A 72,089-nucleotide genomic window follows, 5' to 3' on the forward strand; every position below is an offset into this window, starting at 1 on the left:
TTGGCCAAGTATATGTGCAGACAAATACAAGGAATTTGGTTCCGGTAGATGGTGGCTCTCAAGCACAGCAATGTAAAACACACACACACACACACACACACACACACACACACACACACACACACACACACACACACACGTCTATATATACATTACACATGCATACACATACATACACAAAGCTGTGTAAACCAACTATAAATAACTAAACTTATGTACATAAATACTTAAATAAGTAAATTGGGAGTCAAATTTTTGTCTTTTTTTCTATTTTTCCTGATCCGAAAATTGATCCGATCCGTGACTTAAAACCGTGATCCGATCCGAACCGTGAGATTTTTGATCCGTTGCACCACTAACACTAACCCTCTGTACACAGGTACAAACTTTCAGCCTCTCTGTTACACCTGAGCTGATTGGTCCATCCAAACATTAGAAATAACCAGTAAAAACAGTGTTCACCTTTTCTGCTCCTCAGGTGTGTGAAATCTGTTGGAGACATAACAATATGTCCTAAACTGTCAGGTAGGGATGGGTATCGAAAACCGGTTCTTGTTGAGAACCGGTTCCCACTGTTTCAATTCCTTGGAATCGTTTGCCATTTTTGCAAACGATTCCCTTATCGATTCCAGTCGCCCCGAATGACGTCACCACGTTGCGGAGCGTCATTTACCTGGCAGGAAACACGGCGCCTAAGCGGCTCAAACGCTTAAAAGTTCGGTTATACTTTACGAGAACGGATGACAACAGGGCAACTTGCAATACTTGCAAAGTAGATATTTCATTAAGGGAGGAAACACTACGAAGATGCAAAAGCATTTGCTCACAAAACACGCGATGAACTTAAATGAATGTTGTGTTTTTAATTCTGCTCCGGACTCGTGAATCTCAACCCAGCAGCAGCGGTAACGTTCGCACGTCCTCTCCCGTTAATGCGGCAGGTAAATAATCAGGTAACAGTGCATGTTATGTTAGCGCGATCTGCCTTATTACAAAACCTGCCATTACTGTGCATTTAGGTGACCATGATGAGAGAGACAGACAGAGTCTGGCTGGCTTAGATGCTGGCAGTCTACCGGTAGCGTCTCTTTTCAGGCCTGAATGTCACCGAGCAGTGACTAAGTTTGTGGTAAAAACCTTGCACCCGTTTGCCACAGCAGATGGTAAGTGAATGTGTTTAATTGTAGGCAGGGACATTACTGGATATTCTTGTGTAATTGCTACAGAATAATTTATGTTATACTTTGTTATTGCTACAGAAGAATATTTATTTTATTATTTTACATTTACATTTTTTTTTTCCTGGGGACCCTGTGACACCCCATTGAAGAGCCATAGGCTGGATCTCTTAAGATCTCACTGTTGGGTTTGTAAGGCCATGTTACTCCTAAATTTCTATCTTATTCAAAGAGAAGATATAAAACAAAATTCTAAGCTAATCGACCTTAGTGTTCTCCTTTTTTAAAAAGAATCGATAAGAGAATCGATAAAGAATCGAATCGTTAAACAGAATCGAAAATGGAATCGGAATCGTTAAAATCTTATCAATACCCATCCCTACTGTCAGGTTAGTCCTTACAGCAGTGTGTGACCTTTAACCTTATTCATTCATCATAAATGTCTTTAATGACACCTTTCAGTCCTTCACAGCCTCCACACTGAGTGCTGTTGCACAGTTATTAAAACCTTCTTCAAGCCTTTTCTACACCATTAAATAAACCCACCATATTATACTGGTCTGTGACGTCACACAGCAGTGAACCCAGTAAACCTCTGCATCGCTGACTAACAGGACCAGTTTACCGAGAGCGCCCTCTAGTGGCCAAACTTAGCTGTTACACTTAGCAGCGGTCGGCAACTTTATGCTCCATGAATAGGGATGGGTATCGTTTAGGTTTTATCCGATACCGGTGCCAAACCGGTACTTTTGAAACGGTGCCAGTGCTTAAACGGTGCTTAAAGAATGGAGAACACAAAATTGGTCCAAAAACCTCTCATGTTCAGCTGTTTTTTGTAAAAATATAACAATGTTAGCCTTTTCTACAGCTATGGGGCATATATGGTATCACTCTTGGCTGGAAGCAGTGCTTAAACAATGGAAAAAACACAAACTTTGTCCAAAAGCCTCTCATGTTTAACTGTTTTCCACTTTTTCTTTGGTCATTTTAACCTTTTTGGCCAGGGTGAAGGGAGTATCTGCCATCAAACAAGAAGACAGCCGCATGTAGCTATGATGATGTTTGCTAGTTCACCTTACATGCATTAATGTAATAACGTGGTTAGCGTACTCAACGTAAATTACACACAAACAACATTAAGCTACTCACGCAGAGGAGAACGGCTGCTGCTGCCATCATCATCCGTCATCATTTCTGCTACACTGACAGGGCTAGGCGCCAGGACTCTACTCTTCGGGTTTTTGGGGGATGTTGCTAACTCCGGGTCCGATAACAGGCACCACAGCCGCAATAGATGTGCACGGTGTGAGGTCTCGCAGCAAGCTATCAAATACGGTGCATTTCTCGGCTTTTAAAAAAAACACTATGCGTCGCCAGGTGTTTCATCAGATTCGAGATGTTACCTCCTTTGACAGTATTACAGTTGTGGTGTATTCATAATTGTCTCTGGTACATTTGTTGTATGGGCAGTATGTGTTCATTGTTTGATTGTGTAATTACGTGTTACGCACTGGCAATGCATGCCGGGAGACGGTTATACAGGAAGTAAAGAGTTGGTCTTACTGCACACAGTGGCCCCGCGTACTTATTCAGATTCAGAGTAAGAATCACACATGGTGTCAGAAGTGCTGTGTGACTTGTAAGACTTCCTACATCTGCCGAGTGTGAGGAGAAGGGGAAGGTGGAAACGAAATGCCAAATGACGACGCAGACGATCGTCCGAGGGCAGGAGTTAGCACCGCGGCTAACACTCCCAGCGCTACATTTAGCATCCAGCCACCGGAGCCCTTTGATTTTTCCAAACCACACGAATGGACAAGATGGGTCCGTCGCTTCGAGAGATTCCGTCAGGCAAGTAATCTGTCTGCGAGCTCGGAGGAAAATCAAGTGAACACTCTCATATATTGTATGGGAGACGAAGCGGATGACGTCCTGAGAGGACTAAAGTTAAGTGATGTAGACCAGCGGGACTATGCTAAAGTGAGAGATGGCTTCCACAACTTTTTCATTGTCAGGAAAAATGTTGTTTATGAGCGCGCACGTTTCAATATGCGCAACCAAGAGCCGAATGAGACTGTTGATGCATTCGTGACTGCCTTGCATGCATAGCTGAGCACTGTAACTACGGACTGCTCCATGATGAGCTGATAAGAGACAGAATAGTAGTGGGCTTGGCCGACACGAGGCTGTCTGAGCGCATGCAGATGGAAAAAGACTTGGACTTGGATAAAGCTATAAATATGGCCAGGCAGTCAGAAGAAATCAAAAAGCAACAGTCAGCTTTGAGAAGTGAAACTAATGTAATGCAAGTAAATGCGAAAACAGTTGGCAGAGTGATACAAAAGCACGACAAAACAAAGTTCAACATGTTCAAAAATAAAACTGTCAAAACACAACAGCAATATAGCAAGAGACAAAGTAATAAATGCTACAAGTGCGGAGGCTCTCCACATCCGAAACCCGAGTGCCCAGCAAATGATGCAAAATGTCATTTATGCGGAAAAAAAGGTCACTACCAGCGCGTCTGCAGACAAAGCAAGACAGTGCAAAGTATTGAGGAGGAAGAGGAGCAAGGTTTCTTCCTAGGCTCAGTTTCCAGTGACGGCCAGGCATGGACAGCCATCATACAAGTGAAAGATGCAAAAATCACTTTCAAACTGGATACTGGAGCAGATGTGACTGTAATAGCTGACTCGGACTTATCAAAGATTTTTGCTAACGAACACAGACCAGTTCTCCAGCAGCCAGAAAAACCTCTGTTAGGCCCTGGAAAAACACCACTGGACGTTGCAGGTTTTACAAAGCTACAGCTCAACTACGGAACAAAGCAGACAACAGAGAAGGTCTATGTTGTAAGAAACCTGAGCACTCCACTGCTAGGCCTGCCCGCCATTACAGCTCTTGGCCTGCTGGTGCGAGTTGACGCGGTTTCAATGGATACTCTGAAGACTACTTACCCTACACTTTGCAATGGTCTAGGGAAAGTGCAGCGGGCCTATCACATTAAACTCAAACCGAACGCTGTGCCGTACTCGCTCAAAACTCCACGAAGGCTTCCTCTGCCTTTAATGGGAAGAGTAAAGGAGGAACTCCAACGAATGGAAGAGCTTGGTGTCATTACCCGAGTTGAGGAACCAACGGATTGGTGTGCCGGCATGGTTGTCGTTCCAAAGAAAAACAGCCCTAGGCTGAGACTTTGCGTAGACTTTACCAGACTAAATGAGTATGTGTGCAGGGAAAAATATGTGCTGCCATCGGTTGAACAAAGTCTCGGAATGCTCGCAGGAGCCAAAGTGTTTAGCAAACTGGATGCCAACATGGGCTTCTGGCAGATTCCCCTGTCCGATGGGTCCGCCAAACTCACCACCTTCATCACTCCTTTTGGGCGGTTCCATTTTAACCGCCTACCGTTTGGGATCAACTCAGCGCCCGAACACTTTCAGCGCATGATGGCGGAGGTCATCGAGGGTCTCGAAGGAGTGGTGTGTCACATTGATGATGTGTTGGTGTGGGGACGTAACCATCAGGAGCATGATTCCCGTCTCCATGCTACACTGCAAAGATTGGAAAAAGCAGGCATAACGCTGAATGTTGAAAAATGCGAGCTCTCCCAGAACAAGGTTGCTTTCTTGGGTCACATCATAGCTGACACAGGAATCAGTCCTGACCCGAAGAAAACGGAGGCAATTACAGAAATGACAGAGCCAACTAATGTGTCAGAGTTGCGCAGTTTTCTGGGCATGGTGAATCAAGTGGGCAAGTTCATCCCCCATTTAGCTGAAAAAGACAAAGCCCTGCGAGATCTTCTTTCCAAAAAGAACGCATGGTACTGGGGAACTGACCAAGTGAGAGCTTTCAAAACATTACGAGATGCCCTGACCTCACCCCAAGTGCTTGCAATGTATGACCCCAACAGAGACATTAAAGTATCAGCAGATGCTTCATCCTATGGTCTCGGAGGTGTTCTTTTGCAGCTGTGGGAAGAAGGATGGCGACCAGTGGCGTATGCATCGAGGTCCCTTTCTCCTACAGAACAACGATACGCACAAGTGGAAAAAGAGGCACTGGCGTCTACATGGGCGTGTGAGCGTTTTCGTGATTTCCTGATTGGTAAACATTTTTGTCTCGAAACGGACCACAAACCTCTCGTTTCCTTACTGGGAGGACAAGCTCTGGATCTCTTGCCACCCAGGATCCAGCGATTCAGAATGAGACTCATGCGTTACTCGTACACTGTGCAGTACGCCCCAGGGAAATCGCTCTGGACAGCAGATACTTTGTCCCGCTCACCGCTGAAAAAACCAATGAACATGTCAGACAAAGAGCTGATGGAAAGCACGGACATATATGTGGACAGTATTGTAGCAAACATGCCTGTCAGTTCATCATATATGCGAACACTGAAGGAACAACTGAAAAGCGACAGTGTGTGTGCTCGCGTCATGGACATGTGCACCGAAGGCTGGCCAGAACATGCAAAACAAGAGCCCTTACTGCGAAATTACTGGCCTGACCGAGCCACGCTCACTGTTGAAGACGGCCTTTTGCTAAAAGACACACGCCTTGTCATTCCTTCAACAATGAGAAACGAGGTGCTGGAAAAACTACACGAAGGACACCAAGGTGTTGTAAAATGTAAAGCTCGTGCACGCCAAACAGTGTGGTGGCCCGGGCTGAGTCAACAAATCTCTGAGATGGTGCTCAAGTGCAAAACGTGTATTCAAGACACAATAACAGTGAGCCACTCATGCCAACAGAATACCCTGCCCGCCCATGGCAGAGAGTGGGCACAGATCTTTTCGAGCTGGGAGGGAAAACTTACCTTCTTGCTGTTGACTATCACTCTAGATTTGTTGAGATTGCTTTGTTAAACAGAACAAAATCAAACGATGTCATTACTCACCTGAAATCTTTCTTTGCCCGTCATGGCATCCCAGAGGTCCTCATGTCTGATAATGGGCCGCAGTATTCAGGTCAAACCTTTGCAGACTTTGCAGCAGCATACGGCTTTAAACACATCACAAGCAGCCCCAAGTTTCCGCAAAGTAATGGAGAAGCAGAACGTGCTGTGCAAACTGTAAAAAATCTTCTGAAAAAAGCAGCTGATCCTTATCTAGCTCTTCTTGCCTATAGAGCTACACCACTGCAGTCCGGATACAGCCCCGCAGAGCTTTTAATGGGCAGACGTCTGCGAACCACACTGCCGATACTACCATCGCAGCTGGAGCCTACACTGCTGGACAATGCACTGCTCGCTCAAAAGGAAAGGGAGAAGAGGATGATGGACATGGCAAACTTCAACAGGCGCCACCGCGCAAAACCTTTATGCAGCCTGTCCCCAGGAGAGCAAGTTTGGGTGACTGATGTCAAAACTGCAGGCACTGTTATCCAAAATCACTCTACACCCCGATCATACACAGTGGAGTTACCACAAGGGACTGTGAGGCGTAATCGCGTGCATTTGATTCCTTTAAGTTCACCAGTGCATGAACCTGCTAATGTGCCTGAGGTGCAGAAGCCTCAAACACCCAGTGTGATCCCTGCTACACCTGTTAACACTGATGTTGTCAGAACCAAGTCAGGGAGGGCAATAGTTAAACCTAAAAAGTTAGATCTGTAAGAGAGAAAAAAAAGTTGTTGTTATATAACTGTGTTATAATGGTTTTGTAGAGCACAGTAAAATAAATCTAAAAAAAGAGTTGTCAAAAACAAAAGGTTAAAAATGTAATGCAGATTGTTTGCCAGATGTTCTTGTATGGCTTTGAAAAAGAGAAAAAAAAAGAATCAAAAGGTAGTCTGGTCGAAAGTTCTGTCCTGAGAAAAGTAATATTCTGTTTTTGTTTAAAAGGGGAGATGTGGTGTATTCATAACTGTCTCTGGTACATTTGTTGTATGGGCAGTATGTGTTCATTGTTTGATTGTGTAATAGTTGGGTTGCGGTCACGTGGTTCTGATGACGTGCGGAGGCAGCGCGATTTTTGAGTGGAGGGCGGAAGTAAACATGGAGGACACTGTGGAGAGTCAGGAGAGCAGCTATTGTGCAACTTTAGACCCCGTTTCTCGGGAGAGATATAAACAGATAGTTAAAAAATATATCGGACGTGATCCGTATTCTTTGAAAATGTCCGAATACACCACAGAAGTAAAGGATTTGCCTACTATCGAGGCTGTGGATATCACCAACTACTTGGTCCTCCAGACTTCTTACTACACTAGGCAGCAAATGAAAGCTTTCAAGAGTCTGGAGGCGTACAATTTTTTTGTCAGCGGGTGGGTCCACAACCTTGGAACAAAACGTCTCCGTGATGGATACAGTTTGGTGTTTGCAAGGGTGAGTGTTTGTTCTTATATTGCTTTATCTTAAACACGCTAACAGTTAGCGGTAGCGGCTTTAACGTCAACAAACATGCCACATCCTTAGGACTTCGTTAGAGTGACAGTTGTTTGTTTCAAGGTAAACCATTCCCAGAGGTCTAACGAGACACCTCTGAAGACTTGGGTAATTGCAAAGGAGGATGGAGAAGTGATTGCAGCTCATTGCAATTGTATGGCAGGGTTAGTAGCCTAATTAAGTAGGATGTTATTGCAATGAGAACACACACATACACACACACACACACACACACATATACGCATAGGGCACTGCTAGCATTTTGCAGGTGTACTTCAGTAGTAGTGGGGAGAGAGTGTTTTCTTTTAGCTAAGAATTCATCAGCTAAGAATTTGTGTGATTGCCTTAGATCCCTCATGACACTCAGATGCATTTTTCAGATAGAGGGTAGAACTATTCAGTCATGTCATCACCTAGATAATGATTTCTCTATAGGCTGTTGAGAAAGAGTTAATGAATAAACATGTTACTTCAAATAAAGTGCCATTGCACATTAGTATTAGTAAGCTATGCATCATCAAAATGTACTGTAAATATTGCATTTCATGTTAAAAAGATTATGTGCTCTATTTCCAGACTATCAGAATCATGCTCGCACGTTGGAGCTGTTCTTTTTGCAGTTGAAGCTGGGGTGAAAATGAGAGCGAAATGCACATCAGAGCAGTGCAAGTGGCTGATGCCATCTCATGTTAAAAAGGTAAGCCAAAAAGCAAAATGAAGGATAAAGAATGTTATATTGGGACTTCATGTGACAGTAGGATAAAATATCTTCCCCTATACTGCTACCTTGTCGTGGTGGGGAAGCTTGAGTGCCTCAATGACCCTGTAGGCTATACCGGCGGGGGCTTCAAGCTCCTGGCAGATCTAATCAAGCCGGGCAGGTTGCAGGTGAGGGGTCAGACAAAAGGCAGTACTTTAATAAATGAAGAGTTCTATTCCAAAACGCTATAACAGCATTTAAAAGCCATTTCCTTTTTCATGACTAACATAACCATGACTGCAGAACCGTATACTGTATATCACACCCTTCTCATGCATGCCTCAACACCCTAGCACTTGTTTTCTGCGCACACACACACCTGACTGCAGCACTTTATATATTCACATTTCTCATGCATTCCTCAATACTCACAACTCCTCACACCACATTTTCATCAACATGGAACTGCTTACTTTCCACTCCTTTTATACCCAGCACATGGCACCTCCATCCCCACCCAACATACACACACACACTTCACTGCCAACCAACCACTATACCCAGCCTAAAACACACATACTCACTCCACTGCCATCACTGTTCAATTTCGAATATTTTTGGAAACGAATATATAGCGTTTTGGAAAAGAGCTTTTTAAATTTTAATGATCTTCTTTGGCTTAATTTTTCCAGATTCCTGCTTGCCCAGTAACTCTGATTGACTTCTCTTCAGCAAAGTCAAAAAAACGAAAGCTTGAGTGTTCCATTGATGGCTGCACAAGTACACAAAAGGTTGGGAAATCACTTCCATGCCCAAGAGTGCAGAGAGATTCAGAGACATACTGTAGGTTTTTTGAGAGTTTAAGCAAAAACTGTCCAAGGAGTGCAGCACTGATGTCTAGGGAACCTTACCACAAAGAATTTGTCCCCCAGTCTAGCATGCTTCCTAAAACTGTGCCTGAGTACAGAACACCAGAGACACTGCAGCTCCCCCCCAAAGACCTTGAAGAGCTATGCCTGGACTTCCAGCTTGAAGAGCTCACCCTGTCCCAAGTCCAGGCTGTAGAGAGGGCGACTCGAAGTCAGAGTGCAAGCAGTATTTGGTTTAGGCAAAGAGCTGGACGCGTAACTGCCTCTAAGCTGAAACAAGTTCTTAAGACCAACCCCCAGCAACCATCAAAGAGCTTGATCAAGGCCATATGCTATCCAGAGGCATATAGGTTCACCACAGCTGCTACAAGGTATTTAGGGTTTGATGTAGGGTAAGGCAGAGTTAAGATTTGGGGTATGAAACTGTCCATAACTGTAACTAAAAAAGTGTTATGAAGATGGAGGTTAGTTATAGGCTTATACGGCTAGGGTTATACAGGGTAAGAACTAAGTATAGTTTAGGGTAATGGCATATTGTATAATACATCACTTTACTGTTTTACACATCCAATACTAAGTAATAATTTCCTTTTCATGTTTGGCATGTGTACTGTTTATAGTTATGGATGCAAACATGAAGCACAAGCCAGAGGAGCATATGAGAAGCTTATGAGCCAGGAGCATGCAGGCTTCTCATGTATGGACAGCGGTCTCTGGCTGAACCCCAAGTGGCCATACATGGGGTCCTCCCCTGATGGGATAGTCACTTGTGACTGTCATGGAACTGGCATCTGCGAGATTAAGGTATTGACTCTGTTGTAGTCAAGGCCATAGGTGTGACATCTTTCCATAAGAATCAGTGAACTGAGTAAAAATGCAGGAAATACCTTTTCTAATTTCTAATCTATTGTTCAATTAAGATAAGATGAGGCTTTATTGTCTGTCTCAAATAGACATTTGTTTTGGGCAATGAGAGATTATGATAACACAGACCACACCCATCATCTTTGCTTCTTCACTGTTTCATCAGATAAATCTTGATTGTTGTTCTCATCACTGTGATTTTAGTGCCCACACTCTCAGAAAGATGCGGTCAACCTGCGCATGCGTGCTGGGGAGAAGGGCTTCTGCCTCATCAGTGACGGGGATAATGTCACACTGGACCCAACTCATGACTACTATTACCAAATTCAGGCACAGCTTCACATTGCAAATGCAGAGTACTGTGACTTTGTTGTGTGGAACCGCAATGACATATTTGTTGAAAGGATTTTGCCTGACCTTGAGTTTTGGGATGATGCGATTCCTAAAGTTGAGTGTTTTTTTAGAAACAGTATACTCCCAGAAATACTGGGACAGCAAGTTACAAACATACATGTGTAATGTGATAAAAGGACGACAACATAATGATATTTTGAATATTGTTATGACCTGATGGTAGTCATTATGAGTTCTGCCTATTGTATTTGCTCTGACGTAGCATTAGAGCACAAATTGTCATTTAATTTTATTGTACATTTAATTGTGTCATTTAAGTGTTGTGTAACACTACACAATGATTAAATGCTATTGAGGCAGCATAATAATACATTGGTGGTTTATTTACAAGATTAGACTTTTAAACAAATAAACAAAATAGATTGCAATCCATCTCACAGTATAATACTGTACAAACTGCCAGCACAATATGACAGTTGGAGAAAAATATTTCATTTGAAAACATTTACAGACTAATCAGGAGTCAGGACTTAGGTACTACTATTACTCTACCCTGTTCTACTTATCACCAGAGCCAAGCAGCAGATACTGGACACTACTCTTCCTCTCCACCCCCTTCTGTGAGCCGTGACAGTGACAAGACATTTAATTTTTTTTAACTGATTGATTACCACCCACCCCCCTTACTCCAGTGGGACAACAGACTCGGAGAGATTTGATAAGGCACAACAAATTACCCCAATCTTGTCGATCAATGCATGTGTCTCACCTGGCTTTGTGGACATGTTGTCTATTGGCATAGCCCTGCTCTGCAGAATGTGATATTTCCTCCTGACTAAACCTATGACTCGCTCAACATGGATACGCAAATTGGCTATTTTCCTTGTCTCTGCCACTTCATAGGCTGACAGCTGTTTTCTCCCTTTAGTGAATGCCGGTGTCTGTAGTGAAGCACAGTAAAACCCCACATTATCGCCAATATTGAACCCACGATCTGCAAGGACAATATCTCCAGGTAACAAGTTCTTTAGGAGGCCACTCTCTATTGTGATCTGCTTATCGCTAACTCTCCCTCCCCAGGCAGAAGATATGTAAGTGACGTAGCCTTGGGGGGCAACACCAATCAAAAATTTTACAGTGTGATGGTGCTTGTAGTTGGACCAAGTTTGAGCTTGTGCAAGAAGATTAGATGGTCTCTCAATAAAGACTTCAAAGCAATCAACAATCACAGCCACTTTACATCCAAATGCCTGTCTGAAACTCAGTGGCATCGTAGCTTGAAGAACATGTCGCTCTGGCCACTCAATTAGGAACTCTAACCTTTTATGAAGTATGTCAATTACTTTATGCCAAACTCTAGAAGCAGTGGACAGAGAAATATTGAACCTGAAAGCTAAATCTTTCAGGGGCAGATTTAGTCTCAGCCTCAGCAAAACTAGTATGAATTGTTCAAATTTGGACAACAAAGACATAGGTCCCGAGGTGATATAGGGCTCGCACAGTTCAAAAATCTGAATTAAAACTAAGAAGTTGGGGAGCCCTGTGTAGAACTTTGTCTTGTCTTCATTTTTTTCAAAAGCCTCCTGGCTGAACTGTGTGTCCAGAGCCTTGCTCCGAAGATCAACCAGCTCTGCTGTGTTCTGTCTCAAAACATCCTCCATCTTCTCGATGTCATCCATCGTCAGCTCTGTCTGGCATCCAGCAGCCGCACAGCCTGCAATATAACAGTGGGGGAGCATAATCAGCATAATAGAGGCAACCTCAATTTTTACTCATTTTCACTGTAGGAGTTTTTTAGTGGGCTATTAGAATCTGGTGTAATGTGTTTAATTCACTATGTTAATTTAATGTAATTATTTTTTTTAATCAACAAAAAAACATGTTGCGTCTAAACAAAAAATATATTTATATGTTTCTCACCACAGAAACCTTACATTACGGATATCTTTACTTATCTGTGAAAGGAGACTGTCTGGAATCTGGCAATATAAGAACCATAGCAGTGTACAAAAACCTGTGGTGTGTGCCTGACGGTAATAAGTGCCACTTTTTCTTTTTTTCTGAATAAAATGGTATGGATTTACTCTGTGATTAAAAAATCACAAACATGTAATATGTAACTTGGACCATAATCATTACAGATAATGGCATCTTTTTCTCTTTGACATGATTCTTGTTTGTTTTACATCTCAGCACAATATCTTACCTGGATAAGTGAATGTCTCATTCACACTGAAGTCTTCTGGTTGTGGATTCTCAGCTGGAAGCTGCAGTTCGGGGTTCTCCACTGTCACTAGGCTCAAATCCGGGCTCTCAGCCGTCTGTTGCATATCCAAAATCGCCTCTGCACATCGATGCTGTTCTGCCTTAAGCTTCATTCTTTTCTCTCGTTTGAGAACTGATTCCGATCTGGGTTTTCGTTCGTAGCCGAGATTGACCGTCGGAGCCCAGTCCTCCGACTCTTCGTCATCCAAAGCACTTGGGCAGCCTATAGTCCCAATCAAGTCAATATTAGACTACTAACTTAAAAGCACTAAGTAAACGAGAATTTAACGACAACCTAATGCTAATAAGTTCGTTTGCAAACATAACATTACCTCTGACGAAGTGGTCGCTGCAGACACGGGCATTGGCAGACTCTGCTCCTCCCGACTGTAAACGTAAATTTAAAATCCATTTTTTCCTACGTTTTTCGGTTAGAATTTTCCATTTTTCTCCTCTTCGTTGGGCTATTTTTGGTACCCTAAAATACCGTTTATCGGTTTCTCTGGTCGACCTACTGGAGCATCCGTAAACACAACAGGACATAGGCATTTTGCGTACTGTCTGTCTGTGATTTTGCGCTTATCTTTTTCACTTCCGACCGCCAGTCAAATTTCGCGCTTTACGTCGACGTCACGTCTACGTCAAATGAAACCTAGCTATTACGTGTTACGCACTGGCAATGCATGCCGGGAGACGGTTATACAGGAAGTAAAGAGTTGGTCTTACTGCACACAGTGGCCCCGCGTACTTATTCAGATTCAGAGTAAGAATCACACAACAGTATCAGCTTAAAGCACTTGTTGCAGGCAGCTGAGTTTGCATATTTTGCTGTGAAGTACAGCCAGACTTTTGACCGCTTCGCCTTGGGCATTTTTAATCTGTAGCTCTGCTCTAAAAGAACGTACGTACCTGGCCCCGCCTACTGAAACCGCCTACGGAAACGTAAAATGATTGGCTAAAATCTAAAGTCATCACAGCTCAGGAAAAAAAAAGCACCGAAATAAAGCACCGAAATGTGCGCTGCTTTTCGGTCTGGTTACTACCGTTTATGTCAGAACCGGTGCCATCATGGCACCGGAAACCGGTACCCATCCGTATCCGTGAAATAACAAGGTGACATTTCCACGACAAACTTTCCCAGCACCCTTGTTCCCTCATCGACCAGCTGCTAACGAAACGTTTGTGACTCACAGTTAAACTTTAACAGTCTTTTTATCTGTTTACTAACCAATCAGCTCCCTGCGCATTCAAACTCCCGCTGCTGCTACTGCTGTACGCTTTACGGCACCTGGTTTACGGCACCGTGTCGTTCTGTACCTTTCAAAGTAAAAGCATCAGCTCGGTCCAAGCTGCAGCAGAATAATAACCACTTATGAACCGATTTACCAAAAATTAATGATATCATTTACAACACTGAGTTTGGACTTGAACAGTGTTTTCAGTGTTTTTGCCTCCAGTTGAAGAGTAACGCTGTCAATGATGGCAGAAAGGCGCGAAAGCAGAGAGGAAACAAACTCAGCAGAGACCAGAACCAGGCTCAGGGAGGGGCGGCGCCATCTGCTGAAAGAGAAGAAAGACAGGATAAAGACATGCTGTGGAAGAGAGACATTAATAACAGATATGATTCAATGCAGAGAGGTATATTAACACATAGTGAGTGAGAAAGGTGACTGAAAAGGAAAAACTCAATGCATCATGGGAATCCCCGGGATCCTACAGCTATTGCAGCATAGCTAAGGGAGGATTGAAGTCTATTCTTAAAAGTAGAGATAGTGTCTGTCTCCTGAAAACTGAAGGTTTATGTATATATGTATATATTTATGCTTATATTCATATTCTCGTATTCCCCTTTATTTTATATCCTCTGTACTATGCTGTCTGTGTTCTGTTACGACAAACTGGATTTCATGGAGGATAAACCCGAGGGATTAATAAAGTTCTATCGCTCTATTAAAATCCCCAAAATAAATGAAACGTGAATTTCAGGCAGACATATTTTTAAAAGAGTCACTTAAATGGAAAAATGTCAGCTGTTGGGAACGAGCCTCATTAAGACCTCGAGTGTGACGGACTTTGTTGTTGTTGTGTTTTTAAATCCAGCCAATGGGAGCGTCTGTGGATATCAGCTGAAGCTGAACACAGGAACACCATCACATATAAATACACAGAATTAAAACACTAAATAAAAGACATCATTAAATAAGGATCAAATCGACATGTCAGAGGTCAAAGGTCAGTCAGAAGAGGTGTGGTTAAACACTGGCAGTGCAGCGATCAGCACATCCAGGAGAAGCAGGTCAGAGGGGGCGGGGCCATGCCAGGACTTATTTTAAGTGAAGTTTAAAGTGGAGCGACAGCAGCAGTCACACAGCAGTAACCAGCTCTGTCTGCCAGGGTCAAAGGTCAAACAAGTCCTGCAGCTGACCCACACACAGACTTACACTGATCCACAGAGGGTGATGAATCCACACATCACTCGGCTGGAGGAAGCTGGGTTTCCACACCATCCAATCAGAAACCAGCGTTGACGCTGAGACCCGGGTCTGTGACAGGAAGTCCATAAACAGGCAGACCCTCAGCAGCAGGCTGACCCCTGACCTCTGAGACAGAGGGAGGAGTTTGTGTCACCAGGGGGCGCTGCAGCATCGCCTGAGAGCTTTAAGAACAACACCTCTGTTGGTGTGTGTAACAGACCTCCACCCTCTGCAGGAAGCTGAGATAAGAAGCAGCCAATCACAGAGCAGAGAGCATGTGACTTTCTGTTTTGGGACAGAGAGCAGCTTTCTAAAGCAGAAAGAAACACTTGGTCCCTCTATTTAGGAAAGATGCTGTGAATGTCCAGGTGTCATGTGACCCACCTGATCTACTGATTTAAGGCTGTAAGAACAATAATAACAACATGTTTAATACAGAGTCAGGTCCTGCTGCATCCATGCAGATCCATGTGATCAAACACAGCTGGATCATGTTTCCTCTGCTGGAAACAGAAAAACTGATTTAAATGAACCTGAAACACTTCATGTATAAAGGCTCATGTACCCACTGAGCCCTGCTCTCAGATCTCTGTCTGTGAGGCTTTAATAAAGAACAGTTTAAAATCATGTTTAGCACCATCTTCTGTCATTATGGAAGGTCACACACACTTTCCTGAATGTTTGAACCCTGAACTACTAGCTGTTCCATGTCAGCCTGGATATGAATACAGACCTTCCTGCTGTGATAGACCCCCTTGAACTTTCCCACATTTTGTCACATTACAGCCACAAACATGAATCAGTTTTATTGGAATTCCACGTGAAACATTATTAACACATCTGTAATACAAAGTGGTGTACACGTGAGAAGTGGAACGAAAATCATACATGATTCCAAACATTTTTTACAAATAAATAACTGCAAAGTGGGGTGTGCGTAATTATTCAGGCCCAGAATGGGCAAGAATTTCAGTCTGTAGATGTGCAAAGCTGGTAGAGACAAACCCTCAAAGACTGGCAGCTGTAACTGCAGCAAAAGCTGGTTCTACAAAGTATTGACTCAGAAGCTGAATAATTTGCCTCTGATGGAGTTTCCAGTGGTGAACATCTGGAATCCTTGAACTGCTCGTCTCACAGGAGACTCAGCGAGGACGCCTCTGGTCTGCTCACTTTATCTCCACCGGCTCCACCCACATCACTGACATTCAGCCCCACCTTGTCTCTATCTGTGACCTTTCACCCACTTTAACTAAGGTGGAGGTTTCATCAGCAGCTTCATGGTAGAATTAAACTGTATTTGTCCGTTTACACAATAATGGTCCTCTAAATCAATCACACACACACACACACACACACACACACACACACACACACACACACACACACACACACACACACACACACACACACACACACACACACCAGTCCTCCTATAACAAAGTCAAATTGTCAGGAAGCAGATGTGTGATCTCCACCCATGAGCACGCTCAGAGACCTCAGAGTGTCTCCACCCATGAAGCTGATCTCTGCTCACAGAGCTGATGTTTCACTCTGTGTAACGTCTTTAAAAACTTCCTCTTCCTCAGCCCTGCAGTATTTCTATGCATCTGTGCTCATCCTTAGTTTCAGCTCTAGGGCCTTTTTTCACTAGAGACCACGAGACTGTGAAACATGATTGTTGGGTTTCATATCTGTACTGAACAGTCATTTAAGATTAGTTAGTAAATAACAATTAGCTAATGTTGTTCATGAGACTAAAGTCATCTCACTGTGGTACTGTAAATATAATGTTATAGTTATTATATTAATCATTATTAGTTATTACAGCAGTGAACAGTGAACATAACTGTTTCTGATAGAATGAAGAGTAGACTGATATATTAAATATTCCTTTATTGGGTGAGAAAATCAGACCATGTCATAACTGCTGTAAGTCATACAGAATAGATATCAGAGCCTTAAACAGGCTGACTTCTGCTAAATGGGTCAAACTGGGCAGAAAGTCTACAAACACATAACATCCTTATAGAATATGATGTAACACAAAGCAAAGCTGCATCTTCATCTTCCTCAGGGCTGAATACACAACAGATACTGTATATACCACAGGCTGGTCTTCATCACCAGCTCCTCCTCCTCCTCAGACTGTTTCTTCAGCAGTCAGACGTTCCTGTTCTTGGTTCGTGTTCCTGAGGACACAGAGGACAGAGCAGCTCAGCTCATGTGTCCACAGGACGATGTGTCCTATGTAAATGTGTCTGCAGACGGTGACAGGGAGAGAGGCGGAGCAGCTGAAGGTGCACGGACACCTCCACCCCAATAATCTTAACACAACCAACCATATCAGTATAAACAACAATGTCTCATCCTGTAATCTCACATTAAAATATGTTTTAGAAACTGGATGAAAGAGAAGGAAGGAGGGAGAGCACTTGAGGATGCAATATAATGTCTTAAAGACATAAAGACCTGGATGACACCCAGCTCTATCTATCTATGAAGCCAGATAACACACACCAATTAGATAAACTGCAGGATTGTCCACTAACTTTCTGCTTCTTAATTCAGATCAAACTGAGGTTATTGTACTCGGCCCTGAAAATGAAAACCTTGGCCTCCAGTAATGCTGTGAGGAACCTTGGAGTCATTTTTGACCAGGACATGTCCTTCAACGCACATATTAAACAAATATGTAAGACAGCTTTCTTCCATTTGTGCAACATCTTTAAAATTAGAAATATCCTGTCTCAGAGTGATGCTGAAAAACTAGTTCATGCATTTATTACTTCCAGGCTGGACTACTGTAATTATACTATAATATAAAAATGCTTTATCCTTCCTCCTTGTGTAAAAAAGATTTTTAATGTTAGTTTTAATTAAAAATTCACAGTTAAAAAAATAATCCAACACATATGAACAGCAGATAATAAAGAAAAGCGAATGGTTCAGTCTAACATGTGAGACGTTAAACTTCAGTAAAACTATGCAGTTATGAGACGTAACTTTAATCTGAGCCAAACCGATTTGCTCAGGTGTAAATAAAACAGTGACGTAAACGTGACCCGACAGACAGAACCTGAGTGAATGAAGTCCAGTGTTTAACCACTGAGAGCTAAAACTCAGCGAAGGTTTCAAAGCTGTGATATCAGCCGCTGATAAAGTGCTCTGTAGTTTTCTGTTTCCAGCCGTCATCTGTAACTCAGGTCAGTCACTCTGAGGGAAACACAAGCTCCAGCAGCTCTGAGCTCAGGAAGCTATATTTACTTATCTTGTCCACAATATTGCGCCGTCATTGCGTTATATCGAGCTGCAGCTGCCCACGTTAAACTATCACCAGGTAACGTGGGCGTGTTTGCTGAATCAGCAGCAGGTGTCAAACAGCTGACAGGTGAGCAGCATGTATGCAGGTAAACGGAGGGTCTGTCGAGCTGATCGCTGGTGTCGTGAGGAAAATGTGGGCTCATTATTTATGTTACAGAAACACAAGGACACGAGAGCAGGTGGAGCGAGACGACCGTTCGGTGAAAATGAGAATCTGCAAATGCAACATGTGGAACACACAAATCTAACTGGTTAACATGAAAAACAGTTAAACTGGAACACCGGAGCTGTGAGCTCGGTACACTCTGATTCTGTGGCAGCTTTATGGGTCAAAGCCAACAAAACACATTTTATTTTGAAAGGTAAAACTGAAGAGTCACTGACCAGCATCACTCAAACACACCATGACTGCATGTTTGGACCATTACAGCCACTGACTGAGGTGACGCAGTAAGTTCATTTACTTAGGCTCAGAGGGTTAATACAGTAATCAGATTACGCCTGCTCATATCAGGTGAGTGAGAGCTACCTTTGAGTTTCCAGCAGAGGAACAGAAACAAACCCAGAACCAGAACCAGGAGAAGCCCAGAAACCAGACCTGCTACGACTGGGACCACGAGAGAGGGAGGAGGAGGAGGAGAACAGGGAGGACACGTAAGAGCAGTTTTTACAGGAGGAGCAAAGTTTGTGGAGGTGCTTGGAGGAGGAGGACAGTGAGGAGGAGGATGGCTGATTGTAGGAGGATCTGGAAGAGAGATGATGAAGATGGTTCAGTCAGTTTATTATCAGGTCACAATGTTACATCAGGTTTTAAACAGGAAGTGATGTCAGTGTTCTGACCTCTGACCCTCAGAGAGCTCTGAGGAGACTTTCCACCCTGATCATTAGAACATGAGTAGAGACCTTCATCAGCCTGCGTGATGTTAGTGATGATGTGCTCTGGTTTAGGACCAACAGAACTTCCTTTGATGAAGAAATAAGCTGCGACTGTGGCACCATTCCTCTGTCTGCAGCGCAGAATGACATCACTTCCTGTCCTCACAGGAAGTGCAGGGATCTCCAGGATGAGACCTTTATCAGACCATCAGAGACAAACAGAGTTAAGAGAGCAGAGTCACACAGAGACAGAGACACAGCTGGAACATCTCACCTGTAGTGTCTGATTGGACACTGAAGGAGACTCTGTCACTCTGCTGTCCAGAGGAGTCCTCACACCAGAAGGTTTCACTGGGAGCAGAAAGATCCACAACACAGTAGGAACCAAGAAGCCTCCCAAAGCCTGCAGCTGCTCCACAGTCCTCAGTGAGTCCTCCTCTGGTCCTCTTCACTGTCCATCCATCAGCTGTCTGTCCATCATCAACACAACTCAGATCCACTGAAGAAGATCCACTGAAGACCTGCTGAAGGTTTGGACTGACAGACAGAGACACTGGAGGACACGCAGAGATGATAAAATCATTACTATATGTTGATTAAAGTCTAATATAAGCACAGTGCTGGTGTGCAGGGCTGTTATATGCTGCTGACATGTTATAAACTGTTATGTCTACATCGAGCTTTTAGCCTCATAATAAACAGATATTTGTGTTTGTCATCAACATTCAGATATTAGAGATGATTTGATTTGTGGATCAGCAGCATCACTAATTGAAGCACTTTAAAGTGGAAAAATCTCCCTTATTTCAGCTGTGATCACACACTTTGGTTTTCAGAGGAACAGCCAACAAAAGGAAAAGCTGAGTGTGTTTTCTTTAAAGCTCAGATGAAACTTGGTGGACTAACATGCAAACTGAGGCTGTGTTCAGGACTCTGTCACACTGGTGATGAAGAGTGGGACCAGCAGACAGTGTGCACACACAACGGTCTGTGCTAAAGATTAATTTCAAGCGTTTTAATTTACAAATTTTTGAGGAAATGGTTTATCAGGTCTAATTGTAGAGAAATGTACAGTTAGAATATAAAGAAGCTTATTTATTGTAATTCAAGTTGTTCAAGTCTACTTGTGTTGAAATGCCAGAGGTTATAAAAAAGGTAAGATTACCCAAAACTGAAAATAATGCACACACACACACACACACACACACACACACACACCCACACACAGAGTAAGTGTATTTGTGTTCTTGTTGGAGTCTCACTGATTGTTTTCACTTCATCGACTCACCTGCAGAAACAGTCGGTGCAGGCAGCAGCAGCACACACACACCTGCAACAGGAGGACAGAGGTCACTAAAGGTCAAAGGTTAGTGGCTCCTCCACCACCTTGTGTACCTGCATAGTTGAGGAGCTTCTTTCTCTGTGTGAGCAAACAGTCATTTGTGACAGTCACATTGAGGGACCTGCAGTCATTACAAAACAACATGACAGTTAGAACAGTTAGGAGGGAGCTGAGTGTGAGCAGAGATAAGTGACACAGAGAGGAAATGCTGTAGGCGTTGTGAGTTTCAGAGGAAAAACATGATCTGTAGCTCAGAATTAAACAAGTTTTTTAAGCTTAAATTACACCAAAACAATTAACGAATAACTAACCACATTATTTATCATCCAACAACTCGGAGGACAGCAGGGAGAATTTAAATACTCTCCAACAACTGCTGCTTCAGCGAGATAGTTATGATAAAGCCCAGTTCAAGAACTAGACACCATCCTCCAAAAGAAATCACCCAGTAGACTCTCCTAGTACAACATCGTCGGCTGGCAATCACAATCTATAAGCGACTGTCCAGCTTCAGTGCGAGGCTGTGGTGGAGATTTTACACCATGACTGTAAAGCCCTGATGAAAACACCTCACTAAGGGACTTGGTCAGCTCTCTTACTGAGAATGTGACCCAGCTTCATATAGAAAATAAAACAGACTGTCATTGATCTCCAGGCCATGGATAACTTTGTGTTTTCTGCTTTGTTACACTTCAGTCTTTGATGACTGTAAACCTCAAAATGCTGCACAGCCCATATTAAAGCTGGCACTTCTTCCTTAACCAATGAGCAGTATAAATGATGAGAGTTAACGTCCCAAGGAAACAAAACATCAAAATGATTGAATGAACAACTCCATCATCACCAGTCTACAAAGAAACAGCCCCAGCATCCACCTACAGCTGGAATGGCTCACCCATATGAGGAGCAGAAGAAGTCGTTTCCTCAGGTCGCCTCGAAGTTCATCTTAGAGCTGAGCAGATATGTGAGAGGTGCAAAACTGCAGATAGAAACCTAGCATGCCCAAGAACTGCATTAGGCCTGTTTTAGAGATGGAGGGGAAATGATCAAGAGCACATTTCGCCCGCACAGGGCTGATATTCCCAACCTCACCCTGATAGGTGATCATGGACTGACTGGCATTTGCATTTTTTGCACTTCTCACAGTGAAGCATCTGATGTCAGAGCTGAACACAGCTCTAATTCACTCTGCATGGTCTTCAAGTGTTGCTGTAAATTACAACATCAAGGTAAGCAGCACAGTCCTGTAGTCCTGCCACTATATGATTCATTTCTTAGGCCAAAAGGCATAACCATGTGAGTACAGCACAGAGTGTGTGACAAACAGAACAACTTGAGCCCACTTTGTCCATGCAGTCGTCTATATAAGGCAAAAAGAATAAACCAGGATTTGTAACTTTATTTTCCTAAAATCTGTGCATGGCTGAAATGTCTGCTCAGGTTTTTTTTATTATTAGTATTATTAACCTTTATTTAACCAGGAACATCCCACAGAGATTAACCCTGGAGAACCAATGGGGTCAAATTTGACCCCATTGGTTCTCCAGGGTTAAAAACTTCTTTTTCAAGGGAGACCTGACCAAGACAGGCAGCAGCAAGTATCTCACAGATGCAAAAACACACACAATTAAACACAGGCAGCAACAACACGCAAAAATACATGATTACTAAAAAAATAAAATAAAATATGATAAAGTTCAATAAAATTTAATTAAATTTAAAAATTCAGTTAAAATGACGATCAATCTAATTGAAACAGTTGCATGTTATGGACTTGGCCTCAAGGGTTTTTAGTTTAGATTTAAAAGTCCTAATGAGATGAATTCAGTCGTTTTCCAGTCGTTCTGCAGTTTGTTCCAAGCCAAAGGTGCTAAATGGACAAAAGCTCTTTTACCAAATTCAGTTCAGGCAAATGGAACAGAAAGAAACAAGAAACCGACCAGCATGTTTCATTTTCCACCAGCACACAAGGACAAGCCTAACTAAGGCATCTGAGGAGGGGGTCATCGTGATTTTTAGATTTACTGTCAGACCTTTGTTTCATCTTCCCTTGGGGTCTTTCCAGATTTACTTTTGCCTTTTTCATACAACCTTCTTTTAAACTCAGACATAATCAATAAGGTTGGTGGTGACGACCCCCCCGGTCATCCTCCAAGACATCCAGATGACCACACACAAAATGACCAGTTTTATTGTCAAAGACCATATGTACAGTCACACACAGGAACATGAAACTGCAATGTTCCCACAGTCCTCAGTGTACACTAAAACAATATAAAGATAAAAATCCTGCCTAATTATTCATTTAGTGTGAACGACTACATTAATAGTTGAGCCTAAAAAAGCTTTCATTGTGATAAATATTAACACAGATTAATGCTCATCCTCACAGGACTTCCACCAATAAAGCACTTTTGGTTGATTTTCATACATTTAAATTCCCCAAGCTGTTGGGTGATGGCGCCCTGCTCTGGTGGAGGACACAATCATGTCTTCCAAGCTGAGTTTCCTTGGGAAGAATGAGGATATGACACATTCAATCGAGTGCAGAGAGTCCATTTCTTGGCTGGATTGTTCTGTCGTAGCTACTCAGGTGGACTGGACTAAAACACCAGACAAGAGTTTATTTACAAGCACACAAAGACTAAGTGTTTAAGCTGAGGGTCTACATTAGTGAAGTCCAGATTAACACAGTTCCTCCTCTTAATCCTCAGGATGTTTCTCAGCAGACTTCCATCTCCAGACGATCTGTGCAACAGGATAAATAACTATTGCAGTCCAGCGCCATGCAGCAAAGGAGCCAGCTCCACTAACTGCTGTTAGCTTAGCTATCCACCAAAGGCTGAAGCCAGACCACTGCCTCATGTAGTTGCAGCAGATCAGAGGATGAGGAACAGGTGAGCTCATTAACTCCTGGTGTGTGGAGCCAAAGGACGGGAAAAGAAGATGTGTCACGCCCTGAAACACAAGGATCAACTCAAACACAAAGCCAGACATGAGAGAGAGATGAAAGTGGTAAGCCAGCGTGAGAGGACTGAGGCAGCATCGTAACAGCAGACACTGGACAGAAAACAAAGTATAACAAAGAGCGAGCCATTTATCATGGCTGATATCAAACAGGAAACAAGGCAAAGCAAACTGGGGAAAAACTAAACTAGCATGAAAACAATGACAGGATACAGAACAGGTACATGTGAAAACTGTGACACGAAACATGAACCTGAAGCATAAAAGTAATCCTAAGGCTAGCATGCTCAGTAGCAGGTGAAAGAAGTCTCTGCTGTTCTTTGTTGATGGTGTGATTATGTTCTTCTATCACCATGACTGGAACACAAACATCACGAAGCCCAGAAGCCAAAGCAAAGACTAAGAAGCTGAGGACACCAGTGTGCTGTGTGACAAACATGCATGAAAGTCTGGAGCTGTGTCCAAATCCAGCATGGTTAATATAAACGTGAGCAAGACCTGGAGTATGAACGTGTTCATGGGCAGGATGTAAATAAAAAGTGTGACCACATGTAGCTCACACACCTCCAGGTTTAAACACAAACAACAATAACACAACAGCAGCAGTGATGGGCAGGAGGAGTCCTTCATCAGAGCAGCTGATCAACAGACTCTGTAGCTGCTGAGTTTGGTTGTAATGAAACGTGCTACATAAATACAGGGTGGGCCATTTATATGGATACACCGTAATAACATGGGAATGGTTGGTGATATTAAAGTCCTGTTTGTGGCACATTAGTATATGTGAGGGGGCAAACTCCTCAAGATGGGTGGTGACCATGGTGGCCATTTAGAAGTCGGCCATCTTGGATACAACTTTTGTTTTTTCAATAGGAAGAGGGCCATGTGACACATCAAACTTATTGGTAATGTCACAAGAAAAACAATGGTGTGCTTGGTTTCAACGTAACTTTATTCTTTCATGAGTTATTTATAAGTTTCTCTTTGTTCACAGCCATTGACATGTCGAAGAGGTTAACACGTGAGGAGCGGATCGAAATTGTGTTGATATCTGGTGAACGCAGTAACCGGGTCATTGCAGCAGATTTCAATGCAAGACACCCTACCAGACCACCCATCTCCCATGCTACAGTTAGCAAACTGCTTGCTAAGTTTCGTGAAACTGGTTCAGTGTTGGATTTGCCAAAATGTGGATGCAAGAAAACTGTCACTAATGAAGAAACATCAGTGGCTGTCCTAGCTTCATTCAGCAACACAGCGTAGCACTCGCCGCATGTCACTGGAGAGTGGCATTAGTCGAACATCCCTTCGGCGGATATTAGCTACTCACAAATGGCACCCTTACAAACTCCAGCTACTGCAGCATCTCAACGAGGATGACCCAGATCGGCGCACAGAATTTGCAGAATGGGCAAAACAAAAATTGGAACAGGACCCTCAGTTCACGCAGAAGATTTTGTTCAGTGATGAGGCAAACTTTTATGTGAATGGTGAAGTTAACAAACAAAACCACCGCTATTGGTCTGACACTAACTGACATTGGATGGATCCCTCCAAGACTGTTGGAACAACAAAAGTGATGGTTTGGTGTGGTATATGGGGTACAACGATAGTGGGTCTGTTACAGGCCTTCGATGGGGCCTGTTTTTAAACTGTTTTTTTAACAGAAAAGCATAGACAGGAGACATGAGTTGCGTTCAGTCTGCAGGCTCTTCCTCGTCTGATTTATTAACAGAATTTAACAACGTCCTTTTCTTTTCATTTAGACACACACATTTCTCTTTTAACCACAAAAACACAATTGTGACGGTAACGGCAGCGAGACAGAGCGAGCGAGTGAGAGAGAGAGTTTTTATATGTGGGAGATTTGTGATGTTTAGTGTGGAGTGTATACTTAGTGTGTTGTGCTGTCTTGTGTAGTTGTTCTGTTGTGTAGTCGTTCTGTTTTGTGTGTCAGTGAGGGCACTAATGAATGTCACTAAGGCACATTTGCAACGTAAACACTGTCACTAAGTAGAAAACCAGCGGAGTGATACACCTCCTGTTGTCAGGCCTGCAGGTTTATCCCTGTGCTGCTCTCCTCTGTCTTTTGGTGGATAAACTTTTGTTTTACTGGCACACATCATTTGTGGGGCATCTTATTGCGAAATCTGATTGTTCTCTCATTTTAGTTTTAGTAATATTTTTAAATGGTTGTAGAAAATGAAAAAAACGGCAGGTGTATTGGCTGCATTTTTAGATAAATAGTTGTATATGTTTACAAAATGTACAATTTATATTTGCATTTCAAGTTATAAAAATTTACTCAACATGTCTGTGTTTTTTTTTACACTACTAGGATTTGAAGTTCTTTGTGTGATTTCAGATCAGTAATACTAATGCAGTATGTCAGTGAAAAAAAACAACTAAATTCAGTTGAGCTGAAATGATCCCAAACAAGGCAAGGGGAAAAAATAAAATGAAACAATTTGAGGGTGAAATACAAACGTAAACTCAAAAGGAGTCAAAAATGTCCAGTTGTATTTCAGACCTCAGTGGGTTAATCCAACAAATCATGAAAAATTAGGTTTAAATTTTTGTTCATGACAGTGCAGATTTCTGACATTTTGTGTAATTTAAGCTGTAACAATGTGATTGTTTTCTAACAAAAAACAGTGAAACTTAAGTTAGACTTGTGTTTGTAAATGAACCGCCCCATGTTGTGTAGCTTTCTGGAGTTTATACTTATTGGGCTCCATATTTATTTATTATACAGGCTATACAGAACATAAAATCAAAACTCACATGTTTTATGCAACTAAAGTGTGTAATTATGTGGGCTACAGACAATAATTAAGTTATAGACTATATTTATATGAAAAACGTGTATACTTACTGCATTTGAATCATTTTAACCATATGTAACCACCTGCATATGTGTTTGGGGGGGGGGGGGGGGGGGGGGGGGAAGGCTTTGATTTTGCCACCCCATTTGATTTCTTTGCCACCCTCATGCCACCCTAAGAAAATTTCTCTAGATCCGCCCCTGCTGCCAGAGCGATAGTGGCTGAGACGCAGCGGAGCGGAGGTGGAGTGCCTGGCTTAAAACAGGACGTGTTAGCTGCATTCAACCTTCAGTTACTCTTTATATAGTTAGGTAGCAGTCAGACCATGTTTCTGTTTAGCTGAAAAACATTACACCCAGGTAACCGGCAGTGTTGAAAACGTGTTTTCCAACGATGTTTGCTACCCTACAATCCGTCCTGCTCTGTAGTAAAATCAGTGACATTTGACCGTCCTGTTGCTCCCATTGAAATGTATACAGCCTGTTTAAAATCTAAAACTTAAAATTGTCCGTAGCCTGCTGTTGTTACCACTGTCCTGTTTGAAATGGATACTAACTAGCTAACTGACTGGATGCCCATTAACCTTATAACTGCTGTTGTGTGTGTGTGTGTGTGTTTGTGTACAGAGAGACAGCCAGGTTCATAATAGATATAAGGAAGTTTTTTCAAAAACAGGAGCCACATTCAGGTAAAAGTGTAAAATCAAATGATCCGTCAATAAAGGATAATGTTGGATCAGTGTTTCAATATTTATATCTTTTATTAGATGTTCATGTGGTTTGGTTATTTGCCTTTTGGTTGAAAGTACACTGAGAGAGGACTTTTTGTTAGTGATCTTAATAGTATTTTTTCATATTAATGTAATTTTTCGTCTAATTGAATATAATCTATTTGTGTATGATTGTCAGTCCAAAGAGGGAGAGAGGAAAGAGGAGAATGTGAGGAGAAAGTACAAGGTCAGGAAGAACCAGGTAAGAAAACAGACAGGGAACAGTGACAGGCAAAACAGAAACTATGAATCTGACGAAGAGAAAAAACCAGATTTTACTCACACAGTCTGGAAGTTGTGTCCTCCCTATATTAAAGCTGCTATACAGAATCTGCAAAACAAACTGGGTTGAAACATTTTTGACCCTCTTTAACAACATTCCAACATAACATTATCATTGATTGGGGAGATTAACATTAATGATATATTTTTATGTGGTTCAGCCACAACTCTACTAAAACCTCAGCCAGTAATAGGTAGGCCAACTTTTGGACCGTCCAGTTGTCTGTATGACTGCTGCAGTACATACATCACATTTGCACACTATCAGAAAGTGCCAAACAGCCCTGCTGGAGGGAGGAGCTGTAAAGAGAAGCAGAGTGCTCCGTTTATATTCTAAAACTGTTTTAAGCTTGTTTCAAAGATTCTGTACTGCAGCTTTAAATGTTTTCCAAAAGCACACATACACTTATTAGTGTTTCTCAGACTTTTTAGAGTGTGTACCACCTGAGAAAATGTCAAGCTCTCCCAAGTACCAAGCATGAAACTCATAAATCTTACAACACAAAATTAGTATTATTAAATTAGTCAAATTAGTATCTGCAGTAAAGATTTTTATTTGTAATAATTTGTTCTGTTTTGGGAGTGTTTTCTATGTATCTGTATTATATCATACATACACATTAAAAGTGAATCTCTGTCCAAAAAATGCACTCAGTTTACTTCTTACTCACTATGAGCATCATTGATTATTCTCTCCCAGTAATTAAGGTTAGGATATGTATTATTATTTTTTAAATTCCAATCCATTCTTCTTTTGCAGCATTTAAATAACCTTTATCAGATTTGATGGTTTTGTTACAGACTTTTCAAAAAAGTGTTTTGCTTTTCTTTCACAAATGTGGGGATTAAATTGTGTTAAAATGTACAAAACAGTGATGTCATGTTTTGAGACAAGGACCCAGGCACAGAGAGACTTGATGAATTTAATCTTATGATTTAATAAAGAAATCTGCAGACTTGCACAGAGATGGTAAAGTTATGATGACTGATAACAGAGATGAAGACAACAGACGATGAGGACAGGGAGGAACAGGCGTTTAAATGCACCAAGGAGACAGTCAGAGAGAACTCGGGACAACTGGAGACATTTAAAGATGCAGGGACTGACAGAGACGGGGAAGAAGTCTCATCGTGACGAGTAAAGTTTATCTTGCCTGGCTGAGCAGCTCTCTGGGTGCTCAGCACCCCCAAAGCTCTAATCCTAGAATCACCTCTGGTGTGGAGGAATGACTTTCAGGAGCTCAGTAAACTCCAGCGTGGTGTCATAACATGTGTGTGCGATATGGGTGGAGGTCTCAGCTCCGTCAGTGTTAAAGCTGGAGTTACAGCACTGAGCTGACCGCACCCCTGGCTGTGTGTCAGGAGGATGGCTGGCTATTGTTTCTACTTCCTGTTTGTGTATGAGGCTCCGCCCCCTCCTGGGGTTTTTGGTTAAATCTAAAAAGGCTCAGTGTGAACTTCCTGTAGCTGCAGTGTGAGATTGTTTTTTTTTGGGGGGGATGTTACATCTATTTTAATAATAAATCTTTTAGAGGAATAAACCTTCCTTGTTTAAACGTGTACCATGGTGTGTTCTCCTTTTGCTGGTGACTTCTTGATGTTTTTACTAATTAAAAAAAACACAGTATATATGTATATGTACAACACACTCATATAATAGGCTGGCAGTATGCTTGTGCTGTGAGTATGTAATTAACCAGTGGACATGTGTGTTTATATATAATATAACATCTATAACTATAACTCTATGTATAGTGTAGTTATTATGTAGACAGAGTGTCCTTATACACAGTGTACACTGTAGCAGTATACACTGAAAGTGCGGGACCCGCCCTGCATGGAGGCCTCGGGGACGAGCTTCATCACATGAACGAGCTCGATGACAGAATAATGAACGTGAGTGGTTTTAACAGCAGAGGACGTTTGACTGACCCGCTACTTACTCCATATGAAGCCACACCCATCTCTGTTTGTGTGTGTTTGTGTGAGTGTGTGTGTTTCTTACCGATTAAGAGGAGCATGATCTTCATCATCCTCTTCATCCTCTGTAACAGTCCCGTTGATCCTCACTGACAGCTGAAATCACCGACCGCTCTCAGAAACAGATCCTTTACTCTGCACACAAAAAAAATGACTTTCTCCTCCCTGGCTCCTTCACAATAAAAGCTCTTTACAGTGTTGAAATCAAGATAAAGACAGACACATAAATTTATATATTTATAAAGGGAAACATGGAAGCAAGACAGAAAGAATAAGGTGGAGGTAAGAACAGGGGACAGGTACTCCTGTCCAAATAACATGATATAACCACACATACAGCCCAGCCATAAAGTGAACCAAGTCATGTATTTAAATACAGCATCGGAGCCAATGCACCGAACCAGCCCACACTGACACTGAGTGTTGATTGTACTGAGCCTGTATCGACAGTTATAACGGACAAAGCTACCTGAGGCATTTCCTTCAATTCTTGTTTCTGTCTTCATGATTCCTCCTGACTGGTCTCAGCCAACCCGTTCTCACTCCCGAGGCGTAAAATACTGACGATTTGTCACGTCCCTTAACTTCTCATGCTGACGCTAAAGGTACCCTTCCACGTTTTTATGTGACGCTGTGGGTTGTCAATTCATTCCAATGTGAACCCGCTCGCGGCGATCAGAGACGCTTCAAGCAGGGTTCCAGCCATCTATTTACTCCAATAATAACCCCGTCACGGCCAAACATGACGCCGTGAAGCACAATCTAACTATAGAACCGGGGACCCTCTCCGCGAACAGGTTTTTCTCCCCAATTTAATGCTTTCTTTTAATGACATCATTAACATTTCTCAACAAAAACACATGAAAGTATCACTGATAATTCAACAATAAAATCGCTTCATGTTGTGGCCATCACACAGTGTTTTCCAAAGTGATTCACGATCTGAAAGTGCGATCTGTTAGTTTTGGATGCGCTCGGCTCCAACCAATCAGACCAATTTATGCAGACAGCGCACTAATCCCGTAACTGCACACTACCCATAATCCTCAACCGCCGTTGCTATGGAAATGAAGATAACAACAGCTTGGTGCTACCCGTTATTGCTTTATTTACTCTAAAATAATAACCAGCGATAATGCGAAAATAAACTTGCCCAGTGTTTAATTATGTAATTACAAATTGCAAATTTATTTTTATTTATTTTATTTTTTACAAATTGCAATATTTATCTACAGCGCGCCTTTAGCGACACGTCAACAGATCTTAAGGAAGGCGACTGGATGGTTTTTACTGCAATGCATCTTGGGAGTAAATGTATCTTTCCACTCACGGTCCTGCAGGAATTTTTCGACTCGACACGAGGCAGATCCTAGCTAAGTAAGTTGTGATAAACTGTAGGTAATTTGCATGTTCACTGAAATATTAATTTCAGTGATATTAAACTGATATTAAACTTGAAATGTTTTCACAGAGCAGTCTGTGTACCAAGAGAACTACTTCTGCAAAAGTTTATTTAATTTTTTTTGTGATGTATTCTCATGTGTAAGACACTTGCTTGGCCACCCAGCTAATGTTAGTACTGCTCTATTTTCGCAATGTATCTTTTCTTTAATCAATTCAGTTTTTTTAACCCTATTCACGTAATTAACTCAATATTAACGACTTTAATCTCTAATCGATTTTTTTTCTAAATATGGTGTAATACTGCCTCGTAATATAAGTTATTTCTTTGGTCACAAATAATTTTTGTAACCATTTCACCAAAACAGACCTGAAATAATCCCTACATGTTCCATTTTCATTTGCAGAAATGACAAAGCCAAAAACCAAACCATGCCCTTCCTGTCAGGCTCCAAACACCTGCAACAGGAAGACATGCAGTGGATGCCTGGGCAGCCTGAACGTAAAGGAGGGATTGAAAAAAAAAACAAGAACAGTTTAAAAACAGTAACTGGGCTGCCTCTGTTAAGAAAAACAGAAATGCGAGCAGGGTGGTTAATTCAGCCCAGTTGTCAGTAAGTTTAAAAGTTCTGATCTAATAAGTGGTTGGTCTGCTAGACAATTTTTTATTAATCACAGTTGTCAATGTTTTCTTGTATATCACGAAGTAAGAAACTAACAAGACAGGTATATACACATAAAAGAGCATAAATAAAAAAGTTATTCATATCAGAATAACATCATCACACTAAAGACATCAAACTACGAAAAACTTGTTAAAAACTATTTTTATTTAAGCTACTTCTGAATTTTAATTTAATCGGCTATTACCTGAGAGACAAAACATTTCAAGATGGATTTTATCATACATTTACAGGTTTGGTCACCATAAATACTTTTTAACTATCTACAACAATAAAACAACAAAGATGTGAAACTTAAACATCAATTTGCTTACATGAAAGACTGGCTGCATATGTTTTTCTTTGTTGTTCTTGCAGGTTTCCAAACTTCATGCCCTGGGCTACCAGCCTATTCTGTTTCTTGGACAGTTTGACCGTAAGGGTCATATAGTAGGGGACGTGATCACTCAGATCGAACCAGCGGAAGGTGCTGCACGTGACATCCTCATGAAGATGAGGAAGCTTTATGAACACCTTCTGAGAAGTAAGATATGCTTTGTCCATTATCTGTAACCAGGTGTCCTTATCAGGTAGCCCATCCTCATAGGTACACCCTAGATAAGAAAGCAGATCATCACGGGGTACACAGAGACAAACAAGATGGTGAGGATGAGGATAGTTAACAGTCACCAGCTATTCTATTTTACTCTACTCTATTCTGTCCTATTCTATTCTATTATTCAGCCAAGGTTCAGACCAGTAACCGTCTTGCTGTGAGGTGACAGCTGCCCTACATGTTCTGTTGCTAACATGAAAATAGTGTTATATATGCCTTATTACCTCCCCATGTGGCGTTCACATAACCAAAGCTAGCCATACTGAACCTCTGGTGTTACCCACCTGAACAATTTTGTATGTGTGTGTGTGTATAGTATGGTCTTTCACACTCATGTATATACAAATGTAATTTTAAAAATCTTCACGAAAACCAGACCTGATAATTCTCTTCGAGACTTTCTAGTATAACAAATGTTATATAATGTTACCAATATGAACACCAAGATTCTTAAATAACTTATATATTAGGTTACCTGATTACCTTCCTTAGGTAGTTAGCATCACCATTGTACAAAACTCTTAAGTCACAGTACTAGCTTTAAGTGTCAAATGTTATGCACTACAAAGTCAGGAAAGTAGTGTCATCAGAGGAAAAAATTCATTAGCTATCTGGATTTATAGTCACACTCATTAATTTATTAATGTACAATGTAGAAAAGCACTATAGATGTCACACTACCCTAGAGGGCACTTGTACTGAATGATTTGGGTCAGTGAGAGTGTGAGATGACTTATTTGATGCCAATATTTACAAGTTGTAACTTTAGTAAAAAATTAACTGAAAACATGCAAATCACTACTTATTATGTGTTTATGTGTACTGTACATTTTTTCAACCCATTTTAATGAATGTTTAATATTTAAAATTTTGCAGATTTACAAGCTTCACCTCCTGCTGAAAGTTCTACACCAGCAGCTGGACCATCCTCTGCTGACAGTGTGGATGCTGGACCAGTCCCAGACCCAGAGGCTCTAAACGAGGAATTTATTCTTCATTTAGAGCCTGTACCAACATCTTCCCTCTATCAGCCTCCTGCGTCCTCCTCTTCATCTCTGCTTCCTCCTGCATCCTCCTCTCCATCTCTACTTCCTCCTGCATCCTCCTCTTCATCTCTGCTTCCTCCTGCATCCTCCTCTCAATCTCTACTTCCTCCTGCATCCCCCTCTCTGTCTCTGCTTCCTTCTGCATCTTCCTCTCCGTCTCTGCTTCCTCCTGCATCTTCCTCTCTGTCTCTGCTTCCTCCTGCATCTTCCTCTCCGTCTCTACTTCCTCCTGCATCCCCCTCTTCGTCTCTGCTTCCTCCTGCATCCTCCTCTTCATCTCTGCTTCCTCCTGCATCCTCCTCTCCGTCTCTACTTCCTCCTGCATCCTCCTCTTCATCTCTGCTTCCTCCTGCATCTTCCTCTCCGTCTCTACTTCCTCCTGCATCCCCCTCTTCGTCTCTGCTTCCTCCTGCATCCTCCTCTTCATCTCTGCTTCCTCCTGCATCCTCCTCTCCGTCTCTACTTCCTCCTGCATCCTCCTCTCCGTCTCTGCTTCCTCCTGCATCTTCCTCTCCGTCTCTGCTTCCTCCTGCATCTTCCTCTCTGTCTCTGCTTCCTCCTGCATCTTCCTCTCCATCTCTACTTCCTCCTGCATCCCCCTCTTCGTCTCTGCTTCCTCCTGCATCCTCCTCTTCGTCTCTGCTTCCTCCTGCATCCTCCTCTCCGTCTCTCCTTCCTCCTGCATCCTCCTCTTCATCTCTGCTTTCTCCTGCATCCTCCTCTCCATCTCCACATCCTGCATCTCCCTCAATTTCTACGGTGTACACCTCTGATGTCCCAAACAAAAAAGGACAAGGAAAGGTTAGATGTTACGGTATTGTAAATGTACGAAATACATGACAGGTTCGTTAAGTTTGTTAAGATTTCTTTTTCTTAATTTTTGCATTATCTCCAGTTTTACAGACCTCATGTAAATATTTCATTTGTTATTTTTCAGAATGCCGAAAACACCGTACGCAGAAAATTTTCAAATATGAAGAGATAGTAGACAGGAGAGTTGTAAATGTAAGTAATTTAGCCTGCTGTTGTGCAGATTTGTTTGCATCTTTGGACTTCCTGGATTTGAACTGTGCCTGACTGACTATCCATGAGCTTTTGTGTGTGATGAATCTACATTAATTCAGCCACTGAGTCTGTATTTTGCTCTAAATAGGACATTAAATAAGAACATACCATCTGATATGACCTGGTCGTGCTGCCTTCCTGATGTTTACGTTCTTTAAAGTCCTCCTGACATCATGCTCAGAAGGAGTGATTGATGTGGAGGTGCTCCTTCTCATTCAGTAACATCTGCTTCAGTTAGTTTTGCTTGTGAGCCACAATGTAAGCAGTGTTGCTTTGCTGACATGCACTCGATGCTGGCAGTACAAGCATTGTAGTGATTCTTATGTTTTTGTAAACTAATTTTATAATATATTGAGCCATTCAATAGTACACAAATGTTTATAAGCTCCTTTTTGTATCCAACTTGCATGTCTTTCTTCTCTTTCTTTTCTGTTTTTCAGGAAAAAGAAGAAGTTAAAGTGAAGTGGAAGCCATGCTCAACATGGTATGTAGTAACAACGGGAACAGACATTCATATTGTTGATAAATAGTTATCACCTCAGTTTGAATTCATGTATTTGGACTAAAGTAAATTGAGAGCTTTTAGCAATCAAGCTGCTCTTCTGTGAGGAGCTTGATAGCAGTCCACCTCCAAAGTCCATTATGAGTTTTGGAGGTGGACATGGTCAACACTTTTAAGAGTAGGCATAAGACTTTACTTCTTTATAGAGCTTATAGTTAGGGCTGGTTCAGGTCAGCCCTTAGTTATGCTGTCATAGGACCAGACTGCTGGGGGTTAGTGTCCCCCCCCCCTCTCTCTGTCTGTGTCTTTCAGGGTTATGCAGGCTCAGTATTGGTTGAAGATGCAGTCACGTCTCCTTTTACTAAAAACTCTCCCCCTCTCCCTCACCATCTGTAAGCATACATGTCTCAGTAATACAGTTCATGCATGTTACTAACTAAACTTCTTCCCTGGAGTTTCTGTGCTCTCTCATCCAGCAGGTTCCGATGGATCGTGGCTGCTGCTGTGGTCCTGCTTGAAATCTACTCCATATATTATTACTCTCTGACTTGATTTGATTAATTTATATTACAATGAAGGTGTATAAACTATGACATGAATATAGAAGATATTTCATCCTAAAAAATTGTCATATGTCACAACCTAAATTATCCTATTTTGTGTGTGGTTGTGGTTGTTGTTTGTTATGTTTTTCTCCTGACAGTGGCAAAGTGTGGGATGACACATGGGAACCTGCGCAGTTTTACACACAGTAAACCAGATCCCTGTGTGCGATCGCACAGTTCAGTTTGTAGTTCAGCATAAAAGTTCAAAATAAAATATTCACTATACATTTCAACCAGTGCCAGTCTGTTTCACTCTCTAATTGTGGCTTTTGTACCTAACACATTCATGAATCTGATCGATCAATGATATCTTCCCTGCACTCAATATCTCATAGTTTTACATATCAGCCAACATTATTGTCTACATCCTCATAAATATAGAAGTGACTTGCTTATTATAACATATTACAAGTTAAAGTAAGTAAATAACACCTGCTGTGTATGGGAGCCTAAAGCAAAGTTAACTGCACCAGTACCAGCTTCAGAACATATTGTATATTATATGTTTCTACCTTTTGTAATATGTCATGTTTAGATGCAGTGACAATTGCACATTTGGAGTTGTGGTCATATGTGGTTTTTATATACAGGGTATTAGAAAATAAATTGACATTTTTTGCTATTTTTCTTGTTTGGTTGCACATTATTATTCTGTACATATTACATATGTAACATTATTGTTAATATTATTATTAGATATCAAAGATACAATTTGATTAAGGGTTTTCCTCTCATAATTTCAATAAAAATGCAATTACATAGGATCAAAATAAACTTTAAAAAAGTCTATTGATCAAATGCTGATTTTCAAAACATTCTAGAGGAAAATAGAGATAAAATAATCTGAATAGTAACAGTGATCTTGGATGATGATGTAGGATTCAATTGATTATTCTGTTTCAATCAATATTTTCATATCTATGACAATAATTTGATAAGTTTAACAGGTTGGTTTAGGCCTGGCAATACAGCAAATATTCACAAACTTTTGTTTTTGAAGAATGTTTATCTTTTTGGGGATGAAGCTATCTGGCAAAATGATACAACCCTTTTAACCTCATCTTTATGTCTACCATGTGGCTATGATACTGGATTTTGGTTTGATGCATATGCAGGTTACAGCTGGGGAATGGCAGTATGTTGTGGGTTGATTTGGCATGTTCAACCACTGTTACACCAAACTCTCTCACTTATAACATGATAAAGGCCTCTTACTCAGTGTCATGGATTTTCTATACTTTTGGGGACACAGGGCCAAAGTCTGAGGCAGTAAGTCAGATCAAAGAAGGCAATGATTCTAAAATGGGAGTTTACTTATGTCATTAAATATATCCAGGAATATGTGCCTGAGGATAGTTGTCATGAAATCAATATTAAATCAAAGTATTCCTTAATTACCACAGCTGACACGAGTTCTCCATAGCTGCCTGCTGTCTCAGGATCTGTCTCCTAAAAGGACCAGGGAGTGCTAACATGTTATGTTCTAAACTGATGCAGAAAATGCACTGATACATGAATCTGATACAATACATGAATCATTAATCTGATTTTATGTAATGTCCTTAAAACATGTCAAAATGAGGCTCACTAGTCTGTGTGGCCTCCACATGCCTGTATGACCTCCCTACAACACCTGGGCATGCTCCTGATGAAGTGGCAGATGTTCTCCTGATGGATCTCCTCCCAGACTCCAGGACTAAAGCATCTGCCCACTCCTGGACATTTTGTGGTGCAGTTGGTGGATGGAGCGAGACATGATGTCCCAGATGTCCTCAATTGGATTCAGGTCTGGGGAACGGGTGGGCCAGTCCACAGCATCAATGCCTTCGTCTTGCAGGAACTGCTGACACACTCCAGCCACATGAGGTCTAGCATTGTCTTGCATTAGGAGGCACCCGGGGCCAACCGCACCAGCATATGGTCTCACAAGGGGTCTGAGCATCTCATCTCAGTACCTAATGGCTGTCAGGCTACCTCTGCCGAACACATGGAGGGCTGTGCAGCTCCCCAAAGAAATGCCACCCCACACCAAAACTGACCCACTGCCAAACCGACATGCTGGAGGATGTTGCAGGCAGCAGAAGGTTAACCCCAACCCTAACACAAAGACAAGCTGAAGCAGAGATGGATCATATTTGCATTCAAATATAAAGACATATATTTTTTTAAATATGTGTGTGGGCTCCAAACCTTTGAGACAACATCTCTGCACTGAGATAGTTGGACTTAAAGGCTGTGGACGCTTCAGCAGCGACTCTATGTCTTTACTCCCAAAGGTTTCACAGTATTTTTCATGTGTATTACTTCATCATTCACTGAAAGTATGATGCTTTTCTTCTGCCTGACAATTTCATGTAGAGTCAGAGATTTAAAAGCAGGACTAAGACCCACTGAACAATAAACACACACTATACTGACTGACACATTCAGCAGCCAACAAAAGTAGTCTGAAAGCATTTTATTCATTCCAACTACGGCCAACAAGGTCCTGAACAGTCCTCACTACAGATACAGCCTGGTTCCCTGTGGGCCCATTAACCCTGGAGAACCCATGGGGTCAAATTTGACCCCATGGGTTCTCCAGGGTTAATGGGCCCACAGGGAAACTGACTCAAACTGAATCATCATAAACCAAAGACACCTGGTATATGATGCTGGGCCCTGGTAAACAAGCCCAGCAGCGACAAGGACCAGGAGCTGCTGCTGGCCTTCTCCCACTGCCTGGGTGTTTGGTACACAGGGGCCACAGCTGAGAACAGGAAAGCTCCACAGGGGGCTAACAAACAGTATGACCCCCTGTCAATAGAAAATTGTACTTAGTAGTCAGTATAATCTTTTAATAATATAAGTTTGCATATGATAGAATACTGCATGATGACCTCTTCTCGTTTGGCTCTCAGCGAAGGCGGTCGCACTTTTCCCCTCTCCTCCTTTCCCCTATCTTCTCTGCTTAGCTGCTTATGTCCTTGACTCATCTCTGTGCTTGTCCTGCTAGACCTCAGTGCTGCGTTTGATACTGTTGACCATAATATCCTATTATAAATTCAATTCTGGATTTAACAGGAAGCCAATGAAGGGAAGCCAAAACAGGAGAAATCTGCTCTCTCTTTCTAGTCCCTGTCAGGACTCTTGCTGCAGCATTTTGGATCAGCTGAAGGCTTTTCAGGGAGTTTTTAGGACATCCTGATAATAATGAATTACAGTAGTCCAGCCTGGAAGTAATGAAGGCATGAACTAGTTTTTCAGCATCACTCTGAGACAGGATATTTCTAATTTTAGAGATGTTGCGCAAATGGAAGAAAGCAGTCTTACATATTTGTTTAATATGTGCGTTGAAGGACATGTCCTGGTCAAAAATGACTCCAAGGTTCCTCACAGCATTACTGGAGGCCAAGGTAATGCCATCCAGAGTAAGAATCTGGTTAGATACCATATTTCTAAGATTTTCAGGGCCGAGTACAATAACCTCAGTTTTATCTGAATTAAGAAGCAGAAAGTTAGCGGCCATCCAGGTCTTTATGTCTTTAAGACATTCCTGCAGTTTAACTAATTGGTGTGTGTTACCTGGCTTCATGGATAGATAGAGCTGCGTGTCATCTGCATAGCAGTGAAAATTTATGCTATGTCTTCTAATGATGCTGCCTAGGAGAAGCATGTATAATGTAAACAGAATTGGTCCTAGCACCGAACCCTGTGGAACACCATAATTGACCCGAGTGTGTGAAGAGGACTCTCCATTTACATGAACAAATTGGAGTCTATTAGATAGATCATAATGATCATAATATCGTATTAGAGCGATTAGAACATGCTGTAGGTATTACAGGTACTGCACTGCAGTGGTTTGTATCATATCTATCTAATAGACTCCAATTTGTTCAAGTAAATTAGAGTTAAAACAACTGAGACAGGCTGATTAAAATAACAGCTGTCAGTTCTCTCATTCCTTATATCAAGACTGGAGATCACACTACTGATTTCAGTTCATTTAATATGTGAGTGCACAGATTCATTCTCAACTGGACATAAATGATGATCAAAGGTTGTATATATGATGAATTCATCAAATCCCAGCCTCTAACACAGTGCGCTGAATGTTAGCTTTGAATGTCCAGTATATTCTAATCAGTGCAATTTAAGCATTAACTGAACCTACAGTATCTACACCTGTGTGGCAAATGTGTAGTAAAGACACAGATAATGAAGTTTAATTATTAATACAATATACATCATGAGAAACGGAAGCTGAAATTGATTCAGTTTAGTACTTTTCTCTGTATGCTCTGTGATTATAAAGGCCTTAAATTCTGTGATATATACTGTAAATGATTTTCACAGAGGTCTTAAAGTACTTAAATCACTGCTGATAGTCTGGTTGTTTATATTTTCACGTTTTTGTGTCTGTAGGGCTGCTTGATGACGATTTGGACTCCTCTGGGAGATGAGGACACACCCACATCTGTTCCATACTGCAGCCATTGATGGTGTTACAGCTCTGAGTCAGCTTTGGGCCATCAGACGCACACATCACACGCAACCCACAGAGACACAGGGAGAACCCACAGAGACAGAGGGAGGAACCCACAGAGACACAGGGAGAACCCACAGAGACATAGGGAGAACCCACAGAGACACAGGGAGAACCCACAGAGACAGAGGGAGGAACCCACAGAGACACAGGGAGAACCCACAGAGACAGAGGGAGGAACCCACAGAGACACAGGGAGAACCCACAGAGACAGAGGGAGGAACCCACAGAGACACAGGGAGAACCCACAGAGACACAGGGTGAACCCACAGAGACACAGGGAGAACCCACAGAGACACAGGGAGAACCCACAGAGACATAGTGAGAACCCACAGAGACACAGGGAGAACCCACAGAGACACGGGGAGAACCCACAGAGACACAGGGAGAACCCACAGAGACACAGGGAGAACCCACAGAGACACAGGGTGAACCCACAGAGACACAGGGAGAACCCACAGAGACATAGGGAGAACCCACAGAGACACAGGGAGAACCCATAGAAACACAGGGAGAACCCACAGAGACATAGGGAGGAACCCACAGAGACACAGGGAGAACCCACAGAGACACGGGGAGAACATGCAAGCAGAAAGTACAGATGGTGGAGTCAGGACCTGTCTTTTTTTGGCTAGGCCAAGAAATCAACAGTTAGCTTTTGGCCCTCTGAGCTCAAAAACCAATCCACTGTTTACAGTCAAGCTCATTCTATCAGAGATGTTACATGTTTATTTTGAACAGCCATTAAACCATGAAGCCCAGATCACACGCAACCCACAGAGACACAGGGAGAACCCACAGAGACACAGGGAGAACCCACAGAGACACAGGGTGAACCCACAGAGACACAGGGAGAACCCACAGAGACATAGGGAGAACCCACAGAGACACAGGGAGAACCCATAGAAACACAGGGAGAACCCACAGAGACATAGGGAGGAACCCACAGAGACACAGGGAGAACCCACAGAGACACGGGGAGAACATGCAAGCAGAAAGTACAGATGGTGGAGTCAGGACCTGTCTTTTTTTGGCTAGGCCAAGAAATCAACAGTTAGCTTTTGGCCCTCTGAGCTCAAAAACCAATCCACTGTTTACAGTCAAGCTCATTCTATCAGAGATGTTACATGTTTATTTTGAACAGCCATTAAACCATGAAGCCCAGCTGTAACAGGAAGCTGCTCTTATTGAATGTGTTAATAAATCCAACCACAAATGCAAACCTGTTCATTGTGTTCACAGCTGAGGTGTTTAATCAGTGATGGAGACTCTATGACCTTATGTGACGTCTGCTGTGTAGGAATTTCTTTTACTTATGTATTAATCACATTATTTTATTGTATAATGCCTTGGTGCCACTGGATTTTAGCATGTCTCACACTCATACAGTAAGACAAATGGTGGGGGTCTAGTAAGGAAGTTGGGGGAAGCAGACAACTCCACAGGAAGAGTCTTTTGTCTCTTTGAGGACTCTGGGAGGTAGCAAGGGAGTGTTAACCGTAAAGTGTGAAACAGCTGTGTGCTGCCTTTTGTTCCTGGAGAAGGTATTTAACTGAGAGCCATGCTAGGCTCAGGTGAGACTCTGCTGACCGTCTGCCCCGCGATCATGCAGGCTCTCCACAACCTTGGTTTGTCTGTTCTTTTTTCCAATTAAAGAATGTTAGCTACCGCTCACCGCTCGTCTGCAGGCTTTATTTAAATGGAAAACTTCCACAACAGCTGGAATCACTGAGATGGTATTTATCTATCACAGTGACTGTGCTGCACCACACCCCACTCACCTCAGAAGCTCCGCCCTCACCGTACACGAGGTCACTGCGGCCCGTCGACCTGAGGAAGGCTGCTGGTCCTGATGGTGTCCCAGGCCTAGTGTAGAAGGACTGCACAGACCAGCTGGATGGAGTCTGTCCCAAACTGCCTGGAGTCCTCCACCATCATTAAACCCCATATTTCCAGCTTCATCAACTACTGGCCACCATCTTCCCCTGTAACAATAAATGCTTTGAAAAGCTGCTCAGGGATCAGCTGCTGGTGTTTATCGGTGCTCTACAGAGAGCATACTGACTCACAGCTGCACTGACACTACGATGGCTGCCCTCTGCCCACACTGGAAGGACTCCACAGCTCCATCAGAAGATGATAAAGGACACTCCACACCGGGTCATTCACTGTTTGAACAGGCAGATCCATCAGACCAGGACAGCCTGGTCCAAACACAGCTTTGACCCAACAGCAGTGAACACAAAGCACCAACATGAGTGTGTTTGTGCAGCTGCAACACAACAGCACAGTGTTTGATTACTGGCATGTTTGTGGTTTCCAACCAGTGTGCACTGAATGGACTGACATGATTAAACACTGTATATGTGACAGAGAGACACGAGACATCGTGTTAATATGTAAAAACATGTGGTTCATACAGCACCAACTGTCATGATCCTGAGTCCATGACTCAGTGATTTTGTGTTTGGTGTATTTATTGTTATTATTTTCATTATTATTTGGGGGCTGTTTTGGGATGGTTTGTGTTTTGGGATTTTAGATACTGGGTTTCTGGGTTTGTGCTGCCTCTGTTGGTCCCTGGTGTTAGTGTTCCCCTGTCTCGTCAGGTTAATCAGGTCCAGCTGTGTCTCCCACCTGTGTGTGAATTCCCAGTATCCCTCTGTGTATTTATAGTGTGTGTTTGCCTCTGTTCCTCGTCGCGTCGTCTGTGTTCATCCTCTGTGTTACCCTGCGTACTCTGCATTACTCTGTGAATCCCCTGTGTACTCTCCCTGCTGTCCTCCCTTCATGTTCAGGTTTGCTACTCTTTGGTTTAGTTTCTCCCAGTTTAGTTCATCCGTAGTTCTGTTTTGCCATCCCCACTTTATGTTTGGTATTCTTAATAAATCACCCTCACATCTGAATAAGTGCTGCATTTGAGTCCTCCTTCCACACATCACACGGCTGCTGCCCCAGTCGTGACACCAACATCAGTGATCTCAGGGTAATTATATGGCTATGTATGATACTGTGGCGGACCACCAGGTGGCTCCACTCACACCCAAGTTGAAGGGAAGTGCTGGGGTGGAGATTTTGGCGTTTTCTGCATGTGAGGTTCTGCTGAGTCAGTTAATAAAGTTGGAGTGAGACACTGAGACCTCTCCTGTCGTCTTTACATACCTCCACAATACTGATGGAGGCAGCTGTCAATCAGAGGGACTGACAGGAAGTGTGGGTGTGGCCTCAGGGCCTCCATCACGCCTCCTTCCTGCTCTGATTGGAGCTCTGAGGTCAGAGGGGGTGTTTCATGATGTCTGTCTGAAGCTTCCTGACAGTCAGCAGCTTTGACCTTTGACCCACATGAAGCTGACATGTGACAAAGAGTCAGGACGCTCTGTGGAGATCCATCAGAACAGCAGAAACACACTCATCATCTTTATAAACTTGTAATGTTAGACAAACAGCTGCAGAACATCTGGCTGTGGTTTGTTAGCTGTTAGCAGAGGAAGGCCAAAGCAAAGCTGCATCTTCATCTTCCTCAGGGCTGAATACACAACAGATACTGTAAATACACACAGGCTGCTCTTCATCACCAGCTCCTCCTCCTCTGTGACCCATCAAACTGACTGAACCTCCATCAGAGGAACATCTTCATGGTTCCTGTTCCTGAGGGGACAGAGGACAGTCAGACACTCACGTGGGTCGGTGGGTTTGATGCTGGAGTCTATCCCAGCTGTGACAGCTGATCAATATCCTACAAACAGACTGATCGGTTCTCTGATCTGTGATCGATCAGCTGGAACTAGGATGAGGATCAGAGCCAAGAATTAAACCAGGTTCATAGATTCATACCTGCACGGGTAGGTCATGTGACCCTACATGTCCTCACTCACTGAGCTCTGAGCTCATTGTTCCAGTAATCTGTGTTAAATGTGGAATAATCTTTATATCATAAGTCCCATGCAAGAAAAATAACACATTATTCAAGCAAATAATTAAATTCCTCGTGCATAAAGTCAGTGCAGCACTCCAGCCAGGTGCACAAAGAAGCCAAAACCCAAAGAGGTTTCTGCTCTGCTCGCGCTGCAGCAGTGTTACGCTTGTACAGTTAATCTGCTAGCAATAGGGGTGCAACGATACTCGTATCGATATTGAACCGTTCGATACACTGCTTTCGGTTCGGTACGCATGTGTATCGAACAATACAAAATTTTTAATTTATTTTATCAACTTTTCTTCTGACGATGCTGTCTGTGTTGAGAGCTCAGTGGATCTGCGTTCGACTACTCCGCCTAGGCTGCACTGTCGAGCGCAGATCCACTGAGCGCAGCGCAAGCTAGCAAGACAGAAGCTTAGCTCGTTGCAACATGGCAAACTGAACCTCCCCCACCCTCATTCAGATATGGCCTTTGGAACTGTTTTGGTCTTCATGTGAAGTATGACCCTGAAGGTAAGCGCATCATGGACAAAAGTAAAACAGTATGTCGGATGTGCCACGCAATGCTCAATTACATGGGTGGGAACTAGTGCTTAGCGCAGTTTGCTCGTTAACGTGTTGACGCTGTCCAGCCCCACGCACGGGGCGATCCGCGGTAGCTCGTTAACGGAGATTTGCCGTGTTGTGGCATTAATGTCATTTCAGATTAACGCTGGCAGCACTAGTGGGAACACAACGAATATGACTGCACATTTACTCCGACATCATCCTAGTGCAAAGACAAGTGGAAGCAGACAAAAACAACAAGCACGCATGCTACAAACTTTACCCGAGTCATTTAGACAGCCGTTAGCACATGATTCTCCTTATGGGGACCTGATATGTTTAATATGCTGCTGAGAATATAGCCCAGAAGAAGCGTATAGTATAGCTTTTATTTTGGAAAGAGCCATTTCTCTGTAATAAACTCTCTTTTCCAAAGATGAGGGATTTCTCCATGAGATATTTATGTTTTTATTACTTTGTCGTTTCAGCAACATTAAATTTAAAAACTGTACTTTTGAGTTAAAATATATATTTATAATTTTAATAAATGACAAATTAAAAAAGCATGAACATTTTTTGTATCGAAAAAATATCGAACCGTGACACCAAAGTATCGAACCGAACCGAACCGTGAATTTTGTGTATCGTTGCACCCCTAGCTAGCAAAGGTCATTTTAGCTTCTGCGGATCACTTTGACTTTTGATTGGCCTGAGGCGGAGCCTAAAGGAGGCCAGGGTCTCAATGTGATTGGTTACTTCATTGGTGTCAGGACCCTGGCCCTCCAGTGGATAGGGCTGTGCCATATAATGATATATATGCACCAGGGGTAAGTGCAGCCACTCAGCCTCTACTCAATGTGGTCATAGAAGCAGGTGTCACAAGTTAATCCAGTAGTAAGCTATGGCACTTAGCCACAGGTGGCAGCAGTGGACTGACCTCATGTGAGACTGCTCCAGCTGCTATGTGATAGTCAGTGGATCTGCTACAAATTGAAGATCATATGCAAGTTTTTGAAATTAAACCATGACTCTTCCTAACTTAGCTTTGAAACAAAAGATTTCTAACTCTCCGCCAGACTCAAAAACACAGGACAAACCAACTGACACACCTGAGTCACTCACTTTCTTAAATCCACTCACTCTCACTGGCTCTGTTTATTACTAATCACTGTGTAACTGCTGTAAATTCACAGTAACTGCCATCTCCTTACAAATGTTTATTGGATTAACCACACTTATACAGACTGTAAATAACTACCAACTCTCTCCAGCCATGTTGATGGATTGCCTATATTGGCTGAAAATGTTCATTTCCAGGGAAAAGACACAGACAGACTGAAATATGAATGTGTCATATATTTGTTCAAGATGTATTTCTGTGTTATGGAAAACAAAAATCTTAAAATCATGATGAACAACAGGAGTGGTGATTTCTATAACTTTGTGTATATAATTTGGCATTTCTTACTGATGTAGGCCAAACATAAATACATGATATCATTTCATTTAGTTTAAAGGTTTATTTGCAAGACACAAAAACAGAGACAGTAGAAAGTTGCAAATGCATTGTGCATGAAACGATTTCAAACGTGGTGCAGATGTGTCACAGGTTAGTCTGGCTGTAGGCTGTGGCACTTGGACACAGGGGGCGCTGGTTGATTGGAGTCCTTTTGAGTGGACACAACGTAAACTGCACGTTGGCTCGAAACACATATTAATAAATTGCTCAGTGATGAACAAGTACTCAGATCATTTACCTCAGCAGTGTGCTTTGTCAAAACTAAGTAAGTGTGTTGGTAATGAACACATTGACATTCTGTTGTGCAATTGTTATTTACTTGTATTTTATAATTTGACTTTACATACTGCTGGGTGGTTTGTAAAGTTTACAATAACTAGTATTATCATTATGCTATATTTTCTAATATGTATAATAATCTCAAAAGTAATGCCTTGAAGCAGAAAATAATAATACTTTATTAAAACTTAAGACTAAAGTACAGTATTTGAATGTGTGTATTGTGTCTACTGTTTGTTAACTCACCATATTCATAAACGTCTTAATAATAAATTCCATATTCTATTACCACATTATTTGTGATCAGTGGGTTTGCGGGGTTGGGGGTGTGGGGGGGTAGGGTCTTTAGGCTTTGGCCCCCACCCCTGCCACCAGTATATTTTTAAGCAAGTATTTCTAACTTTTATTTGAATATTCAGTTTCCTACCATCTGCTCTTAAAGGATAATCACCAGGTAACCCGCCCGCCCCCTTCGCACACACATGCACACAAACAAAACACACAGTATAATTCACACCCTCATTATAGTGAATAAATATTTATGCCATTTTACACCATCAAACTTAGATAGCTCAGGATGAAGAACCTTTTGCTCTTTAAAGAACCATTTGTAATAGCTAAAGAACCATCTACAAAATAAAAAGGTTCTTTGACGTATGATGGTTCTTTAAAGAACCATGAAGACATCCGAAGAACCATTTAAGAACCATAATTTTTCTGAGAGAAGACGGTGCAGGTGTAGACTCCAGTGTCAGTGAGGTGGAGGTCTTTCAGGGTCAGACTGTAGTCTCCAATTCTCAGTGGATCTTCATCCATCTCTGTGCGACCTCTGTAAACCTGGTCTTCATTGTGTGACTGATTGTTTCCACTCTCATACACGTGGACCTTCCTCTCTTTGGGTTCAGTGAGTCTCCACTCCACTGTGACGTCCTGAGGAAGGTCAGCTGTGGTTGTAAAGGGCAGCAGCACAGACTCATCTGCATCTGTCACATTCACCACCTCTGGCAGAGGACCTGAGAGAAAACAGAGAAGAACATAGACAGATAAAAAAGGTCACTGTTACTGTTCCATGATGTAATGTGGATGCTGCTCTGTTGTTCAGCACTGTGTAAGAAGACACGGGTATTTATTACATAATTAACACATGAATCATTTGAGTGTGGTATAAAATGGGTGTGGTATATGAGACTAAATATTCCCACTGTGTGCACTGCTGAGAAGAAACACACAGCACTGCAAATTCAGTCCAATCTGTGATAAATTATATGCTACAAATGCTAACAAATCATGTCTTTGTATGTTCTCCTGCCAAAGGTTCGTTGCACCTATTATTGTTGAGGTTTACAGACATGAGTGAGGTTGATGGTCCATCGTGTCCTCTGCTGTGTAACCAGCAGCTCCTGTTCTCAGTGTTTCTCTGTGTGTTGATGTGTGAGGCTGCACAAACAGCTGCTTTCCTCTGTCAAACATACAGGCAGTACTGACTTTGAACTGTAACAAGCATTTATTTAATCGGTGAAAGTTGTGCATGAATTAGTGCAGTGTGTTGTAATCTGTCAGCTCTTCATTAGAGACATAAAGGAGACTTAAACTAATTCTTCTGCTTCAGGCTGCTACTGAGGGTCTGCAGAGATTCTAGCAGCTATTAGTCAAAACCAGTAACACTGTAAGTACTCAATTTATTCTGAAGCACTTTCAGAAAATGTGCTGGGGCAGATTGTTCCACAGATTAGGAGCAGCAGTAGAGAAGGCCCCGCCCCCTCTGATCTTCCTCTTGGACCTGGGTCAGCTGGTCAGCTGACCTGAGAAACTTGGGGGGTGGTTAGGGTCAGGGTGGGGCAATTTAAAAACAAACAGAATTTTAAAATGACCTCTAACATATACAGGCCGCCAATGGAGAGAAGCCAGGATGGGACTTTAACTGGGAGTTCCAGTTAAACTCGTGCAGCAGCATTTTGTATTGTGTTAGAGGCGTCAGCAGTCCTTTAAGTTTAGAAGAGACACCTACAGTTTGTCCCTCTTCCATCTGCGTTCAGCTCTACGACACTCCCTCCTCACAGCCCGAGTGGCATCATTAAACCAAGGTCAGTTTTAGCCTTGGGCTTCCTGGTTTTTAATGGTGCCACAGAGTCCAGGATAGTTAGGCAAGAAGATTGAAACCAGGAGCTGAGGTCCTCTGTGTCCAAGGGAGTGAGATCAGCGGGGACAAACAGCTGGCTAAAAGCAGAGGAGAACTGGGCAGCAGTGGAAGGGTTAATAATCAGACAGCGGCGAACAGGAGCGCTGGTCTGAACTGCGTGAAAACACAGCATCAAATAATACAGCCATATGGTCAGAGAAGGCCGTGTCAGACACTTCCACGTCAGACACAGGTAGACTGTGTGATAAAACCAGTGTGTGTGTCCGTGTTCATGTGTGGAACCAGGTACAGACTGGACCAGATTAAAAGAGTCAATAAGGCCTAAAAACTCCTCCACCAGAGGTTTGTCAGGACAGCAGACATGGATATTACAATCTCCCACAATAAGAACATGATCGTAGTTGGATATAATCCCAGTTAGCAATTCTGCAAAGTCATTTATGAAATTCTTATTGTATTTAGGGGGACGATAAATAACAGCAAAGAGCAGAGTTAGAGCGACTGACTTCAAAACACGTGAGCTCAAAGCTGGAAGACGAGGGCTGTAAAAACACTGTTTCCATTTAAAATCCTTTTAAAAACAGCCGCCGTACCTCCTCCTCTCCCTGATGTCCTTGGTGTGTTAAAATAGGAACAACCTGCTGGTAAAAGTACTGGACCCACCAGTGTTAAGCCAAGTCTCAGTGACACACATGAAGTCCAGTTTCCAGGAAGTGAATAACTCCTTCAGAATAAAAGATTTGTTCACCAGCGATCTGGCGTTTACCAGCCCAATCCTGACAGGAGCCGGGGATGAGGTATGAGCCCCAGCGGCACAGGGAGCCCGACACAGCGGCCTCTGTTTGTCAAGGTTTGCCTGGCGCACACAGCCGAGGAGGACAGGGGTCATGGCGTCATCCTGGCTAACCACGGGGATGAGGCAGGAATCCACAGGGTCCAGGAAACGTCGGTGCACAAAAACTCCAGGAAATAATCTGTGTATTCCTCTGACTGCAGTGAGATGCTGCACCAAGGACAGCTTGAGTTTAACCAGCAGCCACTGCGCCTACCCCGACGCCTTCACCCGGGAGGTAGCATGACAGCACGGCATAGGCCGGTCGGGATTTGTGACAGCAGCGGGCACCAGGAATTCTGTCCTCCGTTAGCAAACGGATCTGTGTTTTGAACTTCAGAGATTTAGAAGCGATTGGCGATCGTACACCAGTAGAGAGCAGATCTCCTGAGTGTCACATGACAGGAACAAAAAGAAACAAAACTGACAGCCACAGACGAGCAGCCACGTACACCGGCGCCATCTTGATCCCCATTTAAGGCTGCAATGAGCTGCTACTCAGAGAAAAATAATATTTGTTGCTACTGGACTGATTCCCCAGAGCACAGCAGTAAGTGCTGAAAGAAGGTGGTTAGTGAGCTGCTGGTCAAAGTGGAGAGTCAGTAACAGCTCAGCTGTAGAAGAACACCAGACCTCAGGAACAGCTCTGTGATTGGTGGCAGAGCATCTGCTCTCCATATAAGGACTCTGAATCACTGAAGCTGCTCAGACCAGCTGATCCTGGAAAAGGGCTGTGATGCTCACATTAGTCATGTGACCTCAGTCACTATCAGACAAATCCTGCCAGTTCAGATCTACAAGAGCAGCTGTGTGTTAAACCTTCAGGATGTGGGTGATGCCTCTAATGTGCTCCATCAGTGTGAGTTCAAGGCTCTGCTACCAAAGTGTTGTACATGGATGAAAGATGAGCTGATGCAAAGTTCCTCAGCAGATTCTGAGCTGTGAGAAAGATGAAAGGAGGCCACAGAGTCCAGCAGTGTTTGGGAGATACTTACCTGAATGACTGAGCACGCGTCCAGACAGGATTCATTATTGTTATTGATAAGATGAACACAATAACTGAATGTGTGACTGTGGTGTTACTGAGTTACAGCTGAAGGTGATGGCTGCTGCTTCCACTTCCTGGTCTGCTCTGTGGAAACGCACACACACACACACACATTATAAAACATACACACACCTTCTCTGTCCTTCATCCTTTTACATGCACAGTACACAAACAGACCACAGGCAGCAGCCGGGATGATCAGCTGAGAGGAACTGTCAGTCTGACATTATTCACAGTATGAAGGTAAAGCCATGCATACCTCCATTAAACATACTAAAGTCACACTGGGAAAAGCATCAGCTGCTGATTGTGAGAGGGTCAGGAAGTCTCTGACTGACTCTGATGTGTTTAGGACAGCAAAGTACCAACCAGCAGCTCCATTATCAAATCACCCAGGACTACAGGACTCAGCTCTGAGACACATCAGGACCTCACAGGGACTGACTGACACAGGCTGTTAGATGTAACAAAGACAGACACCAATCTGGGATGTTGGAAACAAACTTTTATTAAACACAGGTCCTTTCTTTATTACATGTATATGGATCCTTTAAAGTCATTCACATGTTTGTAGAAGAATGAAAACAGCAAAACTAATACTCAAAGTACAAATCTGCTTCTCCACGATCAACACTGACTAATTAAGATTCAGGAATAACTGATGAAGCCTCAGCAGGCTCTGAAAGAGGAGCAGAGTGAAGGATGAAGGTCGTCCATCAGACCGAGTGTGTCCTCAGCTTCCTGTTCAGAGACAAACACCACTGATGTCAGCTGTTCACCTCTGACCTTTACTAACACACCTGTGTGTGAATGTTACCTGCTCTGACTGATGATTACACAGCACATGGATCAGCTGACTGCTCTGTAACACACACACACACACACACACACACACACACACACACACACACACACACACACACACACACACAGGGTTAGAGTATCACACACCTGTATGTGTGTTTCACATGTTTATATCTTCCAAGTTAGCTCAGTGGTGCTCCTCGCTGCCCCTACAGGCCTCTGCAGAAATTACAGTGTACAACACACACAGGGATTCATGGATACTCTGCTTCTGTTACACACACCTCTGAGTCAGTGCAGATTATTATGTATGCCAAAGTAAAAGCAGCTGCTGTTCTGAACACACACAGCCTAGAAGTAATGCATTTATTACTTCCAGGCTGGACAACTGTAATTCATTATTATCAGGAAGTCCTAAAAACTCCCTGGGTGTCTGTCCCATTGTTACGAGCCATTCAATCCCAGTATATAAATCAATCAATATCAATATATAAATAAAATTGAATTGACTTATGGTGAGTGCCATGTTGTGTCAGTATGGTGGTTACTATGGTTACCTTTCCTCTTGCCAGCTGTTTTCTTGCTTTTGATGACCACCTGACCAAAAGCGACGTCCTCAGGACCTGAAGACAGAGAGATGGATGGAGTGACTGGAGACAGAGTTCGGTCACAGCCGATATCTACAGACAAGCTGCTCTGTGAGGATTGTCAGTCCTCAAGCTCATGTTTATTATTATTATTATTATTATTATTATTATTATTATTATTATTATTATTATTATTATCATTATTTTAAGATTTGCAGTTTTCTTTTTTTTTAAATAGTTGAATTTTTTGATCGGGACAAGTTTAATCAGTTGTTCATAAAGTTTGTTTCCATGTTCTTGAAGCAGGTTGTAGCTGTCGCATTGAAATGTAATTATTATGTGATTGCAATGTTCAAAATGAGGTGTTTAATCTGGTTCCTATGTTGTGTTGTTGCCACCTACTGGTGGACCTGAGTATGGCGCTTGTATTTGAGTTGTAATTTTATTTTGCTGTGTTTTCATTTCTCATTTAAACGTAGTTTTTCCAAGGTGTTTGCTGGTGAAAAGAAGATTAAAATACTGGTTAAACATCAGTTGGACCATGGCCCTTTATTCTACTCCAAACATGAAAAACCCTCAGGAGCAGTTATACAGATTGACCTTTAGTTAGACTGTCTTTGTCTTCAGAGAGATAGATACAGAGATAAAGTCATGGCGACAGAGAGATGTATTATATCTATCTCTAGATATGTATATACACAGAGGATGAGAAACTAACAACTCAGGAACTTCAGCAACACTTAAAAGTAAAGAGGAACAACTTTATTAAGTGACCAATGCATTTATGTGGCCTTCATTGGTGTTAGGGTTTTCCCTCTGGTTTCCATCCCCTTACACAAAGGCTAACTTTGTGTATTTAAGTCCTCTGTCATCCTGTTGCCACGTTGTCCACATTAGCTGTGTGTTTGCATGGCTGTTCCCTCACTTATGCCTAGTTGTTAGTGATGGCCAAATGAAGCTTTCTGAAGTGCTGAAGCTTGGATTAAAAAGGGTTAATAATTTGAAGCTTTTCAACACTGTCCTCTTTGGTGACATCTGCTGGACAAACATATGAACAGCAACCGAATCTACAAGCTCCCTGTAACTGCTTCATTATGAGTGACCGCTCTGCAGAGCTGTTTCTGTTTGATATCATGTGACAGTTCTGTCAGATATCGGGCTCATATGGTGCTTTGACCATTAAAAAAACGATGTCATGTCTATTTTCATAATAAATAACTTAGATGAATTAAACCTTCCTTGCTTCAACATGTGTATTGCTGTGTTGTCCTTTTGCTTGTGACTTCTTAATGTTTTTTATTAATGAAATAAATAACATATATAACATTATTAGGGGTGGGTTTTGATTATCGATTTTCTGATTAAAATCGATTCTAGCTTGGATAACATGATATCGATTCATTACAATCCCGAATCGATTTTTAAATATAAAATTATTTTTAACCAGAAACGCCAGAATCTCAGGTTTAACCTCACAAAATGTCGACAACAACCAAACAGCTAAAACAGTAAATGAGAGCAGCTACACGGATTCTGAACAAAGACGTAAACACAGAGCAAAGACCCGCCGATGCATCAGAATCAGTGAGATGTGGCTTTCTCACGACACGCTGTTGGAGCTGAAAGCCGACAGCTCACAGATCCTGATGCGTCAGCGGGTCTGTGCTCCGTGTTTACGTCTTTTTTTGCGCTAGACTCTGAAGCTGCAGGTTTCATCTCTCTCCAACCAAAATTGACTGAACCAGCAGCCAAAGAAGATCCAAACTACGCTTCACATAAACATCGTCATGAATTCCTTCTTCCTTTTGCTGTTTTGCTTCCACCACGATAAAATCACACTCATGCACAGCTCTCTCTCTCTCTCAGTGTACTTCTAGAACAGTTTCCCGTCTAAAAATCTGTGTTATCTGTATTATTCGCTTGCCTATTACGCACCAGTCTACTGTTATGTACAGCGCCTGTCATGGTCCTGGGGTGTTAGACCCAGCCTTTTGTGTTTTATATTGGTATCATCTTATGTTTTGGGTTCATTCTTGTTTTCTTGTTCTTAGGGGTTTTGTGTTTAGTGTTGTGTATACCTACCTGTGTCCTCCCCCAGTGCTCTGTTCATGTCCCTGAGTTTGTGTTTGTGAATTTCCTGTTTTACTTTTACACTCAGTCAATAAAGCTCACTCGCAGCACAGCTTTTGCCAGCATTTGGGTCCTTTTACGCAACACAACACAACTGCCCACACTGGCAGCACCGTCGGACACAGTTTGTTTGTTTGTTTTAAATTTAACTGACTTCCAACAAGAAAGTCTTATTTCTGCTGTTTAATATTGAAGAAATTGAAACCTTTTAAAATGATGACAGATTACAAACTCTCAGCTGTGTCTGTAATCAAACCTCTGTAACTTTGCTTCACTTCAGCAGCATCAGGTAATGTTCACATGTTGATTCATGGTTTTCTTCAGTTTTCCTTCTACTGCAGAATATTTTTAAGATTATCTGCTATAAAAAGCCAGAACAGGAAAATCTGCTTCATGTTTTTCTGTTTTATCCTCAGTTACTTTGACACAAAGACATCTGCTGTGATGCTCACACCTCTGATCAAGTCTCACAGTGTCAGCTTAGTTTCTATAGATACAAAAATATGCATATGTACTGATTAGTGATCAGAATGATAATATTTATGTCTGAGGCAAAATTTCCCTGATTCAAATCAAATAGATCGAATCAATTCAGGACCTTGTGAATCGAATCGAATTGATTCTAGAAATCAGTGACGACACCCAGCCCTAAATATTATACAACAATCTTATAACATGTTGTTATAACACTGCCTCCACATGATTATGTAATTAACCAGTGGACAGGTACGTTTATATATAATATATATGTACTGTGTATTTCTTATGTACATTTGAGAGCTGGGAGCAGAATTTTTGATGAACTGGTTTGGTTGGTCCTCTCTTCCTGCTCCATGTATCTGATCATGCTGCACACTGATTCGCTCTCTTTTACACAAAGTCGATGCCTTATAAACCACTGAATCAGGTATGTCTGTGAAGGTTCTCACTCATCCAGCTGATTACAGTCTTGCTCGTGTGATTAGGTAGAGGATCAACAGGGGGTCCACGACCCTCCCAAAGGACCTAAAGTTAGTTACTCTTAGAACAGAAGAAGCTTCTTGGATGAAACGTCTTCAAGAAACATAAAGTTCAGATGCTTTTCTTTCCAAGCTCCTTAGACTGAATCAGGTACTGAAGCAGTGGCGTGCTGACTAAAGATTTGGACGTCATTGGTCACGTGACTCTGTTCAAACCAAACCTCGGCACAGTGTTTCTGAAGCAGTGTGTTGAATTCTTTTTTTCTACACGTGCGCTTCGGCTTCAAACGGGCCATCACTACTAGTCGAGAGTTTCTGGGTGTTACAGTCTTACTTTCTAGTTTGTCTTTTGTTTGCTTCTTTTAATGTTTCTTTGTACCTGACTTTGAGTTTAGTAAATCAGCAATAAAGCTGCTACTTTATTTCTGCTGCCTCCGAGTCCTGTGTTTGGGTCCTACCCATGCCTGCCACACAGCCAACCGTGACATCTACAGAAACGTCTGATTCTGAGACAGCTTGATGTCTTAAAATCCATTTCTTTTTCTCACATTTCTAACAGAACACACCCCTGTACAGCTAGTCTGATATAAGTACAATTCTACTGAATAAAGTTATCTGAGAAGGTAACTTGGATTGCCTGCATGTTCCTGTGTTTAATGCTCACAGTTTGTACATATCCCTGATGAACATACTGATGACACAAAGCTAACTGTGGAAACAGACACGCCGAAGGGGAAAACTAAGAGTCACAATAACAGAATATTAGAATAGTAATAATGATAATAATAATAATAATCAGCATCATCATCAGCACCTGTTTTCTGTTCATTTGTACCTGAAGTTTGAGTCCTCACACCAGAGTAGACGACTCGTGGATCAGCAGGATGTTTGTCTGGAACACACACAGATTTACAGACATTCATAGAGGCAGTAGTTTTCAGCCTTCACTCCTTTTAACATAGATTTAAAGAGTACAGTATGTGGTTAGATAACATGCTTGTCTTTGATGACAGCACACTGTGACAGCCTACCTCTCCTGTTGGCTCTCTGATTGGTCGTGACATCAGTGTAGGTCACATCCTCAGGAGGAGGAGACGGGTTTTTACTTCCTGAAAGAGAGGAGGAGGAAACACATGAACATGATTATGGTGACCCTCAGTATGGGTGAAATCTGTGTTTAGGACTTATCTTTGTGGTCCTTGTTGTCTTAGCTAATGTTGGGAGACATTATCTTCAAAAGTAACTTATTACTTTACAACATTATTAAACATGCTAAGTGTTACGTACTGAGAAGATTAGCTTGTTAGAGTTTTTTGCTTTTCCAAGACAATCATTTAGCTTGTTGACACTAACATGTTATTACAGACTGAAGTACTCTGTGCTGGATATGATGGACGCTGTGAAGAAACGTTTTTATATAATATACTTATTCTAGGAATCAGCTGGAGCACTTCTGCCTCGCTCTACGATAAATCCTAAAGAACTGAAAGCTGATGAAATGTAATGTCACCAATTTATTCTTTTTACACTACATTGTGACATCTTCCACACTAAAAGAATAAACTGAGACAAAATATAGCTTTATGTGTCAGGGGCAACCCAAATACACATTTTATTTTGAAAGGTCACAGAGGAAATTGAAGAATCACTGAGCAGCATCACTCGAGTATACATTCAAACCCACCATGACTGCATGTCTGGATGAGTAAAACCCACTGATCTGGACAGAGGTGACCCAGTCAGTTCATTTATGTAGGGTCAGAAGGTCAGCACAGTAATCAGATTACTCCTGTTCATATCAGGTGAGTGAGAACTACCTTTAAGTTTCCAGTGGAGGAACAGAACCAGAACCACAACCAGAACCAGGAGAAGCCAATGGACCAGACGTGGTACAACTGAGACCAGGAGAGAGGGAGGAGGAGGACAGGGAGGACACGTAAGAGCAGTTTCTACAGGAGGAGCAACGTTTGTGGAGGTGCTTGGAGGAGGAGGACAGTGAGGAGGAGGAAGATCTGCAGAAGAGATGATGAAGATGGTTCAGTCAGTTTATTATCAGGTCACAATGTTACATCAGGTTTTAAACAGGAAGTGATGTCAGTGTTCTGACCTCTGACCCTCAGAGAGCTCTCAGGAGACTTTCCACTCTCATCAGTAGCACATGAGTAGAGACCTTCATCAGCCTGCATGATGTTAGTGATGATGTGCTTTGGTTTAAGATCATGACGACATCCTTTAATGAAGAAATAAGCTGCAACTGTGGCACCATTCCTCTGTCTGCAGCGCAGAATGACATCACTTCCTGTCCTCACAGGAAGTGCAGGGATCTCCAGGATGACACCTTCATCAGACCAGCAGAGACAAACAGAGTTAATGAGAGCAGAGTCACACAGAGACAGAGACACAGCTGGAACATCTCACCTTTAGTGTCTGATTGGACACTGAAGGAGACTCTGTCACTCCGCTGTCCAGAGGAGTCCTCACACCAGAAGGTTTCACTGGGAGCAGAAAGATCCACAACACAGTAGGAACCAAGAAGCCTCCCAAAGCCTGGAGCTGCTCCACAGTCCTCAGTGAGTCCTCCTCTGGTCCTCTTCACTGTCCATCCATCAGCTGTCTGTCCATCATCAACACAACTCAGATCCACTAAAGATCCACTGAAGACCTGCTGAAGGTTTGGACTGACAGACAGAGACACTGGAGGACACACACAGACACACACACAGACACACACACACAGACACACACACACACAGACATATACACACACACACACAGACACACACACACAGACACACACACAGACACACACACAGAGACACGCAGACACACACACACACACACAGACACAGACAGACATATACACACAGAGACACGCAGACACACACACACACACACAGACACAGACACACACACACACAGAGACACACACACACACGCACACACACACACACAGACACACACACACACAGAGACACGCAGACACACACACACACGCAGACACACACACACACACACACACACAGACACACACACACACACACACACACACAGACAGACACAGACACACACACAGACACACACACACACACACACACATACACAGACACACACAGACACACACACAGACACACACACACACAGACACAGACACACACACACACAGAGACACACACACACACACACACACGCACACAGACACACACACACACAGAGACACGCAGACACACACACACACGCAGACACACACACACACACACACACACACACAGACACACACACACACACACACACACAGACAGACACAGACACACACACACACACACACATACACAGACACACACAGACACACACACAGACACACACAGACACACACACACACACACAGACACACACACACACAGACACACACACACACACAGACAGACAGACACACACACACACACACAGACACACACAGACACAGACACACACAGACAGACAGACACACACACACACACACACACACACACAGAGACACACACAGACACACACACACACAGACACACACACAGACACACACACACACACACACACAGACACACACAGACACACACAGAGTAAGTGTATTTGTGTTCTTGTTGGAGTCTCATTGATTGTTTTCACTTCATCGACTCACCTGCAGAAACAGTCGGTGCAGACAGCAGCAGCACACACACACCTGCAACAGGAGCACAGAGGTCACTAAAGGTCAAAGGTCAGAGGCTCCTCCACCACTTGTGTACCTGCACAGGTGAGGAGCTTCTTTCTCTGTGTGAGCAAACAGTCGTTTGTGACAGTCACACTGAGGGACCTGCAGTCATCACAAACTCACATTAAAGTTAGAACAGTTATGAGGGAGGTGAGTGTGAGCAGAGAACAGAAATGCTGGAGGTGGCATTAGACACCAGAGACTTGGAGGAAAAAGTGAATGTTGGCTCAGAATTGAACATGTTTTAACACTTAGACCAAAAAACCTGACAGGCACCTAAACACATCTGCATCATCATTCCCAACACCCTGGAGGACAGCAGGGAGAATTTAGATGCTCTCCAAGATTAGATTAGATAAAACTTTATTAATCCCTCAGGTGGGTTCTTCCAGGAGTTTCTGTTTCCAGTAGCACAGCACCAACAGAAACTGCAAAAGAATGTAAGCAGACATAGAAATATACCATATATACACATATACAAATACAGAGACATATATAAATACAAAGTATATCATAGTGATAAATAGGAAGAACCATTGAATTGCACATTTCAACTATTGTGAGTCTATTGCACTGCTGAATATAAAAAAAAATTGCACAGTGAAAGGCCACTACAGATTAGTTGTCCCCCCCTCCTTTGTCCCCCTGTCTCCCCTCCCTCTCCCCTCCAGAGAGGAGTTAAACAGTCTGATGGTGTGTGGGACAAAGGAGTTTTTAAGTCTGTGGCTCTTGACTTTGAGAGAAGCAACCTGTCACTGAACAGACTCCTCTGGTGTTTTATGGCCGTGTGCAGAGGATGCCCAGCATCGTCCATAATGTCCAACAGTTTCTTTAGGACACAAAAACAGACCCAGTGATGAAGCCCATTAGACTGGATGTAGACTGGTGTATTGGTATACAATATACACAGAATAATAGAAGTTTTATTTTTCTTAATATTTATACTCACTATGAATCTTGTCAAAATGAGGAGGAATACCTCAGTAGGCTGGATTTTATTAATGCATTTATTCAAGACAATGATATGTTTTGGGTGATTTTAATGCTGATCTCACAGACAGCAGTTCTCGGTTTGTTAACCACTTAACCCACTTTTGTGAAGATAATAATCTTATCCTACCAAAGTGTTACTGCCTGCAGACAGCTACACATACATAAGTGACGCCTGGCATAGTACATCATGGCTGGAGCACTGTATGTGTACAGCTGATGGACATGCAGCTTTAGACAACATGACTATCAGGTATGAGGTAACTGTGTCAGACCATATACCTTTTGGTTTTACTGTGAATGTGGAACAAATGCCAGCAACAACTGGAAATAATATTGCTACCAGTGAAAAATTAGACTGGTCAGCATTTAGTGAAGATGACTTCTTAGCTGATCATAGTAATACTGATATACATCTGAACAACATTTCTTTGCCCAGAGAAGCTGTTTTGTGCAAGGATGTCAACTGTAAGAATGCTGTGCATAAACTCTGCTCCATGTATGATGATATAGTGACTGCTCTGTATGAATGTGGCACACTGCTTGATAAACAATATAAGCATAAGAAACCTAACATCAGACCTAGAAAGAACTCGTATCCATGTACCAGGATGAAGCTCGTGTAGCTTATAAATGTTGGGCCATGGCTGGAAGAGCTAAACAAGGCCCAGAATTTGAACAGAAAAAATGTGTGAATGCCAGATACAAGTACGCTGTTCGCTTTATAACTAAAAATGAGCAAATGCTGAGAGCAGCTTCTTTGGCCAGGAAAACGCTGTGTAATAATGTGACATCTTTGGAAAGAGGTGAAAGCTCTGTGTAAACCATCTCTACCATCAACTGTTGAAGCTGTTTCTGGGGCAGATAACATTGCAGCATTGGAGATGTCACGGTCCCCGTGCCTCACCGGCTGACTCCGTGTTAGGCAACATGTTTTTGTTCTCTCTCTCCCTCTTCCTCCTGCCGTGGCGGTGCTCATTGCGGGCTCCGCCCCTGGCCCACGCACCTGTGCTCATCATTGCACCTGTCGCTGATTGTAGTAATCAGAAGAACTTCTTAAGATGGCAGACCTACGCTACTCGTCGCTGGAACGTTGAGCCACCAGCATCAGTTATCTGCAAGTCTGAGTCTGTTGGTCTTCGTGCGACCTCGTACTAATTGGATTTTTCTGTATGTGTGTAGATCTTCCCTGGACCCGTCCCTGTATCTTTGAGTGAGCGAGTGAGCGAGAGGAGCGTTGGAGGAAAAGGAGTGGGATCGTTGCTGAGAGAGTGGAGTGTATTTTCGGACCCTTCCTCTTCCCCTCGGACCCTGGAGCCCCGGACCCCTCTCCCGAACACTTTGTATATATTATCACCTGGTGAAATCACTGTAAATAAACGCACTGTCAGTTTTTGCAAAGGTCTCCTGGTCTGCGCCTGAGTCCACCTACAAAACCCTGTCAGGAGACAGCATTACAGTGTGTTGTTTAACTGTATAAAAAGTGAGTCATATGAGGACAATTCTGACATGAGTAATGACACAATAAGTGTAAGGACACATGAAGTATATGAAGCCACTCATAGGTTATCTGATAGTAAAGCTTCTGGTTTGGATCACATCACTGCAGAACATTTAAAACATGCTAGTTTAAGGCTAGCTCCTCTTCTAGCGCTCTGCTTCACTGGGTTTATGGTTCATGGCATATTACCAGACTCAATGCTGTGTATTTTACTCGTACCAGTTATGAAGGACAAAGCTGCAACAGTGAGCATTCTGGATAATTACAGGCCGATTGCACTAGCCAGTATTTTATCTGAGGTGTTAGAAAGAATCTTGTTTGACAGAGTTAGTGTGTTCATCTCTTCTCTGGATAATCAGTTTGGCTTCAAACCAAAGCACAGCACTGACATGTGCATATATGCACTCAAGGAAATAGTCAGTTTGTATAGGGCTAAACATTCATCTGTCCTCATGTGTTTCATTGATGCCTCTAAAGCTTTTGATCGAGTGAACCACAGAAAACTTTTTGATAAATTGAAGAGACGGGGAGTTCCTCAATACATCGTGGGGATTCTCTCTTACTGGTACGCTCATCAGAACATGCAGGTTAAATGGGGAAGCAGTATTTCTGCCCCCTTTGGTGTCAGTAATGGTGTTAGACAGGGTGGGATTTTGCCTCCAATTTTATTTAATTTATATGTTGATGATCTGTCCATACAGCTGACAGCCTGTAACACTGGGTGTATATTAGGTAAAACATTGATAAATCATCTTATGCATGCAGATGACCTGGTTGTTTTTAGTCCAAGCAGTGCTGGGTTACAGGAGCTTCTTAATGTCTGTACTGAATATGGTGTGCAATATGACATAAAGTACGATGCAGTTAAAAGTGCTGTCTTGATATGTACCAAGCAGGATAAACAGCTAAATTTCCCTTTGTTTAAACTGGCCCCCAAAACTCTTGAAGTTCATAAAAAGGTGAAATACCTCGGTCACTTTATTACTGAGCAAATAAATGATGATGATGATGATGATATATACAGACAGCGGTGTAAGCTCTATGTGCAGGCAAATACTATTGCACGCAGCTTTTGTTCACTTCCAGCTAAAGTGGCTTTGTTTGAAGCGTATTGCACACCGCTATATACTGCCCCCTTGTGGTCATCCTACAAACAATGTAGCATGCATAAGCTGCATGTTGCATATAATGATGCGATGAGAATTCTTTGTAGGATAATTAGAGGGGGTAGTGCCAGCCAGATGTTTGTAGCTGTGGGTGTTTGGACCTTTCAAGCACTTTTAAGGAAGTTAATGTTTAATTTTAGAGAACGACTGGATGGTTCTACTAACAGTGTAATTTTAGCACTCACAGATCTGACAGTGAGTGGTTCCCGTTACTCATCCAGTCTGAGAAAGCACTGGTTGAAGTGTTTGTGTACTTATAGATTTCTTTTAGGTAATTGTGTTTTATGTATAATATGATTTTATATTTTTTTAAATGTTTCATAACACACACACACACACACACACACACACACACACACACACACACACACAAATATAATTTATTTATTTATTTACTTACTTATTTTTTTAAGGTTTAAGGTTTTTAAGGTTAATACCTTACACACATCCCCCTGGATGTGTGTTTTTTTGTCTTGTTTTTTTATGGACATGAAGTCTGCCACTAAAGATTGAATTAGTGTCCTTTTCTCTGCCACTGTCACCAGAGTGTCCAGCTTCATGCCAACCACAGAGCCAGCCTTCCTGATTAGTTTCTCCAGCCTGGGTGAGTCCTTCTTTGCTGTCCTGCTCCCCTCCTACTCCTGCAACCACCGACTGGTAAAACATCCTCAGGAGCTTCCTGCAGATGTTAAAAGACCTCAGCCTCCTGAGGAAGTACAGTCGGCTTTGGCCTTTTTTATACAGGTGCTGCGTGTTGCATGACCAGTCCAGTTTGTTGTCCACCCACAGCCCGAGGTACTTGTATGTGTTGACCACCTCCACCTCCTCTCCCTCCATCTGAACTGGCAGTGGACCTGGTCTGGACCTCCCGAAGTCCACAACCAGTTCCTTGGTCTTTGAGGTGTTGAGTTGCAGGTAGGGATGGGTACCGGTTTCCGGTGCCGTGATGGCACCGGTTCTGACATAAACGGTAGTAACCAGACTGAAAAGCAGCGCACATTTCCGTGCTTTATTTCGGTGCTTTTTTTTTCTTGAGATGTCATACACTTTGGATTCTAGCCAATCATTTTACCTTTACAAGGATAGTAGGCGGGCCCAGGTACGTACGTTCTTTTAGAGCAGAGCTACAGATTAAAAATGCCCAAGGCGAAGCGGTCAAAAGTCTGGCTGTACTTCACAGCAAAAGATGCAAAGTCAGCAGCCTGCAACAAGTGCTTTAAGCCCCACGCCCCCGGTACCGCGAGCAAAAAGGAGGAGATCACGTTTAATCGGTTATAACACGGGGTGAGAAATGTAAGTCCAGACGTGTGGTATCCACAGAAACCTCTGAATCTCAGCTAAAATGTCATATAAACCATTTCTACAACCACCAAACTCAACGAAAACAAGCCATGATTAAAGGAGCAGTTATGTAAATGCGCACAAGTCCGCTAAACAAACAAGGCGAACCAGAAATTCTCCAGACTTCATGTAACCGCTAAAGAAAAGCTGGTTATCTTCCAGAGCTATCACCAATTCCAAACACCAAGTTTCACCACACTCTGACCAAAATTCACTGAATGAGCCGCAAAAGAAGACCACAAAAACACACAGCGGCGCAAATGCGCTAAGACAGAAATGGGCTTACCGTCCAGATTTCCTCCACTATTTTCGCCGGTAGCCGGTAGCCATGTGATTATCAGCAGTTACCACGCCTACCTAGCTGCATCAGAGTCGTTTTCCGTCAACAACCTCCATTTTAGACCCACCTATAGACACGTGACTGGACAGACGTCACATGCAGTAAATTTGGGCCCACGTGGGTTTTGGCATTACAACGTCTGAATGGTTGACATAACGTGAACGTGGCATCGTTACTGTGACTCTATTGGCTCAAACAATTAAAAAGAGGTGTCAATCATGCACATTGACCAAAAGAAACCAAAGTTACAGCCCCTCAGAGTTTAAAGGGCCAGAGGCCAATTAAGCGCTCCATGGCAGAAAAGGCCCATTACCATGTAAATGTATGGTTAATTCTTCAAAAATGCATTTTTTTTTTTTTAAAAAAAAGCATTTTTAGGCATGTTAATAAAATTAATTAATGACTGCTCTTAAATACCTAAAAAAATCAACTGGCGTGGTGTCCAATTGTGTGCAAGAATTGGACATTTTTGTACAACGTCTGGATATTCATGTATTGACAGCGCTGTAATTTTTCACTGTTTCACTTTAAAAACATAAATCTTTGCACAGATGATGTTTATATGTTGTTACGGTTCTTATGATTTTGCAGAAAAAAAGAGACTGCTAAAAATAAAAACATGAGAGGTTTTTGGACGAAGTTTGTGTTCTCCATTCTTTAAGCACCGGTTCGAGCACCGTTTAAGCACCGGCACCGTTTCAAAAGTACCGATTTGGCACCGGTATCGGATAAAACCTAAACGATACCCATCCCTAGTTGCAGGTGGTTTGTGTGACTCCATGTGACGAAGTTCTTCACCAGACTTCTGTACTCCTCTTCCTGATCATCCCAGATACACCCCATTATGGCCGTGTCGTCTGCAAACTTCTGAACATGGCATAATGCAGAGTTGTAGCAGAAGTCAGAGGTGGAGAGGGGACAGCCCTGTGGTGCTCCTATGCTGCTGACCACAGGGTCAGACGTGATGTCCTTCAGCCTGACGTACTGTGGTCTGTCAGTGAGGTAGTTGGAGATCCAAGCAACCAGGCAGGGGTCCACCTGCATCCTGTTCAGTCTCTCCTGGAGCATACAGGGCCGGATTGTATTAAAGGCACTGGAAAAGTCCAGAAACAGGATCCTGACCGTGCCTTTTCCCTTGTCCAGGTGTGAGTGGGCTCTATGTAGGAGGTACAGGATGGCATCCTCCACTCCGACATCCAGTAGTGGGTCCTGGGCATGTTGTACCTGTGGTTGGAGGAGGCTGAAAAAGAGCTCTAGTCTTCATAAGATGTGACGTCAGTGCCACCGGTCGGAAGTCATTCAGCTTATTGGGCCGGTTCTTTTTGGGGACTGGGACGATGCACGATGTCTTCCAGAGGGCGGGCACTCTCCCCAGTCGCAGGCTGAGGTGGAAGATTCTATGTAGCAGCTATCCAAGTTCAGCAGCACATGCCTTTAGCATCCTAGGACACACCTTGTCTGGGCCTGCTGCCTTCCTTTACAATTACAATTCAGTTTTATTTATACAGCACCAAATCACAACAACAGTCACCTCAAGGTGCTTTATATTGTAAGGTAGATCCTACAATAATAGATACAGAGAAAAACTCAATGATCATGTGACCCCCTATAGGCCCTTTCACATCGGACACTACATGCGCTGTGCTTACCACTAGCTAGGGCAAAGGACCCAAAATCTCTGTTTGCCTGGTGGCTGTATTATTGCTAGTACGTCACTTTTTTGCAGCCGCTTCACGTGTACTAGATGTGTTTGCTCTCTGTCATTTTACAGAGCCACCATCGAGAGCTTACTAACCTATTGCATATGCATCTGGTACACTAGCTGCACAGTGGCTCAGAGGAAACTTGACAACATAAGACACGCAGTATGAAACACATAAAGGGTGAGACAAACTGAAATACAGGGCAAATCTAATAAACAAATAAACTTAGCTAACCTACAGAACTTAAAGATAAACATCAATATCCAAATAACTAAAACTAACAACGCTGGGTCAACATACACAGGAACGTGACAACCTGCTGTCTTAAAGCTCAAAACATCATAAAAGATGCCTCAAATCCTGGCCTCTCTCTGTTTGAACTGTTGCCCTCAGGCAGACGGTACAGAGCAATCAGTGTAAGGACTAATAGACTCAAACACAGCTCTTATCCAACTGCAATAACACGTCTGAATACTGCTACAAAGAAATGTTCATCACGCCACTCTTGTATTAATCTATGTGCTGACTGAAGCATGTATGTGGGAATGTATGTGAATGTTTGCTCATACTATTCTTATTAGCACTTTAAGTATTTCATTTATTGATTTTATAGAATTTTATTGTTTTATTTATATTTTCACATTTTTAGGGATGATGCGCTGACCGGGGAGCACTTTTAATTTCGTTGTACCTGTGACAATGACAATAAAGACATTCTGATTCTTCTAAAACATAGATCTCTCTGGCTTTGTATCAATATTTCAATCAAAACTTTGTAGAGCCACCTTTCACTGTAATTACAGCAGTGAGTCTTTCGGGGTATGTCACTACCAGCTTTGCACATCTAGAGACTGAAAAATTTGCCCATTCTTCATTGCAAAACAGCTCCAGCTCAGACAGATTGGATGGAAAGTGTCTCTGAACAGCAGTTTTCAAGTCTTGCCACAGATGCTCGATGGGATTTAGGTCTGAACTTTGACTGGCCCTTCTAACACATGGATATTCTTTGATCTAAACCATTCCACTGAAGCTCTAACTGTATGTTTAGGGTCATTGTCTTGCTGGAAGGTCAGTCTCCATCCCAGTCTCAAGTCCTTTGCAGCCTCCAACAGGTTTTCTTCCAGAATTGCCATGTATTTAGCTCCATCCATCTTCCCATCATCTCTGACCAGCTTCCCTGTCCCCGTAGAAGAAAAAAAGCCCCACAGCATGATGCTGCCACCACCATGTTTCACAGTGGGGATGGTACATTCAGGGTAATGAGCAGTGTTACTTTTCTGCCACACGTAGCACTTTCATTTAGGTCAAAAAGTTCACCTTTGGTCTCGTCTGACCAGAGCACCTTCTTCCACATGTTTGCTGTGCCCCCTACATGGCTCCTGCAAACTGCAAACAGGACTTCTTATGTCTTTCGGTCAACATTGGCTTTCTTCTTGACACTCTTCCATATAGGCCAGATTTGTGGCGTACACAACTTACAGGTGTCCTGTGGACAGATTCTCCCACCTGAGCTGTGGATTTCTGCAGCTCCTCCAGAGTTGACCGTGGGTCTCTTGGAAGCTTCTCTGACCAGAGCTCCCTTTGTTCAGTTTGTCAGTTTAGGTGGACGGTCATGTCTTGGTAGGAGCATAATTTTTCCATGTTTGCATGATGGATTGAACAGCGCTCCTTGAGATGTTAGGATAGCTCGGGATATTTTTTTATAACCCATTCCTGCTTTAAACGTATCTACAACTTTATCCCTGACCTGTCTGGGGGATTCCTTGGTCTTCATGAAGCTGTTTCTTCACTAATGTTCTGTAACAAACTACTGAGGCCGTCACAGAGCAGTTGTATTTATAATGAGACTAAATTACACACAGGTGAACTTGATTAGTTAATTAGGTGACTCCTAAAGGCAATTGATAACACTGGATTTTGTCTACAGGTTTTCAGAGTAGAGGTGGCTGAATACAAATGCACACCACACTTTTCAGATATTTCTTTGCTTAAATTTTGAAAAAGATTTTTAACTTTTGTACCACTTTACAACTATGTGCTACTTTGTGTTGGTCTACCACAGAAAATCTCAATAAGAAACATTTAATTTTGTGGTTGTAAGCTGACAGAAAGTGTAAAAGTTCAAGGGGTATGAATACTTTTTCAAGGCACTGTAGGTGCTAAATGATTCAGGTATATTTTTGTTAATTTAATGAACCCTTTGAAAAAATAATTTAGAAACTAGGCCATTACCAAGGACTAATTCTGTTTACATTATACATGCTTCCCTTAGGCAGTATCATCAGAAGACATAGCATGCATTTTCACTGCTATGCAGATGACACCCAACTATATCTACCAATGAAGCCAGGTAACACACACCAATAGTGGTAAATTTCTGTCCCAAACCTTGAAAAGATAATTCTTCCACTTCTTAATGTGAGCTGTCCAGATTTATTTCTGACTCGTACATACAAACAAACGATGTCATGGTCAAAAAACTATTTTCTGCTACAGCACACATTTCCATTGCCATACTGGCGCATTGTAACCTGCTCCCACACATGTGTCGTAATGTTTATCTTACCCAACAAAATTAAACATGCAGCATTTATTCTCTGACAACATCTTATACAGAATCAAACATGTAACATAATAACTGAAACAGTATGAAAAATATTGTAACGATGGTTAAAGGTTATTTTACAGCGACAGGTTGGCTATCTCTGTGCACTGTTGTTGATTCTTTAAGGTACATGTTTGGTTGTGCTGCAGGAAAAAGGGAGTTAGTGTGTGCGGGAAGGGGAGGGGGCTTCTTGTTGTTATTGTCCGGGCCTGAAGAGAGTGTGTTGTACCGGAGGACTCTCCCTGCGTTCAGGGTTCCTCCTTTACCAGGTGTAACAGTTAAGTTTAACATCCAGGCATCCATGAAAACAGAATTTATTACATTTAATGGAGTTAGACGTTAGCAGGAAGTTAGCTCGCTAGCTTCCACCTAAACATGATATAGCATGTTCTGACTGAGAGATTTGTGAAACAAATTCAAACGTATAGCTCTGCTATCACTTCCAACATAGATGAAGACAGAAAACTAAACAGCAGTGACATTTGTAGGGTTACTGAAGTTGGGCTAGCTTGTGTATGATGTGCTACATGATTGCTAGCGACACAGCTATGTTAGCATAGCATAAACACAGTGAAACTGGAGGATGAACGCTAAGTTTTCCACTTGATAAAAGTTAACGTGAGGGTTCCCGATGGTTAGGGACAAATGCACTCGCATGGCAGGATGCTGTAAACGGACCAAACTTCAGTCAGGAGAACAACTGAGATAATCCATCCACAATACGAGGTTAGTCATTAATATACTGCTGCATGGACTGAGCCAAGGGCGTAGATTTGGCATGGACGGAAGGGACATGTCCCCACCAATATCCAGCGATTACTGAATTGTCCCCACTAATAATTTGATCTCTTCGAGTAAAGAAAAACAAAACCGATAGAAGGAAAAAAACGATCTGTCAACGTCTCATTCACCCAGCGGTGCAGAAAGAGTTAAATTACGTTCTCTACTGGAGTCCTACCTCATGTGACAAATATGGCCAATGTGATTGGCTGTGCCTTTTAGGGAGCTCTGTTTAGTCTTAGCAGCGGCAAACCTGTGCTGCGAGGACCTGCAAGGAGGAGAGGAGGATGGCAGCAAAAAGGAAGAACCTGGATATAAGAAAGTATTTCAAAGAAACCTGTACGTCACTTAAAGTCAAGTTAACTCATAAAATGTGTCCGTCATAATAACGTTACAGGCTATGCTAGGCTTTGGCCCACATCAGTCTAAAATTGTATGTAACCATGAATAACGTGTTTTGGAAACTAACTACACAACAAAGCGGTATCAGTTATCTCAGTCTCCCAGAGTAGCGTTTCTAATTTTGATTGAAACTGTCAGAGAAAACAGCAGCCTCGAGTAAGCCAGGATATTAGCTTACAGAGGCTGTTAAAATTATATGTCTAATGTTAAAATGTTGGTGACACAATAATTTCATCCTAATGGTACTGACATATTCATAGGGTTAATTTTTGAGACAATATATCATGAAGTAGTCATGATTTTGCAAATATTCCACCTTGTAGTGCAGTTTGCACAAATTGTTTTAAAAATACACTCACCCTACAAACATTACTGATGAGTGACTCATCAGCAATGTTTGTATAGTGTGCCTAAAATGTTGCATAATTTTCCTAAGAGGTCTTTTACTTTGTGGTAATCTTAGATGAGTAGTTTTATGGACAAAAACCACCAGGTCATTCAGTGTTCCCTTAGTGCTAATGTATAAGAGATGTTGGTGTACTATAACTGAAGTAATGTTGTTAAGTCGTTAAAGTCATATTCTTTTATTGTCATGACTGTATTTGAAGCTATTTTTATTTTTGTATGATACCTGATTTATATGGAATATGGCTGAAGTAAACTAAAGTCTAAAATACTTAGTCATTTGTTTAATAGTAATTTAACATTATATAATTCACATATAAAACTATGAATTGTCATTTTAAATGGTTTTAAAGCATGTGGAATAGCATATGTGGGTAAGTATATTTCTCCTTTTTTATCAAGAAGCAAAGACAAAAAGGGAAAAAAAGAAACGGGGCAGAGTTCGGTGGTTGAAACATCCGTCCACACCAATGCCAAAACCAAATCTACGCCCTTGGACTGAGCTGTAGTTATATCGAAAGGTTTTAAAAACCGAGCTTTAAAATACATAGTGGTGATAAAAACCGAGACAGGCCGACAGTAACTGTTTTTTTGGGGGGGGTTGAGATTAAATAGAAGAAGATACAAAGCAAATAAAACATGTTAAAAACACAAAAGCCAAAATAAACATAGGATAGTTTGTTCCCGGAAGCAGGAATCATCACGTCATCACTTAAAGACCGGATTAGTTAAACTGCAGGAATGTCTTAAAGACATAAAGACCTGGATGGCCGCTAACTTTCTGCTTCTTAATTCAGATCAAACTGAGGTTATTGTACTCGGCCCTGAAAATCTTAGAAATATGGTATCTGACCAGATTCTTACTCTGGATGCCGTCAACGCACATATTAAACAAATATGTAAGACTGCTTTCTTCCATTTGTGCAACATCTCTAAAATTAGAAATATCCTGTCTCAGGGTGACGCTGAAAAACTAGTTCATGTATTTATTACTTCCAGGCTGGACTACTGTAATTCATTATTATCAGGAAGTCCTAAAAACTCCCTGAAAAGCCTTCAGTTAATCCAAAACGCTGCAGCAAGAGTCCTGACAGGGACTAGAAAGAGAGAGCAGATTTCTCCTGTTTTGGCTTCCCTTCATTGGCTTCCTGTTAAATCCAGAATTCAAAATCCTGCTCCTCACATACAAGGTCTTAAATAATCAGGCCCCATCTTATCTTAATGACCTTGTAGTACCATATCACCCTATTAGAGCACTTCACTCTCACACCACAGGCCTACTTGTTGTTCCTAGAGTATTTAAAAGTAGAATGGGAGCCAGAGCCTTCAGTTTTCAGGCCCCTCTTCTGTGGAACCAGCTTCCAGGTTGGATTCAGGAGACAGACACTATCTCTACTTTTAAGATTAGGCTTCAAACTTTCCTTTTTTCTAAAGCATATAGTTAGGGCTGGATCAGGTGACCCTGAATCCTCCCTTAGTTATGCTGCAATAGGTGTAGGCTGCTGGGGGATTCCCATGATGCATTGAGTTTTTCCTTTCCAGTCACCTTTCTCACTCACTATGTGTTAATAGACCTCTCTGCACTGAATACTTGTTATTAATCTCTGGCTCTCTTCCACAGCATGTCTTTATCCTGTCTTCCTTCTCTCACTCCAACTGGTCGCAGCAGATGGCCCCGCCCCTCCCTGAGCCTGCTGGAGGTTTCTTCCTGTCAAAAGGGAGTTTTTCCTTCCCACTGTCGCCAAAGTGCTTGCTCATAGGGGGTCATATGATTGTTGGGTTTTTCTCTGTATCTATCTATTAATATAGAATATACTGTACAATATAAAGCGCCTTGAGGCAACTGTTGTTGTAATTTGGTGCTATATAAATAAAATTGAATCGAATTGAATTGAATAATATTAGATCTGTGAAATGATTATGGGTAATTTTTTCTCTAATGATTAAAATTTTATTTGTGAAGAAGTTCATGAAGTCATTACTAGTTAACGTTAAAGGGATGGTTGGCTCTATTGAGCCAACCATCCCTTTAGACAACCATTTAGAGATGATCCTCTAAATTTGTGACACGCCATTTCCTCTCCAGCTTACGAGTTATCTGCTTTAGGCTACGTGTTTGAGAATTATACCACGGAGTCAGGTACTTCTGATTTGAGGCCTTAGTTTTCACAGGAGCTACAGTATCCAGAGTCGTACGTAGTGAGGAGGTAAAATTATTAACAAGATAATCGACCTCTGTTGGAGTAGCGTTCAGATAACTGCTCTGCTCTATGTTGGTACAGGGCATTGAAGATGATAACAGTGGGTGGATTATATTCTTAAACTTAGTTACAGCACTTTCAGAAAGACATCTACTTTGATAAAGTCTACTCTCCACTGCTGTGTAATCAATTATTGTAAATGTAAATGTTATCAGGAAATGATCAGACAGCAGAGGGTTTTCAGGAAACACTGTTAAATGTTCAGTTTCTATGCCATATGTTA

At 42.3% G+C, this 72,089-nt stretch overlaps 2 protein-coding genes and 1 long non-coding RNA gene across 3 annotated transcripts; 1 reads left to right on the top strand and 2 right to left on the bottom strand.

Moving 5' to 3' along the window:
* The first annotated feature begins 8,719 nt into the window (after nucleotides 1-8,719).
* On the top strand, nucleotides 8,720-10,529 carry LOC135932579 (uncharacterized). The gene is made up of 3 exons (XR_010573579.1): nucleotides 8,720-9,060; nucleotides 9,759-9,942; nucleotides 10,207-10,529. It is a non-coding gene; the product is annotated as an uncharacterized LOC135932579 (long non-coding RNA).
* A 208-nt stretch (nucleotides 10,530-10,737) lies between these two features.
* LOC134624160 (uncharacterized) lies at nucleotides 10,738-13,891 on the bottom strand. Its single transcript, XM_063469136.1, has 3 exons — nucleotides 12,954-13,891; nucleotides 12,563-12,844; nucleotides 10,738-12,070 (listed from the first exon to the last, which is right to left on the bottom strand). Exons 1-3 carry the CDS (start codon nucleotides 13,168-13,170, stop codon nucleotides 11,040-11,042), a joined length of 1,530 nt encoding a protein of 509 aa, XP_063325206.1. The 5' UTR covers nucleotides 13,171-13,891; the 3' UTR covers nucleotides 10,738-11,039.
* Nucleotides 13,892-16,979: 3,088 nt separating this feature from the next.
* LOC134624163 (uncharacterized) lies at nucleotides 16,980-30,037 on the bottom strand. Its single transcript, XM_063469140.1, has 7 exons — nucleotides 29,927-30,037; nucleotides 29,483-29,592; nucleotides 20,581-20,622; nucleotides 19,567-19,845; nucleotides 19,257-19,487; nucleotides 18,946-19,161; nucleotides 16,980-17,284 (listed from the first exon to the last, which is right to left on the bottom strand). Exons 2-7 carry the CDS (start codon nucleotides 29,517-29,519, stop codon nucleotides 17,256-17,258), a joined length of 834 nt encoding a protein of 277 aa, XP_063325210.1. The 5' UTR covers nucleotides 29,520-29,592; nucleotides 29,927-30,037; the 3' UTR covers nucleotides 16,980-17,255.
* Nucleotides 30,038-72,089: the final 42,052 nt, after the last annotated feature.

This window comes from Pelmatolapia mariae, linkage group LG3_W, assembly GCF_036321145.2.
Source record: "Pelmatolapia mariae isolate MD_Pm_ZW linkage group LG3_W, Pm_UMD_F_2, whole genome shotgun sequence".
Classification (NCBI taxonomy): domain Eukaryota; kingdom Metazoa; phylum Chordata; class Actinopteri; order Cichliformes; family Cichlidae; genus Pelmatolapia; species Pelmatolapia mariae.

Excerpts from the sequence above, each read along its gene's own strand:
- LOC134624160 (XM_063469136.1), bottom strand. The coding sequence starts at position 13,170 with ATGCCTATGTCCTGTTGTGTTTACGGATGCTCCAGTAGGTCGACCAGA. Across the intron at positions 12,845-12,953 it reads CAGCGACCACTTCGTCAGAG|GCTGCCCAAGTGCTTTGGAT; the intron begins GTAATGTTATGT and ends TTGGGACTATAG. Across the intron at positions 12,071-12,562 it reads TGAGACATTCACTTATCCAG|GCTGTGCGGCTGCTGGATGC; the intron begins GTAAGATATTGT and ends GTTATATTGCAG.
- LOC134624163 (XM_063469140.1), bottom strand. The coding sequence starts at position 29,519 with ATGAAGAGGATGATGAAGATCATGCTCCTCTTAATCG. Across the intron at positions 19,846-20,580 it reads TGCACCGACTGTTTCTGCAG|TGTCTCTGTCTGTCAGTCCA; the intron begins GTGAGTCGATGA and ends CGTGTCCTCCAG. Across the intron at positions 19,162-19,256 it reads GAGCTCTCTGAGGGTCAGAG|ATCCTCCTACAATCAGCCAT; the intron begins GTCAGAACACTG and ends TCTCTCTTCCAG.